The sequence below is a fragment of the Apodemus sylvaticus genome, chromosome 23 (genome assembly GCF_947179515.1).
Source record: "Apodemus sylvaticus chromosome 23, mApoSyl1.1, whole genome shotgun sequence".
Lineage (NCBI taxonomy): Eukaryota > Metazoa > Chordata > Mammalia > Rodentia > Muridae > Apodemus > Apodemus sylvaticus.
In genome coordinates, this window is record NC_067494.1 from 26,273,309 (window position 1) to 26,345,397 (window position 72,089).

At 45.0% G+C, this 72,089-nt stretch overlaps 1 protein-coding gene and 1 non-coding gene across 5 annotated transcripts; both read left to right on the plus strand.

The window, feature by feature from the left end:
- The first annotated feature begins 21,294 nt into the window (after positions 1-21,294).
- On the plus strand, positions 21,295-50,354 carry Stx11 (syntaxin 11). 4 transcript variants are annotated; one of them, XM_052169360.1, is made up of 3 exons: positions 21,297-21,768; positions 41,520-41,645; positions 45,515-50,354. In XM_052169360.1, exon 3 carries the CDS (start codon positions 45,520-45,522, stop codon positions 46,381-46,383), a length of 864 nt encoding a protein of 287 aa, XP_052025320.1. In that variant the 5' UTR covers positions 21,297-21,768; positions 41,520-41,645; positions 45,515-45,519; the 3' UTR covers positions 46,384-50,354. The 4 variants fall into 4 exon arrangements, with proteins under 4 accessions (XP_052025323.1, XP_052025322.1, XP_052025320.1 ...); XM_052169361.1 differs by having other exon boundaries at positions 21,297-21,657; XM_052169363.1 differs by lacking the exon at positions 41,520-41,645 and having other exon boundaries at positions 21,295-21,768.
- Positions 50,355-66,001: 15,647 nt separating this feature from the next.
- Trnal-uaa (transfer RNA leucine (anticodon UAA)) lies at positions 66,002-66,084 on the plus strand. Its single transcript has one exon. It is a non-coding gene; the product is annotated as a tRNA-Leu (tRNA).
- Positions 66,085-72,089: the final 6,005 nt, after the last annotated feature.

The following is a 72,089-nucleotide window of genomic DNA, read 5'->3' on the forward strand; positions in this document are numbered from 1 at the left end:
TAGCTCCTGTCTAGCTCCTGTCTAGCTCCTGTCTAGCCCCTGTCTAGACCCTGTCTAGACCCTGTCTAGCTCCTGTCTAGCTCCTGTCTAGCTCCTGTCTAGCCCCTGTCTAGCCCCTGTCTAGACCCTGTCTAGCTCCTGTCTAGCTCCTGTCTAGCTCCTGTCTAGCCCCTGTCTAGCCCCTGTCTAGTTCCTGTCTAGCCCCTGTCTAGCTCCTGTCTAGCTCCTGTCTAGCCCCTGTCTAGCCCCTGTCTAGCTCCTGTCTAGACCCTGTCTAGACCCTGTCTAGACCCTGTCTAGCCCCTGTCTAGCTCCTGTCTAGCTCCTGTCTAGCCCCTGTCTAGCCCCTGTCTAGTTCCTGTCTAGCTCCTGTCTAGCCCCTGTCTAGCCCCTGTCTAGCTCCAGTCTAGCCCCTGTCTAGCCCCTGTCTAGCTCCAGTCTAGCCCCTGTCTAGCCCCTGTCTAGCTCCAGTCTAGCCCCTGTCTAGCCCCTGTCTAGCTCCAGTCTAGCCCCTGTCTAGCCCCTGTCTAGCTCCAGTCTAGCCCCTGTCTAGCCCCTGTCTAGCCCCTGTCTAGCCCCTGTCTAGCCCCTGTCTAGCTCCTGTCTAGCCCCTGTCTAGCCCCTGTCTAGCCCCTGTCTAGCTCCTGTCTAGCCCCTGTCTAGCCCCTGTCTAGCTCCAGTCTAGCCCCTGTCTAGCCCCTGTCTAGTTCCTGTCTAGCCCCTGTCTAGCCCCTGTCTAGCCCCTGTCTAGCTGCTGTCTAGCCCCTGTCTAGCCCCTGTCTAGCCCCTGTCTAGCCGCTGTCTAGCTTCTGTCTAGCCCCTGTCTAGCTCCTGTCTAGCTTCTGTCTAGCCCCTGTCTAGCCCCTGTCTAGCCAGAAGCGCTGGCGTTATAGATGTGTGCAACCACATCCAGGTTTTTACAGGGATGCTGGGGTTAAAAACCCAGATTATCAGGCTCACAGCGCAAGGACCTTGACCAATTTCAAGCATCTCACAGGCAAACTCTCCTTCTCACTATTATATTGTTTATCGTTGCTGTCGTTATTGTTGATTGATGTGTGTGGAAATTTTCCCTGCACGCATGTTGTGTACCACACATCGGCTCAGCCAACCCTTCGGCTCCCACACTCCTTTTTTTTTTTAATAAACCCTGATTTTTCTTTACACTCACTGGTGCTGAAGTTATTCCCTGGGATATAATCAAGACCTTGGCTGCATCTCAGGGGTGATCTCTGAGAAGCGTTCTGCGCAGCTGTGAGTGAAGACCTGCATCTCCTGCCTTAGGGCACAGAGTAAGGAAAGGCGATCAGTGGGGAAACAAGGAGAGTCTCTGCTCACCACGCCATGAAAAGGGCCGGCAAGGTGCAGGCTTTAGGCCGGGCAGCAATTTGCCTTGAGAGGTGTCCTAGTGTGCTTTCTATGGCCGTGATAAATACCATAACCACAATCAACTCATGGACAAGAAGATTTATTTTATTTCATCGTACAGTTCCCAATCCATCCTTGTAGGGAAAATGAGTGGCCCGCTGTACCCGGGGATGGCGTTGCCCGCGTATCTGCAGAGGGAGGCTGCCCGGCTAGCGGGGAGGTCCTTGCCCAGAAGGCGGGGCCGTTCTGGCGTGGGCTCCCGGGTCCCTGTAGAGGAAGCCTGGCTGGGAAGAGTCTTGGTCCTCTCCGGAGGCTGGAGACTCTGAGGCCTGTTCCATTGCTCCGACACAGCGGCAGGTTTTGATAAGAAGAAACAGTCCATAGTTTCAAAACTTTATTATAGAGAAGTGGGAAGAGAAAAAGAGATAGAGAAGTAAAGAGAGAAAGAAGAGATAGAGGGGTGAGAGCTGGCCATGACCACGTGGAAAGAGGGGAGAAGAATGGATAGAGGGGGAAAAGGGGGACAAGAGCGTCAGGACAAGAGAGAAAAGGTAAGAGAGCTAGGAGGGGCCAAGAAGCCCCCTTTATAGTGGGCTGGGTTACCTGGCTGTAGCCAGGTGACTGTGGAGGTGGAGTCCAGCCAGAGCACTGGGGCTGGCCCTACGTGTGACTGATGGCCCAGGATTATAGAGCTGAGCTGTCAGGAGTATTGAGTTGAGCCTGAGAGTCTGGGAGCACGGCTCACCGGTTCCGTCCCTTGTAGAATATTCTCCTGGGTCTCCAGAGTATCAATCAGGCCACAGACCGCCTTTCACGGTCCCCACACATCATGAAGAGAAGTCATGGCGGGAACCTGTTTACAGGAACTGAAATCAGGACCATGGACGAACACTGCTCCCTGGCTTACTCTTCCCGCTGCAGCTCAGCCTACATTTTTTTTTTTTTCTGAGACAGGGTTTCTCTGTGTAGCCCTGGCTGTCCTGGAACACACTCTGTAGACCAGGCTGGCCTCGAACTCAGAAATCCGCCTGCCTCTGCCTCCCAGAGTGCTGGAATTACAGGCGTGCGCCACCACTGCCTGGCTGGCCCCTCAGCCTACATTTTTATATGACTCGGGAGGACACCTTGGCCAGGAGCGGCACTTTCTACAGTGGGCTGGACCCTCTCACTTCAAACTTTAATCAGGAAGATGCCCCTGAAGACTTGCCTTCGGGCCAAACCGATGGAGGCATTGTCCCAACTGAAGTTTCTTTTTCCAAGGTGACCCTGACTTCTGCCAAGTTGACCAAAAAGCAAACCAGCCGAGGTAGGAACTGGGGATGGAACAAGGCTGTGGGATGGGTTAAATAAATGTGTGATACACTTCCCCAGAGATGCCCAGCGCCCTTGTAAGTCTCTCTATTGTGCTTCCCTCACTCACGCCTTCCCTCCTTCCCCCCTTCCTCCTTCCTCTCTACCCTCTTATCTCCCTCCATCCCTCCCCACTTCTGATTGGAATGACTCGTGTCATGAATTGTCAACATTCTCTTATAACAATCTGTCTACTCTTCATTTGTCCATGCCGTTGACATAATAAATGACACAGATGTGGAGTAGTGTTTGAATATTGTACTGGCTGGTTTTGTGTGTCAACTTGACACAGGTTGGAGTTATCACAGAGAAAGGAGTTTCAGTTGGGGAAATGCCCCCATGTGATACATCTGTGGGGCATTTTCTCAATTAGTGATCAAGTGGGGAGGGCCCCTTGTGGGTGGTACCACCTTTGGGCTGGTGCTCTTGGGTTCTATAAGAGAGCAGGCTGAACAAGCCAGGGGAAGCAAGCCAGTAAGAAACATCCCTCCATGGCCTCTGCATCAGCTCCTGCTTCCTGACCTGCTTGAGTTCCAGTCCTGACTTCCTTTTGTGATGAACTGCAACATGGAAGTGTAAGCTGAATAAACCCTTTCCTCCCCAACTTGCTTCTTGGTCACAATGTTTGTACAGGAATAGAAACCCTGACTAAGACAGATATGCTTGGGGGCTGGAGAGATGGCTCAGCAGGTAAGAGCACTGACTGCTCTTCCGAAGGTCCTGAGTTCAGTTCCCAGCAACCACATGGTGGCTCACAACCATCTGTAATGGAATCTGATGTCCTCTTCTGGGTTGTCTAAAGACAGTTACAGTGTACTTACATAAAAACAAAACAAAACAAAACAAAACAAAACAAAACAAAAAAACAGATATGCTTGGCTGTTCTGGAACTTGCTCTGTAGACCAGACTGACCTTGAACTCAGAGATCTGCCAGCCTCTGTCTCCTGAGTTTTGGTTTTAGAGGCCTGTACCATCAATCCTGGACCTAAGATTTTCTTTACCTGCAACTTGGTCTGTACCAGATTAGCATCTTACGTTAACTATACAATATCAAAACAGGAAATTGGCACTGGTAAGGTACTATTCATTAAACTACTCACCCCCTCAACATTAAAAAAAAAATCCCACTCACTGTTATGTGTGTGTCGGTGAGACTTGAATGAAAGTCTTGTAAATGTACACAGACGAAGTATAGTAACCCGGGGGAAAACCGGTGCTCTCCACGACCATAACAGGAAGTCTTCCCTGTGCAGATTGCAGCCAGCAGAAACTGGAGCGGCCTGGGATGCCACAGCTAGTGTCAGAAGCCTGGTATCTGGAGGGAGGAGAGAGATATCCCTCACTTCACCTCATTCTGGCCCTCTGGTGTTCTGTTAACACCTGCTAGGGCTCAGAGCTGCAGACAGAATGGCTAACAGCAGATCCGGGACAGCAGAGAACTTCTAAGCTCCTGCTAAGATTAACGTCTAGTTCTGCAAAACTCTTTCCGTTCGCCAAAGGAGCCTCAAGTCACAATGTTGAAAATTAATCTTGGTTTTACACTTTCTTGAACTCTGTTCTTTGGGCCAACATTGAAGAGTGTGCACCATTCACCTGACAGCTACTATTAAATTCCACGTTCCCCCTCAAATGGGACATTGCCGTATAAATGATTGCCGTCGCCAAACAGACTCAACCTTCAATAACAGTGACAGGAAAATCTGTCACATTCTCGGTCTGTTACTCACACATGCTCTACGGGTTAGTCAACCTCTTAAAGTGTTCTGGGTCACCGTAACTCAGGGCCCAGCTACTGGAAAAAAAAAACATGCAATTCAGCTGTTCTGGAGGGGAAATCCGATAATGGGTTAATTTGTTTTTCACGCACAGGGAGAAAAACAGCTCCACCTAGTCAATGCCGTTTATTCAAAAAGTCAGTGGATTTTAACTGAGGGTCAAGACCACGATAAAACCATCCCTGAATACACTTGCCTTTCAGTATGACTTACAATGTCAAGCACACATCTGGCTATTTACAATGTGTTTGGTTGCCCATCCTTGCCATCTGTACACAAGTGTTTATACCAACGCTGCTCCAGGGCCTTGAGCTAAGCCATCCCAGGGACTTTATAAACTCTGACCTTAAAGTGAGCGTGTTCAGCTTAAACAGAATACATGGGTGTGTCCCAGTCCCCAGAGTGCTCTCCTGGAGAGAGTATATAGACTTCCTGGATAAGATCCCATGATTAGAGGGCTTTGTTCCCAGAACATTAAGGAAAACTTTCCTTGCTTTTTTATCTTCTGGTTATGCTGACTGTCTTTGACCTCTCTAAGAGATGAACCCATGTATTCCCTTAAAGCTTAACTCTTCTTAGGAGACAAGAATGGCTGTTATAATGGCCAAGACTTGAGAAGGAATTCTTCAGTTTCTTAGTTTATTATAATGCTTTAGTGTTGTAGGCATATGAAAGAGTTTAGGAGGTCTAAGACGATGTGCTGTGTGGGAACACAACAGACATGTGAGGGAATTTTCTGGCCATAAGTATTTGACCTTAGGGACTCTTCTAGAGACTTTCTAAGTTTGATATTTTTCCATATAACTTTTTATTTAAACCCAGTTCAATTCTTTGCTTAATAGGTAGAAAATCGTGTTAAGAGAGAATTTGTGCTTATAATTGTGACTGATGTGGTCATAGAATTAGCAACTGTTAATCAGCAAAGTACTTTCTCATTTTCCAGGGAACATAAGGATGAAGGAAATAGTGATTGTTTAGAAGGTGAGTTAAGTCACGTTTTGTAGTGAGAGGTTTTGGTTAGGTCAAGCAGAGCCAAAAACCCATGATAATGACTTACCTTCTAGGCTCTGTCTTAAGCAGTCTGCATTAGTTACTGAATTTTCATAGTTCCTACATGTGATGTATCTTACTATTTTGGTCTGAATGTAAAATGTCTCCTATTGGTCTCATGTGATTCCCACTGGTGATGCCTGTGTGTGTGTGTGTGTGTGTGTTGTGGGTGTGTGTTTGTGGGGGGGTGAGATTTTTGGGAGTCAGGAGCTAGCTGGAGGAAGTGGGTTATTGACCAGCTTTGAGAGTTATAGCCTGGCCTGCTTCTGGACTGGGGCCCTTTCTGCTTTCTGGTCTACTCAGAGGTAGGCAAGCAGTGGCCTCACACCATGATGGACTGAATCCCCTCAAGCCATGAGCCAAAGTAAGTTATCCCACTTTTTAGTTGCTTCTGTCAAGATTTTAGTCACAGTGATGATAAAAGCAATCAATACCATGGTCCTATAGTGTAGATTTTTGGCACATCTTGACATTTCTGAAATCAGGGTTCACCTCTCCATTACTAGAATAGTTCAAAGGTCAATCTGGCTTGACATTAAAATATATATACTGAATATATATATATAAAACATTTATTCATTTATTGCTGGGGTCCTGCTCCAACATTAAGGTCCTACTGAGGTGGGACACAGAATCCAGTCAGAGGAAGGCCAAAGACTGATGACCTTTTAACTCTCTCTGTTCTGGGGGCCAGAAGCTAATGGCTTCTGGCAATTGACTCCTGATTAAAAATAGGGGATTAGGAAAAGAATCTTAATTACTTGGGCTCTTTACTCCTTAACTTAGCTCTTTGTGAGCCAGAGAGAAAGAAAAAGGATAAAGAGAAAGTTACACACACACACACACACACACACACACATGCACACATACACACATGCACACATACACATGTGTGTGGAGGGTTGTATTCCTATGGTGTGGTGTGTGTATAGAGATCAGCAGACAATTGTGTCGAGATGGTTCTTCTCATAATCCCAAGATCCAACTCAGGTTGCCAGGCATTTGTGAAAATGGCCTTCTTGACCACCTGGTCTGTCTCACCAATCTCAGAGGATGTATGTTTATTTCAGGGAGACAATCGGATATAGTCTAAGTCACACTTAAATCAAGTAATATACTAAGGCCCTTTGTCTTGCTTGGGGAAAATGAATTCAAACTTTAAGTTTCCGTGATTACCAACCTTCTACAACCTCTAATGGGAAAAATGTCCTCCTAGAGTTAATCCTGAGATACAAGTAGGATGTGTAAACCAGGATTTTCATCACTGTGCCAAGAATACCTGAGATTAACAACTTAAATAAGGAAGCATTTATTTTCTCATGATTTGGGGGAATTCAGAGCATGGTTTCTTGGTCCTGTTGCTTTGAGCCTGAGGTGACATAGAGTTTCACGGTGGCGGGAGCACGTGGCAGAGGCAACCGCGCTCTTAAAGATAGTCAGTCACAAGGTACCGACAGAGATGGGGCACAGGGTAAGGGTACCTTTGTCCATTGCTTGCCCCCTGCCATGGCCTACTTACTCCAAACTAGGCCTCACCACCACCACGGTTGGACCATCTACTTCCTAATAGTCCGTGCGAATTTCAAATCCCATCTGTGGATCAAACCTTTGATTCAGTCATAGCCCTCATGATCTAACCCTCTCGCATGCATCCTCAGAGACTCACCTGTAGTGTGCTCTGCTTGTCTTCCAGCTGACTCAAGGGTTGATCAAGTTGACAGCCAAGATCAACTGTCACATGGGGCCTAGACTGGGACCGTATGGTGTTCCCAATAAGAAGGTGTTAACCGATGAAACTAGAAGCAGATTTGATGAAGAATGTCTCCTAAAGTGCCGCCTCGCACACACATACTCACAAGAGCTGATAATCATCTTGGTCTATCACAGCCAAAGTGTGATGGCCAACAGGGCTGTCTTGCAACATTTCTTTCCAAACCAGAAGGCAGATTTGCATCTGCTTGTCACAAGCACGTGGGAGCTTCCCTCCATGATGACTACAAACCCAAGGCAGACCTTGTTCTCATGCTGGATGGTGGCTTGATACTGTGCTATCACCTCCTGGGGACACTCCAGACGGGCTCAAACCCCGTGCTGCAACCAGATCCTGTGCACAGTTATGAAGAAACTCATATCCAGGAACTAAAAGCCTGGTTAGAAGGAACATATGAGGTCTTTTAACTAGAGACTCATGATGTGCAAACTCAGGACCTACCATCAAGAACCAGGGGTAAGTGTATCGTAGAGTCACCAGAAATAGAGTCTTCCAAAGACACTGTTTTTGGAATCAAAGAGAAATGTTATTTTTTGTTTCATTATTACTTAAAAAATGGAAAGTGGAATATTGACTAGTATTTTATATAGTAATATAATAGTGACAATATATTGTCAAACCTAAAAATAAGTATGACAGACACCTGTCCTTATTATTATTTTATATATGATGGGCTTACATTTTTTCTCTACCCTTTTATCCTTTTTGTATGGCAGTCTTCTGTCAGGGCCTTTCCATGTAGATTTATTTATTAGTATTATATGAAATAGAGAAGTATCTTGCAATAAAAGATATATATAGAAAAACAAAATGTGTTAACATTCTCACTACAGATTAGGGAATTCACACACACACACACACACACACACACACACACACACACGTTAATTTGGCCAAGAACCCCAAAGCAATGTGTTGTGATATGGTTGGGACTGAAGACTGGGTCCTCCGTAAGTGTGTGCTGATAGAGTCTAAAATGCAGGCTACTTACTAGAGATCACCTAGGGAGGGAAATGGCAGAAGCAAAATTGGACATAGGAAGAAACCAAGCTGTGGTTCAGCCATGCTGGACCTCAGACAACCTGACAAGAAGCACTGAAGCCTACGATGTTCCGCAGAGTCCCTTTAAAAGGCCCAGGACATTGGCTGCCTGGGAGTGGTGTCCTTGCAGGTAAAGTGGCTCTCTGTGGCTGAGTCAGACCTGGAGTGTGTGAAGGGGGGGAGGGGCGTTCCAGCTGCCTCAAATTCTCTCCTAAGGGAGGAAACGTAAGCTCAATAACACAGTGCCTGTTTAAAACAAAAAAGTTGAATGGATGATTCAACTCAAGCAGTCTGGTTTCAGAGCTCACACTTTTGTGCGTACGTGGGTTGGTTTTGTTTTTTTTTTTTAACGTTTTTGAAAGTATATGTTAACTATACAAAATGATGGGTTTCGTTATGACACTGTGGAACATGTAATGTATTTTGATTACATTCACCCCTGAACCCTCTCCTTTCCCCCTCCTCCTCCTGCCAATCCCTCTGTCTTCCCAACCCTTCCTCCTCCTACTCCAGACCCTTTGTCTCAACCTAGAAAAGTTCACCAGGGCTTTTCACATCAATGCAGATGGTTTAGAAGTGATGATCTCTACATCACTGAGAGAAATGTCTCTCCCTCCACCAGTAACCATCGACTCTAAATCATCAGTTGGGGTTAAGCCTTATGAGTCCCCTCTACCCTCCCTGATGGGTTGTGGATGGGCTCAGTACTGTACAGATCTCCTGAGAGTTCAAGAAGAAAATGGTCATTCAAGCCCCAAAGTCAGCAGCTTCCAACTGCATGCCAGCCTTTCCTCACAAAAGAAGCATCAGGATCAGACAGACCCTGGTGGGCCTTTGAAGGCTAGAAACTTAGACACAAGACAAATCTCTCTTCCACTTGATGTAACACAGGCCAACGTTTCTCGCTAGTGTTGATGCTTGGGATCTGCAAAAACTGAGTTTTCAGCCCGATATGACGGTTACAATCCAGGGTTGGCACGATGCTCAACAGCGTGTCCATGCAGTTGACAGGTCTGTAACAACAAACCAAAGCCTGACTCTAAGCAAAGTTCCAGTGACGGCTTAGTGATGGCAGAACTGAAAAGCAAAACAAAGCAAAACAAAACACGGGGGCAGAGGGTAAGCCGTGCTGCCACCCAGCCCACAGCAGTGTGAGCAAGTCCAATCCCGAGCACTGGACCTGTGTTCAGAGACATATGTGCTCAATACTAACGGGCGTCACTGAACAGATGACCTCGGCATCTCAGGTCACTCACACTTACGCGAACATAGCTACTCAGTGGAATCATCTTATTAGACTAAACTCTTTTTTAAAAGCTTATTCTCAAGACAGTTTCAGATTGACTCATCGGGGAACCGTGGACTTATGATTCAAGGTGAATGTTGCTTAAGAGAACGTGCCACGTGACAACACAGGGCATCTACGTGAGTTATCACTCATAGAGTGTCAGGTGGGTTCAGAGTAAAGAAATTCAATCCAGATAACAGGCAAAAGACCAAACTCCCAGCTTTTGACCCTCAGAGTAAAGCTTCGTGGTTTTGTTTTATCAAAATGACATTAAACAGATGCTCTTTTATCTAATGCTGCTTTTACCATTGCAGTTTTTTTTAAAGATTTATTTATTTGTTATATGTAAATACACTGTAGATGTCTTCAGACACCCAAGAAGATGGCATCAGATCTTTTTGTTTTGTTTTGTTTGTTTTTTTTTTTTTGTTTTTCCCAGACAGTGTTTCTCTGAGTAGTTCGGGCTGTCCTGGAACTCACTTTGTAGACCAGGCTGGCCTCAAACTCAGAAATCTGCCTGCCTCTGCCTCCCAAGTGCTGGGATCAAAGGTGTGCGCCACCACCGCCCAGATGGCATCAGATCTTATTAAGGATGGTTGTGAGCCACCATGTGGTTGCTGGGATTTGAACTCAGGACCTTTGGAAGAGCAGTCAGTGCTCTTAACCACTGAGCCATCTCTCCAGCCCCCACCTTTGCAGTTTTAATGTGTGGATTGGTTTGGATCTGATAGTTATTTCTTCAGTCACAAGGTATTTATATGATGTTCATATCGAAGTGACATTATCCTCAAATAACTTTGCAGGAGATACAAATGACCTCCACTGGGAGCCCTGTGTTTTCTTTCCTTTGAGAAGGGCCCACTCACTTGCCAAATTAAAGAGATCTTATTCCAGGGCGAGGGAGGCAATAACATATGTTCAAATCAGAGCCAGGACCCACACCTTCGGTGTTGTCGGTTGTGGGCTCTGATTTGCACAGGGGCATTGTAACGTTCGTGACTTTGGATGAAGAGTTGTGTGGCAATGTCCTGTTTCTTAATTCACCTTTGCTCCTCACAGACTTGGAGGGCACAGGGTTTGAGGGAGTTCCCTGCTGCTGCCAGCTTTCAACATGGGATGGTGCAAGGTCACCACAGAGTCCTCTTCAACTTCCGAACTGGGTGAGGGAAGAAGCTGAGTGTCTGTGAGCTTCTGCAGGGCAAGAGCGTTATGTGATCTCTGAAGCCATGTTGTCATTGGAAAAGCCCACCTCTTACATCTGTGCATTCACCACACAGACTTCCATCTGTTCCCTTATGCATTTGCTTGGCTTTTAAGGTGGGGCCTTCCTCAGCCTAGTTTGGCCTTGAACTGACCATGTTGTCAAGGATGCCCTTAAACTCCAGATCTTCTGCCTTTAGCTCCCAAGGGCCTTGATTGGCAGGATTATGTCAACACACCCGGCCTTAGGGAGTCCTCCGGATATAACCCAGGGTTTCAAGCACTCTCAGGCCCACCCAAACGGCTTCATGTTCCCAGCCTCCTCTCTGTTTTTGCTGTATCACTTTAAGTCAGTTCCCCATTTGAAACCCTTTAGGACTTTATGGTGCCGATGGTCTACTTCTGCGTTTTCCTTAGCATCATGGGGAGACACTTCCAGGCTGCGTTCTACAAATTCACAGCAGCTAGAAGCCCGCAGCAGAGAAGGGATCTTTTTTGTCTGAGGAAGAGGAACTTCAGCAGGCGGATGAGAAGAAGCAAAAGAAGAAAACCAGTGCTCAAAGGCTTTCTGGTGGAGAAGCATATCTTTTCTAAACTAGAGTCAGGGGTTCACCTAAAATGAACAAAAGATATCGATGTGAAGATGTTTTGCCTATTTATAAAAATGGCACTCCCAGAGAATAAATAATGCCATTTGAAATCCACTTAAGGAAGATCTGACTTCTCTTCATTGAAAGTTATTCTTGGATCCTTTATCAGCCTGTAAGAATTTGGGCTTTTGCTGGGCAGTGGTGGCTCACTCCTTCAGTTCCAGCACTTGGGAGGCAGAGGCAGGTGGATTTCTGAGTTCGAGGCCAACCTGGTCTACAGAGTGAGTTCCAGGACAGCCAGGGCTACACAGAGAACCCTGTCTTGAAAAACAAACAAACAAGCAAACAAACCAAAAGCAGAATGTGGACTTTTGGGCTGAGTCTGAGGGCTGAGTTCTAGGTAAAAGGCCTGGCTTACTTGCTATAGTATGTCTAGATTTTTCTGTTCATTTTAAAGCATATATTAGCTGTACAATGAATGGGTTTCATTATGACATTTCTAGGTACGCATATAAAATCCTCTGATCATATTCCCCCTCACGGTTCTACCCCGACTGCTTTGCTTTGCTCCGTTCTGAAGACGATGACAGTGCTGCCGAAAGGTTTCCAGAAATGAACACACTGAGCCACAGTCTCGTCAACCCTTCCACAGCTGGCTCAGCAAAGTCACATCTGCAGAAAAATCCGTTTCCACTATGTACGAGCCACTGAGCAGATAAACCATGGTGTCTCCAGGTGAGAATTTTAGAAACCCATTTTCCTTCACAAAGAACTTTTTAAAAAATTAATTCCCATTCCCCCAGAAAAGAGCAGGTCTCCCAGAAACATCCACGGAACACGACACTACAAGACACTGTAAGTCTGAGGCACAAACTCTGACACCAAGGCTGGGTGAGGCAACCCAGGAGAAGGAAAAGGGTCCCAAGAGCAAGCAAGACAGTCAGAGACACCCTCACTCCCACTGTGGAGACTCCCCCCAAATAGCAAGTCAACAACCATCTTATGTAAGAAAAGGACTTAGCACAGACCCACTCAGACTCTGCGATCGCTGCTCCAGTCTCTGAGAGCCTCTATGTGTGTGCCCAGTTTAGTCGATTCCACTTTCCTGGTGTTCTAGATCCTTCTAGCTCCCAGAGTTCCTTGAGCTCTGAAGAGAAGGACGCCCTGACGCCTTCCAACCTGGGCTCTTTCTCCACCTCATGTTTGGCTGTAGGTCCAAAGAGAACCTTCGTTCTGTTTATTTTCTGGGACAATCAGAATGTGTTCAACTTAACATCTCTTACCGGATGCAAATACACCAAGAGAATGCTTAAATTAAATTAAAATATTTCCAGAACTGTAGACAAGCGTGAAATTTAACCAACACCAAAATAATACAATGTCTTCCGTTTGTTTTCAAAACTTAATGTGAATCATGAGTGGGGGAAACAGATGGACTTCTAAAAAATTACATTTTTAATTTTTTGAGATTTATTTTTCTTTTTAATTTTTATTTCTATGTATTTTTCTTTTCTGGCCCACAGAGGCCAGAAGAGGCCTCAGGTACCCTTGCAGCTGGAATTACAGATAATTGAGAGCCACCATGTAGGTTCTGGGAATCACACTCCGGTCCCCTGGAAGAGCAGACAGTTCATTAGCCCATTCATTAATTGAATGATTCATTTTGGAGCATTTAACTTTTGCAGTTCTTTATATATTTCAGGTATTAACCCCGGTCTGATGTGGTAGTTGGCAAATTCTTTTCACATCCTGTATTCCTACCTTCACTTTGCTATGCAGACTCTATTTCATTTTATGTAACTCGGTCAGACACTGAGATTATATTTTGCTGCTAGAGTTGGACTCAGAAAGATTTTGCCTATGCTTATATCTTGAAGTGTTTTCCTTAAGTTTCAAGGCTTCAGGTCTCACATTTAGACTTGTGTGTGTGTGTGTGTGTGTGTGTGTGTGTGTGTTATATGAATGCGTACACTGATGCCCATGATCATATGTGAACACGCAGAGGCCAGAGGACGATGTCGAATGTCTCCATCTATCATTCTATATCTTCCCTTGAAACAGAGTCCCTCACAGCACTTTACTGATGATAAAAAAGCTTTAACAAATATAAACATACTGAATTAATTTCTTGTGTCTTATCAGGCTATAGTGTAATAAAACTGGAGATTAGCAGCAAGAGAAACCACAGAACAGACACAGAAATAGAGATTTAATAACCTGCTTTTGAGTGAGCAATGGGCCATTGAATGATGTCAGAAAAAAACGTTTAAAATTCTTGTAATCAAAGAAAACTTAGAACACAACTTATTTGGAGCTCTGTGATACAGCTAAGGCATTTCTAAGAGGAATGTTTTAACAGTGAGTACTTACGTTTAAAAAAATCAGAAATCGTAGTGCTGGAGAGGTGGCTTAGAAGTTAAGAACATTTGCTGTTCTTGCAATGGATTGGGGTTCTGTTCTCAGCATCCACAAGGTAGCTCACAACCATCTATAACTCTAGTTCCAGGGATACACCATTCTTTTATGGTTCTCCATTGCACTGAATGCACATCATGCTTATACATGTAGGTAAGAACACAAAATAAAAATAAATAAATCTTCAAAACGATAGAGATCTGGCCAGTTCTTGTTAGAGTCTTGGAATCACCACATATACCACTCAAATGCTGATCTCAGTCCAAAGGAATGGTTTATTGAATGCCATAACCTAAGACTAGTTGATCAGGGCCACAGGTCACATTCCAGAGTTGACTATGATATTGAATTAAGATTCTACAAGGTTTTAAAACCTGAAATCCACAAACATCTGTGCCAAGTTATTCCACCAATCAGGATTTAAGGACAGGGGATTTCCTTAGGAACATGTCTTTGTTGTACACTTATCCTGCTCCGATTGATTGGGGCAATCAACTGTGGCAGGGGACTTGCCTTGTCTAACATTCATATCTTAACTTGCTGTGGTGGTTTGAATATGCTTGGCCCAGAGAATGGCACTATTAGGTGGTGTGGCCTAATTGGAGTAGGTGTGGCCTTGTTAGAGGAAGTGTGTCACCATGGGTGTGGGCTTTAAGACCCTCATCCTAGCTGCTTGGAAGCCAGTTTTCTCCTAGCAGCCTTCAGATGAAAACATAGAACTCCCAGCTCTGTTTGCACCATGTCTGTCTGGATGCTGCCATGCTCCCATCTTAAGGACAATGGAATGAACTTCTGAACCTGTAAGCCAGTTCCATTTAAATGTTCTCCTTAAAGGAGTTGCCTTGGTCATGGTGTCTTGGTTCACAGTAGTAAAACTCTAAGACACTTGCCAGCCAGGATGTCAGTAACCTGTGTAATATGTCTCTTTCTGCCTGGTAGGATGTCAGTTTCCAGGGAGGTCTTGGGAACTTAAACTTTACTCAACCCTTCCTCGGAATAGTTTCCTATATTGGTGTGGGTGTCTCTCTTATGTCGGGGCCTATCCCAGGGGCAGCTTATGAAAGCAAATACCATAAAGCTTGTTCACAGTTGCAGGAAGTGCTGCTGGCTGGTTGGCTTGGGTCCAACCTTATTGTGGGTAACTATACAAAGCAGTTCTACTGACTTCTATCATGATTGGTTCCCAAGGACCATAACAGAACATGTAATCAGGCCTGGCATGAGAGAGTTGGTAACAGCAGAAACAACATATAAGAAAAATTTCTTATAATATTAATAACGGCACAAAATGACAGACTAGCCAGGTAATAGTTACATAGTCCTTAACATTTTACATAGGCCTTAACCTTCCATCTAGGCCTTAATATTTTACCTAGGCCTTAAAAGGTATAGTGGCTTTCATTACAGCATTTAAGAAGCAGAGACAGTCAGATTTCTGTGGGTTTAAAACCAGCCTGGTCTATATAAGTTTCAGGCCTCCTCCTCCACATCATCATCATCACTTTCTAGTGCTTGGAACAAGGGCCTCCAACTCCAGTCGAGTGTTCTTCCACTGACCGACACTCACCATAATTCATACTAGCTCAAGGGTAAAAGAAACCTAAAGTATGAAACCATAGAGAAAAATCAGGTGTACATATACAACATACTGCTTGCTATTCAGATTTAAAAGGAATGGGATTTGGATGTATGCTACAAGACAGATGAACATTACAGGCATTACACTAAGTGGGGCAAGCCAGTCACAAGAGGACACATCGATACTAGTAAAATATGATGGTGCTTGCTGAATAATTGGGAATAGAGTAGGGGGCTAGTGTTTAACAGGTAGGAGTTTCAATATATTAGTCAGAGTTCTCTAGAGTCACAGAACTTATGGATAGTCTCTATATAGTAAGTGAATTTGTTATGATGACTTATAGTCTGTAGTCCAACTCCCCAACAATGGTCAGTTGTGAATGGAAAGTCCAAGGATCTAGTAGTTGCTCAGTCCCACAAGGCCAGTAGACTCCAACAGATGTGCTGGTAAGTAAATACAAGCAGGCAGAAGAAGAGTGAATCTTCCTTCTTCCAATATCCTTATGTAGGTCTCCAACAGAAGATATGTCCCAGATTCAAGGTGTGTATCACCATGCCTGGATCTGGGACTTGTTTTGTCCCAGGCTGACCTTGAACTCAGTCCTTGCCTTAGTCTCCAGGGATTCATAGCCTCTATGCCTCAAGATCTCCATGCCAAGATCCAGGTCAGAAACTTGTATCTCCCAGCCTCAAGATATGGATCACAGGTGAGCCTTCCAATTCTGGATTGTAGTTCATTCCAGATAGAGTCAGGTTGACAACGAGGAATATCCATCTCAGTCAAGAAGATGAAAAAAGTTCTAGAGAGGCATAACCATTAGCAATTACACAACAGAGTGATTGCACTTGATGCCACTCAACTGTGCATCTTAAAGTGCTTGCAATATAAACTTTCTATTTTAATCATAGTTTTTTAAAAAAAAAAGATTCATTGTCTTCAAGGAGTTCTAAAACCAATTCGGAAGAGAAACGAAGTTTGTGATGATCGTTTGGTCCAGTGATGCAGAGTTAGTTCTTAGCCAACGGCTGTTGGAGGAGCTGTGTGCAGTTTAGATGGCTGGACCTTCAGTCCTCAGACATCAATGATCTGTGAGTCCATTAGACACACCAGCAGTGTCTCAGACTCTTCTGATCAACTGCCTCCTTGACAACCTGACCAACTGGAAAATGTCGAAAATAAGACTCTTCGGCTGAGGGTGTAGCTCCGTTTGTACCGTGCTTGCCTGACGTGCACTGCTGTTGGGTATTCAGCAGCAAAGACCGCTCAGGCCTGGCCTTGAGCCAATAGAACGTCTGTGTTAGCCAGCTGGTGACTACACTGGATGTTCAGGATCCAAGCGTCTCTCATGATGAGCTTTTAGCCACCCCCCAAACCATGTTCCGGGTGAATATGCTTCAGTTATCAAGAAGAGTTAGCCAGAGCTAGAACTGCAAAAACCGAAAAAGCAAAGTTAGTACATTTAAAGACTTTCCCAGAAGGACTACACCTTTGTTTTAGTTTTGGCATTGGTGCTATGTCCTGAGTTTTATAGCCTGCATGACACTTCTATCACAGACTCGGACTAAAGTCTACTTTAAAGGGAACTGGCTAAGGTCTAGGAACCTATTGCCTGCATGAAGCTCTAGGTTCCATTCCCCACATAGAACCAGGTATGATGTACATGTATGCCTGTAATCCCAGCCCTCCAGGAAATTGTTCCAGAAAGATCAGAAGTTCAGGATCATCCTTGTGGTAAATTTTTAAGGTCAGCTTGTGATACATGAGACTCTGAAAGTGGGGATGGGTGATCATCTGCTAGGGGATGAACTTTGCATGGTTTTTATATAGGTATATGAATTCAGGTGCACGTGCAGATATATGTGCATGCATGCACATAGACAGCGGGTATCTTCCTCAATGACAATTCTACCTGTATGTGTGTGTGTGTCTCTTGCTGACACAGGCTCATCAGTTGCTTAAGCTGGCTTGCTGGTGAACTTCATGAATCTACCTATCTGTACCTCCCACCTCTGTGCCGACTCCTGTGCTGGGTTTACAGAAACAAGTCACAGTGCCAAGCTTCCTATATGTATCCTATGGTTCCAAACACAGGTCCTCATGTTGTATTGACAAAGCCACCCAGTTCTGGCCCCACCACAAACACACTGTACTGGCTGGTTTTATGTGTCAACTTGACATAGGCTACAGTTATCACAGAGAAAGAAGCTTCAGTTGGGGACGTGCCTCCATGAGGTCCAGCTGTAAGGCATTTTCTCAATTAGTGATCAAGGCGGGAGGGCCCATTGTGGGTGGTGCCATTCCTGAGCTGGTAGTCTTGGGTTCGATAAGAAAGCAAACTGAGCAAGCCAGGGGAAGAAAGCCAGTAAGTAACATCTCCCCATGGCCTCTGCATCCGCTCCTACTTCCTGACCTGCTTGAGTTCCAGTCCTGATTTCCTTTGGTGATGAACAGCAATGTGGAAGTGTAAGCTGAATAAACCCTTTCCTCCCCAATTTGCTTCTTGGTCATGATGTTTGTGCAGGAATAGAAACTCTGACTAAGACACACACCATAATGAACTTTTTACATGCCAGCATCCTGTTCCCACATTCTCACAACTTTTGAGATGGTCTCCCTAGATGTGCATAGGAGCCCCCTTTTCTACTAGTTGCTCATTTTTCATTCCCCTTTCTCATGCCCTGTACCCTTTCTGTGAATGTGTTCTCTTTTTGTGAACGTGGCCAGAACCCCGTGGCTTCTTATTGTTCTACCAGTATGGTTTCCTGTGACTCAGGATTTTCCAGCGAAGCAGAACTAAGAGAAGACATAGAGAGCTACCCTATACATATGCCTGTGCGTGGTAAGGAATTGTCTCATGCATTTATGGAAACTGGGAAGCCCCAAGAGCTTTGGTCAACAGACTGGTAACCCAGAAGTCATCGTGCAGTTCCGAACTGATTCTGAAGGCCAGAAAGAAGAACAGAAGAACCAATAGGAGAAACTTCAGTCTTCACTTAAGTCCAAAGAGAATTACGTCCAAGGTCTGCTTTCAGGGGCAGAGAGACAAAGGGACAGACAGACAAAGGAATTGACCCTTACTTAGCCTTTCTGTTTGATTCAGGCCTTCAGGAGTTGGCCAACTTGCACTGGGCAGGGTAATGTACTTTACCGAAGCTACCAATTCAAATTTAACCCCATCCTCGTGGCCACACCTAGAACACTGTCTGGCCACTCTGTGACCCAGTCAAATTTAGAGTTTAAAAATCTGCCACTGTTCCTTAACATCTCCAAGTCTCTAATTTTGTCTCTAAGCTTGCCTCAGCAGAACGGTGGAGGGTGGAAAAGCCAGGTCTCCCTTCTGCTAGAAGTTCTTTGTGTCGCGTCTCAGTGGAAGCCGAATTGAGACCACGAAGGTCTCCACGCCCTCTTCCCCATCCTTAGCCCACGGCCTGCCACTCTGCATCCCAGGAAGGCAGGCGTGTTCAGCTTTGGGATCTTTACATCTGTACCTTCCAGGTCCCAAGGGTCCACATCAAAGCACCATGGAGACGGCTTCTTCCCTCAGAGCATAGAGCGCCCGTTATTCTTCTTGTTTTAGTTCTTTTTCAAATAATCAATGCTGGGGGAGGGGAGGTCAAACACTCGTCTACCATGTGCAAGGCCCGAGTTTACATGGCAGCACAAGTTAAAAACCATTTTTAGAACACTTTTAGATTTACACACACGCTTGTGCACACGCATGCACACATACAAGTTGCAGAACTGAAGCCTTCCCATATTTTCTGTTCTAGGTTCCCCTTGTATCAGGATCATACGTTAGGTGGACAGATTCATCCTGGTTGAGAAGCCAGCCTCCTCCCTAACTCCTGAACTAAGGTTCCACGAACATTCCCGGAGAGTCTTGTTTTCGTTTTTTGAAGATTCCTTTCTTTTTATTTTCTGTGTGGGAATGTTTAGCCTTCATCTACCGTGTACATATCCTTTGAAGATTCCTTTCTTTTTATTTTCTGTGTGGGAATGTTTTGCCTTCATCTACCGTGTACATATCCTGTGTTGTGTCTGGCACCTACATAAGTTAGGAGAGGCATCAGATCACCTGGAACGGGAGTTAGTAAGCTACCATGTGGTACCATGAACCAATCTTAGGTCCTCTGCAAGAGCATCGGGTCATCTCCCAGCCCCTTCGTTTTTTGTTTAATTCCTAATCCCACCTCCCAGCCTTCTCAGGATCTTCAGTGGCAGTTTAAGATTCTTTTCCGAGGTCTGTTGTATGACCTTTCAACAGCTGTGAGTCATATGGGTCAGTCATTTTCTCGAGGTGGGGTGGGGGAGTGCACGTGGATTTGTGCTTGTTGAGCCAGAGGCAGCCTCGATTCACTGTCACAACATCATTTATCATCTTTGATAGGTCTCTCTTTGGCAGGGAATTTACCAATGATTTAAGCCTGGCTGACCAGGCATTCCCAGGAATGCTCTGGTCTCCGCCTCAACAAGGCTCTGCATCTCTGCCTCAACAAGGCTCTGCGGGCCCAGCATTTTTATGTAAGTTGTGGGGGATCTTAGATCCTTAAGCTAAAGGGCAAATCGCATTACCCCCTGAGCCATCTCCCAGGCCATAGCTAGGGAGTCTTAAGGGTGTTGGGTTACTAGGCTTCCTTTGATATTTCCTTCGAGATAAGACTAGGGTGAGCTAGAAGACAGTGGAATATGCCTTTAATCCAAGCACTTGCAGGTGAATCTCTGAGTTCGAGGCCAGCTTTGTCTACCAAGGGAGTTCCAGGACAGCCAGGGCTATACTGAGAAATCCTGTCTCAAAAAACAAAAAACAAAACAAACAAAAAGCAAAACAAAACAAAAGCCTAGGGTGCAGAGGAGAAAGGCCCCAAGGATAAGTGTTTCCTCCACCTGCAGTTTACGAGTACACACCCTTGGTACCTCGAGCACAGGGTCAAGTGAATGGCTGCTCTGTGAGGTAAAAACTACGTCCCCCACTCCTTTCTATACAGTCCTCCTTAGGCCGTCTGTCTGCACAGCCCATACTTAGAGTGCAGAGACAAGGTTTTTTTCCATGAAAGTGGAGTTTCTGCCTCAGTTGCTTGAAGTTGCTCTGCCCGAGAGATTTGCCATTCTGGCTTTACCATTAGTGGATCTATTTCATCGGTCATCTGTTCACATTAGATGGATAACTTCGGTTACCATCGAGTGGCACCTTGTTCCTCAAATTCTTCCAGCTTTGGGCATCTGCAGCTCTTTTGGTGGTGTCCTAGCATTGCATCAACGCACAAATCACCTCTCTCTCTTTCTCTCTCTCTCTCTCTCTCTCTCTCTCTCTCTCTCTCTCTCTCTCTCTCTCTCTTCTCTCTCTCTCTCTCTCTGTGTCTGTCTGTCTCTCTCTCTTTCAGTCTCTCTGTCTGTCTGTCTCTCTCTGTCTTTGTCTCTCTCTGTGTGTGTCTGTCTCTTTCAGTCTCTCTGTCTCTCTGTCTCTCTGTCTTTCTGTCTCTGTCTCTCTCTCTCTCTCTCTGTCTCTCTGGCTAGCCTTTGCCTTGTTTGTCCAGTGGAGAGCCCCCTTTCTGTTTCTGAGTCCCGAGAAGGGCGCCAGGCACAGAGGACAAGGTTGTGGCAATACTTCTGTGGATGCCCCTCTGACAGCAGGCGGGAAGGGGCTAGAGGAAGGCGGGGCTCAGTGTCTACGTGATCCACAACCTCCGGTTCAGCCGTCGCGCGGGTCCCCAATGGCACAGCCACACCCACGCTCAGAAACGGTTTCTAGCGTCCTAGCCTCGGAAATGCTCTGGACTGCAAATGTCACCCGCGCCGAGGGGTTTTCCCGCGGAAAGTCCGACGGATCCCGCCCCGCCCATCTCTCCATCCCAGAGCATGGAAGAAGACCGAGGAAGTTTCCGGGTGGTCACACCGTCGCCCGCAGCATCTCGGGGCGCACAGGAGTGGAAGGAGGCTCGTGCCTCGGGTCCCAGCAACCCGCAGCGTGGCGACTCCAGTCCGGACGGGAAGCTGCGCGCCCAGCCGAGGGCGTCCCCGGGGCGGGGCCCTGGTTCCCAGCTGTGCAGTCTCACCGCGGCGGGGGCGGAGCCAGCAGCGCCAGATGCGGCCGGGGTGGCGCAGGGCTCGGACCCCAGCTGAGAAGCGCAGCCCTGGCCATCAAGAAGCTGAGGGGCCAGAGCCGCGGGGACACGAGCACTCGGTGTCCTCCCGGCGTCCGGACGCTGGATCGGCGCCCCGCAGGATCACGGTTCGTTCTGTCGCGGGAGCCGGCTTAGCTCCCTCTTTCAGCATCGGGGACCCGGGTTCGGGGTTGACTGGAGGGGCGGACCGCGCTGGCAGGGATGTTGCGCAGCAGCAGGTGGGTTTGGGGTGTGGTTCCCTCTGAGCCTCTAGGTACCTTCAGGGCGCGGCTTTGGGTTTCTCACCTAGAGCCGAAAACTTTTTTAAATGTTTGAGAATACAATGCACCAGAGTGCTTCAGAAATGACTAATGTAGACTGACTCTGAAGCTACCTGAAGCAACTTTAGTTTTTAAGTTTTGTTTTATTTCATCGAGGCGTTTTTTTTTTTCCCAGTTTGGTTGCCACTTTCTCAAACATATCAGAATGGACACTTCTCCACTTGAACTTGACAGTATAACTCAAGTTATAGCCAGGAAATATATGAACACTGATACCTCGTTGAAACAGCCCCCACAGAAGATTTGGGGGAGTTTGTTTTAGGAGAGCGATCTGATGGCTTTGCTTAGCCACACCACGGAATTCTGTTGGCTTCTTTGGCTCCTCGAACACCAGCTGAGACCTGCGTTTTACTTCCTGTGACTCTCTCACACTTATTAGAGCCATTTCTCAGCAGAGGGAGGAGCTGTTGTTTCTACACGGGTATCCAAAATGAGTCACAAGTCTACTATAATTGCAAGGCTTTGTTAATACGCTTTTGAAAAGTGAGACTGAATTCCAGTCCTTAGAATAAGACCGGAGATGAGACTGGTGCTGTCAAACTGGGGCAGGCGGCCTAGGAAGTAACAATTCAAGTTTTCAGTTTCCTAGAGCGCCTGCCTGATGAGACAACATGCCAGCTAGGGTCACTAGGCTGATCTGAGATAACCCTTAAAGTCATGTGCTTTCCCACAGAAGCTGAAGAGAAAACTAATTTCATTATTATTATACAATATCCATTTGGCTGCCGTGTTCACTGTTGGGTAGAAACTGGACATTTAACGGAGTGACTGCAAGTTACTCTGAAATTTAAAATATTTCAGAAAGTTTATTTTTTTACCAAATTAATGTTTTGGGAAAAAAAAACATATAGAAGCTTTTGAAAAAAGTAGATAGTTGCTGGAGCCAAAACATTAAGATGTTGAGTCTTGATGTGGGTGGAGAAGGACTCTTAGAAACGGACTTCCCTATCTAGAAGCTTAGTAGAGACAGGAATAACTGCATATCCTGGCTCAGCTGAGGTCAGCCCTAGACAGCAGCTGCAAGGTTCTGGTCTGTTCCAGCCTTTTCATCAAGTTCCATGTATACCATCACGGACACAGTGCTATCCTGCCAGCCAGGGCCATAGCTGAGCAGATTTTCCTGGAAATCCAACATCGTGAGACGGGTGCTATGGGAAATTTACACCCAAAGGAGGTGCCCCAGTGTGGGGGACCAGAATACCCTGGATCACTGTTGGGATAGGAAGGGAAGGTTTGGGTTCTCACCCGTTGGCTCATCTTGGCTGGCAGCCTAGTTTTCATTCAATACATACATTATTTAAGAAGCATATTCGCATATGCATATGATTTAAAAGCCTATTAGTGAGGCATGGCTTTTAAAGTGTTTGAATTAACCATGTTTCGAATTACTTAGTAGCTATGTAAAGGCAAACCCAGTCTGTTACCATCCCTGGGCAGTAGCAGACAGTCTTTTATGTGTCTCTTAAACAACAGAATGACTTCTGAGTGATGATCAGGTTTCTGCCCACCAGCTGATACAATGTTGCTCCCCATCTGAGGGCTGGCTTTTCTTCCATGATCTTTGTTACCCAAGCTCTGAAATAGAAAGTTCTAGCAATAGTAGTATATTTTGATTTATTTTATTTGAGAAATGGTCTCACTGTGTAGCCCTGGCCATCCTGGAATTCACTATGCAGACCAGGCTGACTTAGAATTCACAAGCATCTATCTCCTGCTTCTACCTCCTGAGAACTCATATTAAAGTTGTGTGCCACCACACTTGGCAGTAAGATACTCTGAGAGAGGGAATTGATTATAACCATAATTAATTATAACCATATTGTTGTAATTCTTGTTAATCTCTTGTTGGGGCTAATTTATGAATTTAAACTTTATCTTAAATATGTGTGCAGGGGGAGCAGCATAAGTAGGTGCCAGGCGTTCACCAGAGTCTCCTGGACCCCACGGATTAAGGAGGACCTAATTTCCCAGTCCTCCGAGGTGGCCAACTAGTAAAGGGCATCTGCTCAGCCTAACAGGGCTTCTCATCTCTTCTCCCGCAGCCTCAGAGTCACATTTTCTAGAGGAAAGGAAAGATGAAGTGTGTTATTCAGCATCGCATTCCTGGGCTTTGGTACAGGTCCGACTCATGGTTAGGAGAAAGAAGCATTTATTAACCAGTGAACGCGACTGTCGATGAGGGCCCTCCAGGAGCTTGGAAGGGTGGGTGAGCGAGCAGAAGGGGCAGCAGTACCAAGGACAGAAACAGCATTCTGTGGTCAGGAAACTCCAGCCTGGGGACTGGGGGCTGGGGGGAAGGGGCAGAGGAGAGGGCAGAAAGATGAAGGCAGAAAGACAGGACCACTGGGCCCATGTGCCAAGGAGGCTCCAGGACTTTGTTCTGTGGAGGCCTCAGAGAAAACAAAGAGCATGAGGAACACGTGTGAAGCGAAGCAGAAGGAAGGAGTGTAAAGTGCTTGCTTTTGGTTCCCCAGCATCCACCGGCAGCTGTCGCCTGTGGTCTAAGCACTGGGTAAATGGAGACAGAAGGATCCTGGGACTTGCTCACCTTCTAGTCTAGCTGGATCAGCGAGTCCCAGATCCTGTGAGAGAGCTTAGGCACCAAGGTCAACCCCACAGGCATGCCAGCTCACGTGTACCTGCACACACATGAAGACGTGCACACATGCACATGAATAAACTCAAGCGCTCACACCCTTAGGAGATCACGATGCTACTGAGAACGGGAATGAGGCCTGAATCGGTGGGGAAGGGGCAAGGAAGTGAGGGGAGAAGCTGAGAGATCTGACTCAGTATAACCCAGCTGGCTGCCCTTCGGGAAGTAGGTTGTAAGGAAGGGGAAGAAGAGAAAAGATGGTGCCTGTATATCTGGTTAGTACTGGGATAGGATAGAAGCATCACCCCCAATGGAAGAGTTTGTGTAAGCTCAAGGATAGTGAGAAGGAAGCTCACCTGCTACTTGGCATATGAGTATCACTTGGTAAAAAATTTCGACCAAATCATAACTAAGATTTTACGCTGGTTACTTTTTGGGAACTTGTCACAAACTAGAGTCTTCTGGGAAGAGGGAGCCTCAGCTGAGGAACTTCCTCCATCAGATTCACCAGAGGGCATATCTATGGGACATTTTATAGATTAGTGATTGATATGAAAGGCCCAGTCCACTGTGGGCAGTGCCACCCCTGGGTAGGTGGCCTCGGTTAGAGAAGGGATAGAGAAGAAGCCCGTAAGGAATATTCCATCCTTCACGGTCTCTGCTTCAGTTCCTTCATGGTCTCTGTTTCAGTTCCTCCTTCCAGATTCCTCAGTCTCTTGCCCATCCATCTACAACCATGTGTGTGTGTGTGTGTGTGTGTGTGTGTGAGAGAGAGAGAGAGAGAGAGAAACAGAGACAGAGTCAGAGATAGACAGAGACAGACAGAGACAGATAGACAAAGAAAGAGAAACAGAGAGAAAGGGATAGATGGACAGACAGACAGACAGACAGACAAATAATTGGGAATGGATGGGCTTTTGGAACCTCAAAGCCAACCCCAGTTGGCTCATGCCTCATCACCAGCTGATTCAACCTGTGACTTAGTATATGTAAGCCAAATAAACCCTTTCCTCTGCTAAATTGGTTTTGTTTAGTGTTTCAGCATAGCATCAAGAAACAAACCAGGGCTGATGTATTGAGTGCTTATGTGGACAGGAATTATTCTAGGCTCAGTAAATAGATTAAATCCTTTATTCCTCACTGGAATCCTGCGATTAGCTTTCCAACTGTTTTATAGAGGATTAATGATTGACAGCATTGGAAACTGATCCTAAGTGCCTGGCTCCACAATTGGCATTATTGAACTTTTCTACGTGATGATACACTTTCTGAAGGAATAAATGAACGAATAACATTCAAGAATTTGTACTAAATGCAAACTGCAATCATTTTTTATCCCAATTCTTCTCTGAACAGGAATAGTTCCAGACATAAAATGAACACTTCATGACCCCTATTTTACTCTGTCGCATCTTTCTCCTGCTTTTCTTCCAAGAAATAGGTGATCCATCTTGGAATACAGCTGAGGTTATCAAAAGTTACTCAAGTGTGGTGGTTTGAATGAGAATGGCTTCCATAGGTTTATATATTTGAATACTTGGTCCGGTCAATGGAACTGTTTGGGAAGGATCAGAAGGCGTGGCTTTATTAGAGGAGGAGTGTCACTGGTGTTGGGTTTGAGGTTTCAAAATTCCAGGCCATTCCTAATTAGTGTTCTCTCTCTCTGCCTTCCCCCCCTCTTTCTCACAGTTGTAGACCTAATGTAAGCTCTCGGCTACTGCTCTAGCACCATGGCTGCCTGCCTGCTGCCATGTTGCCCACCGTGATGGTAATGGACTAAATAGCTTTGTGAAGATTCAGGGCCTCAAAAGATGCTCAGAGCTTTTGACCCATGGAGCTGTTTCTTAAGTGCTGAATGTTCCACTCTACCTGTTTCTTCGATGTGTTTGGTCAGTAGAAAGACTGGCCAAGGGCCTAGGTGCTAATCAACACTTGTGGGTAAATACTAAAAGAATCACTAGCAAATGAAGTCAGGGACATAAAAACTCCAAATCTTGCATTCCTAGCTTGTAATCTGCCTTCTGATGCCTATTTCATCTTGGTTTGACTCTGAATAGCTACCCTCCTTCCTCTCACTCCCAGAATCCTAAGCAGAGAAGCAGACGCTGCTGTATCCTTTTCCTCTTGGCATTAGCTGGACCAATAATTCAGTTATTTTCTGCTGAGATCTTGCTTTGTACTGCGGGCATTTGAGTTAATTCCATTGATCCTAAAAAGGGTATTCTCACAAAAATACTCTGCCCCCAACCCCCTGCCAAGTCCAGCACCAACTCTACACCATTTTCATTGTTTGGTAATTTGATCTGGTATGACTTGGATTAATACTCCGTTTTTTTCTTTTTTTTTTTTCAACATGGTCTTGACCATCTGGATGTTGGACCCTTCAAGGATATAAACGCTGGGTTAATATTGTCCTCGAACCTAACCAAATATACCAAGTGTAAAGCTCTAAACTGTTTAGATCTATAAAACTTGATACCTTGCCATGTTTTCTTCCTGTGTGAATTAAATGTCTCCAAGCTTCAGATTAATCAGGAAAATAATGGTTGCCTATTGCATGAGGGCAGCACGGGGCCTTCTCAGGGAATAGAACCCACACTGTCTCTTGGTTTGAAATCCTATAACCGCCTGTGGTTCAATAAGTACTCCTCTCAATAGAAAGTGAAAGGTTTGGTTACAACTTCATGTGGGTTCATCTGGCTTCCTTAATTCTGCTGGGAGTTCTACAAGAATGGGCAACTGTCATGGTTGGCTTTGGAAGGCGCCCCCAGAGCCTTCTCCCCAATCTAGGCGTTCTGTTATTTTTACTGATAACAAAGTCATCTATCAGAGTAAGTGTTTGTGGCCCACTCTCTGAGCCTAAAGGTCTTGGACACTGCTGTATGGTCATTCAAAGTCTTTATAAGGCTTACTAACTGGTAACTTTCAATGTGGGTTGTTTGGGGGATTGGAATTCTCCAGTTGAGACAACTTTAGCTTTAACTGAGGGTATTTTCCTATTCAGTGGGCACTAAGAGAGTTCAGGTTCAAATAATTCTTTTTGTGTCCTGGACTGTTCACAGATGCAGAGCAGTATTCTTTGAGGACTTAGTGGTTAATAGTGAATTCTAGCTTTTTGGAATAGTAGCGGGAACAGGGCTGTCCTGGCTTCAGGCCCAGCGTCTGAGTTGGAGCAAACCTGCCTCTTCTCCGGGTTTTACTCCTCACTGTCTGCTCAGACCTCTGGGCTACTGGTCCATGGTCTCATTTTGGATGAATTAGGACTGTTCATGAAATGACGTCCCTAATATCACTACACTGCCCACCTCGTGCCCTCTCCCTTTACTATGTCATAAACTAACGTCTTCCTGTGGCTATTCCACGGCTCTTTATTACCTACAAGGTCCTTTTGTATGGAGAGCAGCCTGGCAGAGCAGTGGTAACAAGCAGTGTTTATTATTGCTGCTATCACTGTTTGAAAGGCCTCAGACAGGCCAGCGAATCTCCGTGTGTGGCCTGTAGATTATAAACACCAGAATTATGGAGTATATTTCAACATAAAACTGGGGAGGGCCTAAGAAGGAGGAGGACGGAGAAGATAGAAAAAGGTAGGAGAGAGGGAAAGAAAGGAAGGGAGAGAGGAAGGGACGGAGGGAGAGAGAAAGGGAGGTTCTGTTTTGGTTTCTTCCCATCTCAGATGGAGAGATGTCAAATTCCTTGAAAAGCTGTGCTTAAAGGAAGGTCAACTTAGAGGAACCAGTAACTCTTCTACGGAAGAAGTTACAGAAGTTACAGAAGGAAGAAGTTCCAGGCAGTGCTATGCAGAGAAAGTGTTGAGGTGCTGTCTTTAAGCCTTAATGGCCATCTAAAAGCATGCAAGAGATAGCCTGGGAAGGCAGATTAAACATGCATAGCTGCAGGGAACTCATCGTTTGACTCACGAAAATGGGCAATAATTTTTTCTTGGAAGGGGAAGGCACTTGAGAGGATATTGATTTTGAATCACCTCTTTGCAGGAAACATTAGACATCTGCTAAGTGAGGCCTTTTGCTGTTTTGTGCGTTCCTGAGGAGTCTAGCAGGTATCATTACTGTGCCCTCCAGGCATGCGTCAGGCCTCTGCTCAAGTTATCTCTGCCTCAGTTTCCCCTAACAAGATACCTCTTGTAAGCCACTTGGAGTTACCTCAGACCTTGTGTTCCCTAAAAAGAGTTCCCTTTCTCAGAGTTTCACACTATCCTCTAGGTACTGCACACTTCTCATTTATTACCAATGTGAGGACAAGGACTGTCTCTTTTAACCTGTGCCCAAGATGCATGATTCACAAAAGTGACTGGAAAGAACCATTGTAGGGGGCACATCTTTTGAAAAAATACTTATCAAGGTTTCCATGTTAGATACTTTAGAGCACATTACAAACACAGCAGACATAGACTCAGGCACAGTCCCAGACCCATGGAGGTTACCGGCAGGCAGAACCCAAACAGCAAGAGCTGGTGTTGTAAACCGATCACCAGGGGAACGTGATGAGTGTTGGGAAAGAGGATGTGCGGGGAGTGTCAGCTCACAGACCCAGTCCGAGGTCAGAGAAAATGTCACATTTTTAAAGAAAACCAATTCACACCAAGATCAAATCTGGGAGGGTGTCTTTTGTTACAAGGGTCCCTTTTCAACAAAGGAAAGTCTTTTGTGTATGTAGATCAAAGTTGAGACCCTTCACATGGGCACGTGGACTTACAAATGCACATACATTCGTACTTGTGTGTATGTGCATGCACTTGTGTTTATGTATGTGTGTGTTTGTGAATGGGTGTATATGTGTGTGTATATGACTATATGTGTGTATATGTATGTATATATGTGTGTATGTGTGTGTGTGCATGTGCATTTATGTATGTGTATGTATGTAGATGAGTATATTTATATGACAATGTATGTATATATGTACATATGTGTTTATGTATGTGTGTGTTTGTGAATGGGTGTGTATGTGTGTATATGACTATATGTGTGTATATGTATGTATATATGTGTGTATGTGTGTGTGTGCATGTGCATTTATGTATGTGTATGTATGTAGATGAGTATATTTATATGACAATGTATGTATATATGTGTATGTGTGCACATACATATGTATTCATGTATGTGCATGTGTGTATGCATATGCATTTATGTATGTGGATACATGTGTGTGTGCTTGTGTGTGTGCACACATATGCACATAGGCACGGGCGTATTGGGAGGGTGATGCTGCTAAAGAAAGAACATAGTGACTTCTTCCTTTGAAGAGTGAAAGCGATAGAAAGCAACAAGAAAAGGAAGTTTCTGCATGTTTTATGCAAACTGTTGCTGCTAGAGGTTGGTCTTAATTTCCAATGTGTCGGCAAAAATCAAAAACAAACAAACAAAACCCCAAACAGTTAAAGCTCTGAAACTCATGAATCTGTAGACTTTCTAAATGTAATTTTAAATATATAAAACTGAGGAGATGGCTGCGTGAGTGAAGGCGTTTATCACCAGGCCTAAGGACCTGAGTTTTCATCCCAGAGCCCACACGGTGATGAAAACTAATATGCACAATATGAATGCACACACACAAAGAGAATAAACAAATGCGGGGCTTGGGGAGACCAAGGCACAGTTAAAAGCACTTGTGGCTCCTGCCCAGATTTAGCTTCCAGCAGTCACGTGACCCCTCACAGCACGATCCTTTGTAAACCGGCACCCTCTTCTGCATCCCTCGGGCAGCAAGCATGCATGCAGTCTACATACACCCATGCAGGCAAACACTTTGCACATAACATCCAAATAAGTAAATCCTTAAGTAAATAAATCTAATAGACATAGCTTTTAAAAATATTTTTTTAGAGTCACTATTATCAACTAAGAGGTTGTTGGGCTTGGTCTAAGAGAGCCACAACCCCGGAGGTTCTGTCCTAAATGGCCCCAGGGGTGAAGCACAGTTGCTGAGAACTGTATCTATTCTGACCTCTTCTCTGTGAGCTTGACTTCCAAGCAGGGGAGGGAGGTTGCAATTCCTGTGTTGCAATGGAGAGTCTCCACCCAGCTTAGCAGCTCAAGCTCGGTCCTTCCATTTTCTTCTTTTCTGGCCAGTTCTTCATCTTTTATTATTATCCTGCTGGCTTATTTTTTTTTCATAGATGACAAGCTTATCTGAGCACAGAAAATTGATAAATTCTTGATTTATTTTTTAAACTATTGGGATGTAATAATTAAATTGCCAACCGTTTCGTATTAGTTGCATTTATGTGGCTGTAGTAGAATATCAAGCTCAGAGATAACTTAAGGAAGAGGGAATACATTTTGGCTTAGAGTTCCTGGGGGTTGCAGCCCATGATGGTAGGGAGGTGTATGGTGGGTGGAACGGGAAGCTAAGAATTCACATCTTGGGCTGGTGAGATGGCTCAGCAGTTAAGAGCATTGACTGCCCTCTTCCAGAAGTCCTGAGTTCAAATCCCAGCAACAACATGGTGGCTCACAACCATCCATAATGAGATCTGACACCCTTTTCTGGTGTACCTGAAGACAGCTACAGTATACGTACATATAATAAATAAATATAAAAAAGAAAGAAATGAAAGAAAGAAAGAAAGAAAGAAAGAAAGAAAGAAAGAAAGAAAGAAAGAATTAATTCACATCTTGAATCTTTTTTTAAAAGATGTATTTAATGTATATGAGTACACCGGATGCAAGGATAAGCCTCCCCAACAGTGCCACCAGCTAGGAGTTGGGTGTTCGAATGCCTAAGACTATGAGAAACATTTCTCACTCAAACCACCAAACACTATTAGTATTATTTAGAATGATAAATTTTATTGGTGTATTTGTGTGGTATCCTGAGACATTTGATATACATATATAATGTGTGTGATTAAACTGAACTAACAATATGTCCAGTATTTTGCTTGGCTACCTTTATATTGACTCTTAAATTTCTAGTTTCGTCTCTTCTTTTTCATTCACTTCATTTCATCTTCATTTATTTCATGTGTGTGCATTCACACGCAAAACTATGAATGTGCAGAGGCCAGAAATAGCCATCACATCTTTTATTTATTCTCTATCATAAATTTCAGTGTGGGACAGTTTCATACATAAATACAATAAATTTTTCATTTCAAAAAAAATTTTAGGTGATAAGATTTGTTCTTTAAGGAATCAAATTATAAGCACGTCAAAGTGTCTTTAAGAGGTCAACAGATGACACTAGGAATATTCTATTTAGTCAACATACTTTTTGATATTGAATTAGGCAATTTCTTGAGTTATTAATTACTCTTAGCTGAGCTTTGAGTGCTGTGAGCCTCTAGCTCCCTGATGATTTCCTGTCTGTATTCCAGCACTGTTGTTCCCAGCGGATCATCCAGAACTCATATTTTTATCATTTCTCTCATTTTTGGCTAAGTTGCTAACTAACGTCTTATTACTCACGGTTGCATGGAGATCTCCAGTTTTACATTGGTTCTCTTTTCTGCTGGGATTTCTTCAGACCGTTATCATTATTCTAAAGGACAGATAAAGATTTATGAATCTTCTACTAGAGTTTCTCTTATTGATTTTGCATCTCTGAATCTATAATTCCGCTATAGTATTAGAGAGTTTGTGGTGAGGATTACAGAGAATTCAGTTTTTGCCAGCCAATGAAGACATCCTGACTCGTTTAAATTCCTCTTACTATTTTTCCGATGGGTGTGTGTTCACATACCATTGATCTGTATGTAATTGTGTGTAATGATTCTCAGTGTTTTACTCGCACTCATTTGTCTGTATCTTTATATTACAAATTGTTATTCTCTTCATTATCGTTGTATGATAGAGTCATGTCATCCAGGGCTTCTTCTGCTCCTTTTACAGTGTTTTCATTTTACATATATAAAAAAAATTAATCATTCATTAGTTGAGGATTATTTACTTTAGTGTTTTTCACACGTGTGTGCACATGCGCATGGAAGCCAGAGATCAAAGACTTTCTTTGGGGTCTGTTACCTGTCCTGGATTAGGCTGGGTGGTCTAGCCAGGTATCCCCCAGGACTCCCTGTGTCCTCTTCACCTGGGCTGGGCTTGTGACACAAGGCCGGTTTTTTATGTGGGTTTTGGGAATTGAACTCAAGTCCTCACGCTTGTCCGTAAGCACTCCGCTGACTGACTGAGCCATCACCCAGCCCCTTAACAAGGATTTTAGGCTTTCTCTCTCTTTTTTCCTCCTTCTCCATGTCAGGGTTTCATTGTGGAGGCAGAACTTGAATTCACCGGAGTCCTGCCTCAGCCTCCCCGGTGCAGAGATCACGTGTGTGTACACGGCAGCTGGCTCAGGGCCATTTTCTTTTTCAGATTTTTAAATTTAAAGCCTTGTAGGAAGTTTTGGTTTATTTCAATCAAAATCTTAATATGTGAAGAGTTTCTTCACCCATTAGAAAACCACTCTACCATTGAATTAGACCCCTAAAGATGTTCTACATTTTTACATTCTATTTCGGGATGGGAGTCTCACTGATTTGCCAATCTGGGCTTGAGTTCAGTTTTTAACTCAGTAGACACTGAATGTGGGATTCTCTTACCATAGTCATTCCCTCTTGTAATGGATGAGATTTAGGCCTGCTCTTCTTAACCCAGTTCTCTCTCTCTCTCTCTCTCTCTCCCTTCCTTTCTTTTCTACTTTTTAATTTTCATCAAACTTATATATTTGAGGAAAGCCAATTAATTTCATGAACCATAAATCAAGAAAGAAAGAAAGAAAGAAAGAAAGAAAGAAAGAAAGAAAGAAAGAAAGAAAGAAAGAAAGAAAGAAAGAAAGAAAGAAGAAAGAAAGAAAGAAAGAAAGAAAGAAAGAAAGAAAGAAGGAAGGAAAGAAAGAAAGGAAGGAAGGAAGGAAGGAAGGAAGGAAGGAAGAAAGAAAGAAAGAAAGAAAGAAAGAAAGAAAGAAAGAAAGAAAGAAAGAAAGAAAGAAAGACCCAAACACCTCAGTCCTCTTTGGCATTTCCTCTAAGGCAAGCACGCCCAGCGTCTTGAGATGTGCTCCTTCAGTCTCTACCGAGCATTCTTCTGTCACAGCTTTCTGATTTTTCAGTTTTAGGCATTGACGACACTCTCAATCCTTTGCACCCCTTTCTAGCCAGCCACACAACTCCACTCCCGGTACAACCCCATCATAACTTAAGTTAAATCCATGTTCAGAAGCAGAACTGTGCGTTACAAGTTGATCACATTCAGGAACTCGCCACGCGTCCTGCTTCCCAGACAGACGTTACCTTCCATTCCTTGCCCTTCCATTCGTGCTAGCTTGGTGTTCTTTCCGGTCATGCAATCCCAGACTGTCTAAATCTCCTCTCAAGTTGTGAGCCACCCAGACTTCCATTACCTTTGTCCTGAACAAGCCCACCACCTCCCTCCTCTCCTAGAAGAAGGAAGGGAGGGAGGGAGGGAGGGAGGTGATTTAAATCCTCAAATAGGGCTGGCAGGATGGTTCAGTTAGTGAAGTACTTGCTATGAAAGTCTGGTGGCTTGAATTCAGTCCCTGGAACGCTCAAAGGTAGAAGGAAAGACTGCACACGATTGTCTTCTGACCTCCAGCTGTGTGCCACAGCACAAGGGACCCTGCTTCCATTAAAAATGTTTAAATTTGCTGGGCGGTGGTGGCACACACCTTTAATCCCACCCAGCACTTGGGAGGCAGAGGCAGGTGGATTTCTGAGTTCAAGGCCAGCCTGGTCTACAGGACAGGCAGACCTATACAGAGAAACTCTGTCTCAAAAAAACATTATATATATGTATAGATAGATAGATAGATAGATAGATAGAGAGAGAGAGAGAGAGAGAGAGATGATAGATAGATGGATGGATAGATATAGATATAGATATAGATATAGATATAGATATAGATATAGATATAGATATAGATATAGATATAGATATAGATATAGATATAGATATAGAGAGATAGATAGATATAGATATATCATATGACATATAACTTATAAAATAAATAAATAAAAATTAAAAATGTTTAAGCTTGAATAATATAGCAACCCATAATAGATGTTAAGGTCACTCATAGCCAAAGATGAAATAGAACAGAAGCTGTTAATAGCACCCTGGCAAATGTGCTATTGACACACCCAGTTCCCAGATCTACATTAGTTATGTAGAGCCAGTTAAGGTCCTGTGAATCTCAGGAACTGATGAAAGCATGGGACAAAGACGGAGTGTTTACTCTCGCATGTGTAAAAGCTCTTTGTAGGCAATCCCACCAAGTCTGCTCTGAAGCAATGAGGTCGGTGTTCAGACACGGGAGAAGGTAGCTTGCAAGGAAAGGTGAGGTCAGCAGATTGGGACCGCTGCAGCCTCTGAGGGATTGCATCCCTTTCTTGGCAATCACCCTGTCTACCTGCTGGGATACTGGAAGCCTGAGGAATCTCCAGGGAGGACCAGCGGTGCCAGAGGTGGAATCAGAACATGACCTCAAGTAACAGCCAGGGCTGAACCCTTGGGCACTCATGCTCTGATATGTAGATGTGGGATTCTAAGTAGACTCCAGGCTCCGAGGAGGATTATCTTGTTGCCTTACCATTGGGACAACTCCTGGCAGTCTTTAGAGACTAAGTCGAATTTGGGTTCTTTTAGGCAGACAGGGCAGAACAGCCAAGCCAGTCGATGAGAAGCACCATGCCTGCTGGCTGCACCCCTTTGGGGTGAGCAGAACAGTAAATAGACTTGAGCTACACTCAAAACTCTTCACTTCCACCAAAACCGGCTCTTCGAGTTCTTCCGAGCTCTTATCAGGCTGAACCCTGGCCAAAGTTAAAGTTACCAGGTATCTGTGTGCTGTCCCCAACTCACAGTTCCTGGGACAGCGCTGGGACTGTGAGGCAGCAACCCAGCTCCTGTAGAGCATGCGGAGCAGGAGCAGCTGCAGGGCACCCAGGCGGCACGGGCGCCGTGAAGCAGCTCTTTAAGGCTTCTTGTCTCCTCGCTGTGACTAACTAGTTTTCAACAGGAAAGACAGAACTACCCTCTGGTTCATTAAGATATGTATCTTTTTTGAAAATTTTGTTTGTTTGATTTGGTTTGGTTTTGGTTTTTTTGTTTTGGTTTGGTTTGGTTTTTGGTTTTTCCGAGACAGGGTTTCTCTGTGTAGCCCTGGCTGTCCTGGAACTCACTCTGTAGACCAGGCTGGCCTCAAACTCAGAAATCCACCTGCCTCTGCCTCCCAAGTGCTGGAATTAAAGGCATGTGCCACCACTGCCTGGCCCTAAATGTATTTTTATATGAAATTTTAGATAAAATATGAGTAGAATTATCTCCCATATAGTACGTAGTCAAAAATACATACCTTAAGCCATGATCATTAAATATTATCATGATCATTTGGGATATTGCTTGTATTTTCATTTCAAATTGTAGCGAATTTTTTTTAAATTCATGAGAATCAGCTTTCCAAAAAAAATTATGACTTTCCTGTGATTCCTGTCAGCTTCCTAACTTGCGATAAAAGAAGAGTACACTGGGGGAACACAGAACAACCGAAAGAGAGGTTGTATCGGTGAGTTTTGTGACACTAAAGCGCGCCCCCAGAGAGCTGTTAGTCCTCTCTTAAGTTTGAGACGGTAACTGAGTTGATCGGTATGCTTTTCTGGATAGAGCTCCCCCTGCCCCCCCCCCCTCAGTCATTCAGCCACTTTCTTTGTGTGGTCCTCATTCTCCAGAAGGCCAGATCCAGCTTCCTCCCATGTTCCCAATAGTAAGATGGGGCAAGCTTCAGTGGCACTTGCGTCTCACACACACACACACACACACACACACACACACACACAACTTCCTGAGTCCATTTTTGTGGTTGTATACAGTTTCAGGGCCAACCACTTCATGCTCTCCCAGAATCCTTAGTTGCCCACAGTTCTTTGTCTGGGGATGGCACCCCGTGAAACTTTCCCCCTCCCACGTTAGCATACCTGCTGATTTTACCATTGTTCTGGCCTTGTTTATGCGGCCGTACCCAGGAGAGACTTTTCCAGCAAACACTTTTATCATTTCTTCTAGCTCTAACTTTAATAATTTTACTCCATTTCGATGAACGGTCTTTAAACTCTCATCTTGTGCATTGAATGAACCATAGGAGGATGTTAAATATGCGTTTGAAGAATGTGCTTTTAAAAAAAATTTGGTTTTTAGTTTCTTTCTTTTAATTACCTTGAAAGCAGCGAGAAAGTATTTCAAGCTTGTAATGTTTAAAAGAGAAAAGAATACTTCCTTGCTGGGTAGTGGTGGCACACACCTTCAATCCTAGCTCTAGGGAGACAGAGAGAGGCAGGTGGATCTCAGAGTTTGAGGCCAGCCTGGTCTACAGAGTGAGTTCCAGAGCTACACAGAGAAGCCCTGTCCCTCGGGGTGGGGGTGGGGTGGGGTGGGGAATGGAGGTGGGTGGGGTGGGGTGGGGTGGGGTGGGAGGACATTAGGCTTTCTCCCTTTTTGATGTGTCCCTTTTTAAGATTGAGAAACAGAGCAAAGCGAGGAGGATTACCCCGTTGGGTGAGAGGATTATTCTTGAGTCAGCCTTTTGGGGAAGGAGCCTTTTGTTATCTTTCAAGGGCGTGTTCTTCTGGGTGAGTTGGAAAACAACCCGTGAAGCTTCTGTGACCTAGTGGAATGTCCTGTTCCCGACCAGATGACTGTGGTGTGGGGGTGGCTGGGCAGGAGGGGCTGCAAGTCGTTGAGCAAGGTCTGTACAGGGGTGATCAGCGCTGAGCAGGCTGTGACCTCAAGGGCGTGGTGTGGGCAGGGCTGCGAGCTCAGCTTGCCGGGCAAGGTACTCTGTGCGGCTGTGTCCACTCGAGGAGGGAAGCTAAAGGAGCTTCTCCGGGGGTCTCCTATGGGCGAGCAAAGGACCTTTTCCTCTGTAGCCATCATCTCCTTCTATTGTTTAAGTTTTGCTATAAAACTGAAGCCCACCAGCTATATATTACAAACCCTGAAATAAGAGTTTGGTTACTACACAAAGGTGATAATTTATACTCTCTTGGGGGCAAGATGCTTTCTGCTCGATCAATAGCTGGATGTGACAAATAATTCAAGCTTCTGTATCTAACTGTGGAGTTGATGGTCTTATTGGAAGAAAATCACTAAACTCTATGCATAAGTGAGACCAGAATGAAGTGCGGCCTGCTCCCCTGTTCTCCAGTTCATCTCTGTCGCTAACCCCATCATGCGTCGGCCTGGACCTCCCTCTGCTCCGCATTCTGCATATCTGGGTCTGATTTTTCTCACTACGAGTCAGAGTACACGAACCATGGTGTGAAACCAGGAAGAATTTGATTTATCGGCGTCGGGCAACATGTCCTTGATGTTGGTTTGTGAGGGATGTCACAGCAAAGCATGATGGTAGGAATGGCTTTTAGGCCTGTCCAGTTTGGGGACCACATTCAGTCAAAGACGGCTATGAATGCAGGTCAAGGGGAAAACCATAAGTGTACTTAAAATCTTACGAGATACTTTTGTTGTTGATGGTGGTGGTGGTTTTGTTGTTGTTATTTTGTTTGCTTGTTTGGTTTTTGGTTTTTGGTTTTGGTTTTTTGGATTTGGTTTTTTTTTTCGAGACAGGTTTTCTCTGTAGAACCCTGGCTGTCCTGGAACTCACTCTGTAGACCAGGCTGGCCTGGAACTCAGAAATCCGCCTGCCTCTGCCTCCCAGAATGCTGGGATTACAGGCGTGAACCACCACCATCCGGCTGCTTTTTGTTTTACTACCCAGTCAGTATGTAGTTCTCCTGTGTGAACTTTGTAGATAGTGACACCATAGCACAGTGGGAAAAGTCTGCCTACCCTGGCACTGGAAACTTATACCTCACAGTTCATGGATGCTGTAAGTCCAGTATAAGAGTTTAGGGGGTTTGGTGGTTTGAACAAGATGTTCCCCAATGTCTTGGGTGTTTGAATATTCGGTCCCCAGTTGATGGCGCTGTTTGGGGTTGAAGAAGTGTGGCCTTGATGGAGGAAGACTGCTGCTAGAGATTGGTTTTGAGAGTTTAGAGACTTGTGCCATTATGAGTCCACTTTCTCAGCTTTGTACTCGTTGTTCAAGACGTGAGCCCTCAGCTTTCTGCTCCTGCCACCATTGCTCGTGCCGCCATGCCCGCTGCTTCCCCCGCCACGGTCGGTAACCATAAAGCCTTGTAATTTGTTTCTTCTGTAAGCCCGCTTGGTCAGCGTGTTTGACCAAGCAGTAGAAAAAAAAAAAAAAAACCGACTAATTTAGCACTGTTTGTTTCATCTGAGGTCTGTTTCTTTGGCTTCCAGATAAGCTCTGTCTTTTCTTAGCTTCCCTGTGTGTGTACAGAATTTCTCCCGTTGGATTCCTTATCAACCACGTTGAATTAGGATCCATCCCCCAAAGACTTCATTTTAACTTTAACTTAATTACTCCATCACCAGCTCCAAATACAGATACATTCTGACACGCTAGAGTCAGAACTTTCACACGTGAATTTGGGATGAGGCGGCAGTAACCCACGTGAGACAGTTACTGTCAACCATGCTGATTAAGCCAATTCAGAGTTCTAAGTCCTTTGCATCGAGGGTCAAACCAGGAGTGGGCTTGTGACTCTGAAAAGTCTCTCGGTGCCCAAACCCAGGCACACAGAATTTTTAAGAGACCAAAACCACAAGGACCACAATTTATCTCGAAGTTATATGAGGGTCAGAGTAGCCTTGAAACATTCATTTCCAGCAGAGCATAGTAATTATTTTAAACAAAGCATCCCAATTATTTTTCATTTATCTCTTTTCTAGTAATTTTACTTTCTTTTCTAGTTATTTTAATTTACTGTAATTATTTTGGTGAATAATTCTGGGGCATGCCAAGGCTGTGAAAATATCAAATGTGTTACCAGGGCAGACGTGACTGTTGTGGAGAGGGGACGACAGCTGAGGACTGCCTAAGCCGGTGGTTCTCAACCTGTGGCTAGCAACCGTTTCACACGGATGGCCTAAGACCATCTGCACGTCAGGTATTTGTGTTAAGACTCACAACAGTAGCAAAATTACAAAAAATAATCTTATGGTCGGGGTCACCACAACATGAGGAGCTATATTAAAGGGTTACATCTTCAGGAAGTTTTTCAGAAACACTTCTCTACATAAGCAAGTGGAGCCAGGACAAGATGGCGTTACCTTTGTCATTTCAAAGGGACCTAATGTAGACTCTAACAATTAACAATTTTCTTTTTTTTTTGCTACAGAGTAAATGTGCATAAAGCCTTTCCTTTATAAGAAGTTATTGCTACACATTGTGTTTATGAAATGTTTCCTTAGGGACAAGCAGAAATGGTGACTCTTTTAGCTGTCCTCTGTAGCATCTGGTACATTAGTTTTGTAGTTACCATCCCCATTCATTGGTCCTGAGTCATGCTTCCTGATATGAGAGAAAACATATGTGTGCAAACATGTGTGTGGTACACTGTATGATGTATTTTCATGTGCTTGTGTGTGTGTGTGTGCACCTGTGCATGTAGATGTTGGTGCACATGTGTATGTGTAGATGTGTAAGCTTGAAGTTAACATTAGATATTTTCCAAATGTTCTTTCTGCCTTAGTTTTTGAGTGAATGCCTCATGGAATTTGGTGCTAAATAAATTATTTGGCTGGCCAACTGAGCCATGTCTAGAACATAGCAAGATTTTATGGGCCAAATCCAGCAGTGATCCAGGTCCCAATGTCTCACATACTTAGCTAATAGAGTCACACCGTCCTTTATTTTGAATCCTGTTAGATAACTTATTAATGTACTTCAAGGTGCCACGTAATTGTGCAGCTCCGTGTCCCTTCTAATGCCCTTTTGTTAGTGTCTGCCTTATCTGTCTGCCCGAGAGTGAAGTGATGCTAATGACCCCTCCATTCTTGCTTACGATACCTTCAGGGCTTCCTGGATGGTTTCCATGACTTACTAGACCAGAGGTGAGTTCTCAACCGAGCTTCCTGTCACAAGCAGCCTCTCTCCATCCTCAGAAGCCACCATCTTTCTGGCCAAGGAAGAGGCTGAGAGCTGTCCTCTTCCTTCACTGTGGTTTCTTGGCCCTTGAAATGGTTCCCTCTTCAGCGTGGGGAACCATTAAGGTTCTCTAGAACTGTGAGACTTTCATCCTCACAAAGCTTCCATGAGAGGAATGTGGGGGATGGGCTACAGATTTGATTACACGCTAGAATCACTGGGAACTCAATGCAGGCAGTCACAGACCAGGAAACTCCCCCAGGTGACTTCCTTGTCTCCACATAGGTGCCGCCATCTCCTCGCTGCTCTATGCGTTCTCACATGAAATTGTATTGCTCAACAAAAGAAGGGTTAAGCAATCCCTCTCCCTTCCCTCCTTTCCAATCCTTCTGGCTCATATTGAGGTCTCAGACCACACATCACAGGTGTGCGTAAAAGGAAAGCCGGAAGCAGACTTCTGATAGTTATAAACCATCTCTGGGATTTCCAACCTGACGTCAGGCGAATTCAAAGAGAAGTTAACTCAACGACACTATAAACAGTTTGCTAATGTTCATATGCTACCCTTTGCCGCCCTGAAGCTCGGATAGGTTGAGTTGTCCGATTTGTTTTTATCAGTTCCTATTATTTTCTGTTTTAGGATTTCACTGGTCCATGTCAACCTACTGAGTATAAGGGTTAGTCTGATGTTCTTCTGAGCCCCCCTCCACATTTCGATGTATCCTCAGTAAAGATGTATATTTCTAATATTTTGGAAGGCTTTCTCAGAATGGAATCCTCTTGGTTGGCACACACCCTCTATTGTAGCTTTTCTGCTGCCGATGGGTGGGAGACCTTCTCATGGATGAAAGTTACTCCTCCTGGCCTGTGCTGTCAGGAAGGTACTGAGAAAGCTCCCTCAAAATACCTGCCTGAAGGTCTGAACAGTCCCTCTGCCCTTCTCTGTACAGATTAGAGACTTGTACCTTCAAAGGATCTTAGGTCTTTACTGATGGAGGAGGACCTATGGTGTCAGGTTGTTAGATCCCAGAAACAGATGGCTCCTTGAATGTTTTCTGATACCATCTTCTAGGTGCTTTGGACCCTGCTTTGCTCTTCGAGCTGAGAATGAGGTGGTCTTCACACACAGCTCCTTTACAGCTTTGGGAAAGCAATAGAGAACGTAGAACCCGTCTACAGGCAGAGTCCTAGAAACCTGGTACGTGTGATTCTTTCCATTTGCCAACAATTACCTACGAATCAAGCGCTTTGCAAGGCTTGGCCAAGACACACGGAAGACATCTATCCTCTCTTCTCGCTGTGTTCATCAAAATGCATCCATCTTGTTTATCTGGGAGAATAGAACCCACTGAACACTAACTAACTTTAAGCAGATGAATGTGGCTCCCACTCTGTGTGAGCTAGCTAGTGTACGTCCTTGGAAAACCCAGAATGTCAACCTTGTGGTCATACATAGATGATAACATCAATTATAAAATCTGTATGGATCTCACAGAATTATGGAAACACATAGCAAAAGCAAGTACTAGCAACGGTTGCGTGTTATCACACAACTCAAGGAAAATCGATATTAATGTTTCTGTGCATCTTGCTGACGTCTGATTCAGACAATCATGTGGAGGCGCTCCAATTCTTTCTCTCTAGCTATCTTTTCTACCTGAGAGAGCATACGGGTTCTTCATCTCAGTAGATGGCCTTCTAGGCGCCATGGCCTGCATAGCTTTTTGTGCATTGAAGTCATTTCTGGATATCCGCAGAGAAAATGTGGTGGTGGAAATGTACACGCGTATAGGCTCCATGCATCTTCACACGGATCCTTAGAATAAACACGTACTTGAAAAGCTTTCAATATGTATTACTGAGCTGTCCTCTGAGAAGCTTCTGTCAGTGTTTCCTCTTCTCAGCATTTCCTTTAGAAGTTTCAGAATCCTACCCGTTTGCAAAAGTATCACCTTTAAATGTTTCCTGCTAACTTGGTGGGAGGAAAGGAAGAAGGGCTGGAGAGATGGGTCCGTGGTTAAGACCACAGACAGCTCTTGCGGAGGACCGGGTTTCAGTGCCCAGAAGCCACACTGCGTGGCTCACAACTCCCTGTAACACTAACTCAAGGGGATCTGACACCACTGAATTCCTCAGAAGCACACATATACACAGAATTGAAAATAATAAAGAATTTAAGAAGAAAAAGGAAAGATCGTTGATATGTTTTGTATTTTCTTGTTTAATCATACATTTTTTATGATTATACATTTCCTGGAGTTTTCTACATAATGCCTAAGTAGAGCTATTCTTCCTGTTTCAGAAACGATAAATATTTAAAGAGACAGATATATCTAACTTGATTTAAACTTAAAGCAGTATGTACACGTATTGAAACATTACACAGTATCCCGTTAGCATCAACAATTTTATGTTTATGTGTCAGTTAAAATTAATTAAAAATAATCAAAACTGGGGGATAGATCAATGGCTCAGTGATTAAGAGCACTGACTGTTCTTCTGAAGGTCCTGAGTTCAAATCCCAGCGACCACATTGTGGCTCACAACCATCTGTAACAAGATCTGACTCCCTCTTCTGGAGTGTCCGAAGACAGCTACTGTGAACTTACATATAATAAATAAATAAATCTTAAAAAAATAATCAAAACTATAAGCATCTTAACTCATTATCTGCCTTCTAATTCTCCTCAAGTCTCTGCCCAGGCTGGGTCTTTTTAATACATAGTCAATTATTCTGCTAGGAGAATGACATTTACTGCCACTGAGAAAGTGCGGTATTGATTTTGTTTGCCAAAGAGTAGAAGTGGCATTTTAAGCAGGAGATTTTGCTATATTAAAAATTATCATTACAGAATAGAATTTCTACTTAGCTTATGTAAATAATAATCTTGGCAGCTGGGAAGTCACAGTCAGTGGTCACCATTCCCCATAATCACCAAACCAGAGATCTTCTCTCTGGGTCCTGCTTTACCGTTTTAATTATTGCAACCTGAAGAAAGCCTTTGAGATCATATTCATTGTAGAGTCTTAGCCACAGACTATGTAATGGGAGCAGGCTCTTTCTAGCCAGAAAGTACCATGCCTAAGCACCATGTGTGATAAGTACCATGTATGAAGGCACTCTAGTGCAAACTTCACATGTGCACTTCACTGAAAATGTGTACAAAGCAGGAACACTATTTTGCATGATGAGTAAATGAGACAACTATAATTGCTGTAAGACTGCATACATGTACGATTCAAATTTTCGCTACAAATGATTTTTAATTGTGAAAACTGTTAACAATGCTTACCACTAGAAAATGATATTGGGGGAAAAAGAGTGAAAAAAACCCTCAGCCATTGTCCCCCAGTGGGGTTTGGTTGTGTCACCCGCTGCGCTAGGACTCACAGGGTCCAGTCTCACAGGGTCCAGTCTTCACAGGGTCCAGTCTCATGGGGTCCAGTCTCACGGGGTCCAGTCTCACAGGGTCCAGTCTCACAGGGTCCAGTGTTCCTCATGCCTCAGTATCTGCAGAAGCTTGAACCATAGCTACAGACCTTTGTTCCTGACGTCACTGTCCAAATTTTGGATTCTAACACAATACTAGCGTTGCCTTTATTTTGTTGTTATTTTGCTTCAAAGCATTTGTTTGTGTGCCTGTGCGAGTGTGTGTGTGTGTGTGTGTATGTGTGTGTGTGTGCCTGTGTGCGAGCATGCATGTATAATGTATATGAGTGTATACATGTCTTCTTCAGTCACTCTCCACCTTTTTTTTTTTTTGAGACAGAGTCTATCACTAGAGCTCTGGTTCGGTGAGACAGACCAGCCAACAATCCCTGGAGGTCCTCCTGTCTGTGTAATCCCTAGGCTGGGATTACCAGTGTGCCCTGCCACACCCAGCTTATAAACAGCTGCTGGAGGATCGGGGTTCTCTGAGCCATCCCTCCCACACACACGTTACAGCGTTTGCTTTATTCATTCCTTCATTTATTTGCTTATTTCTTTTGAGACAGTGTCTCAATATGTATCCTTGGCTAGGATGGAACTCACTATGTAGACCAGGCTGGCCTCCAGTCTACAGAAATCTGCCAGTCTTTGCCTTTGGGTCAAAGGCATTTCCTTTCATTTTTTGTTTGTTTCATGTGTGTGCAAGAGTCTGTGTGTGTGTGTGTGTGTGTGTGTATGTGTGTCCCCGTCTGTCCATCCGTCCGTCTGTCTGTCTGTCTGTATTTGGGTATGTGCACATGAGTGCAGCTGACAAAGAAGCCCAGATGAAGGTATTGGATCACCTGGAGTCACGGGCAGTTGCGAGTGCTCGCTGAAGCTAACACTCGCTGATTTGGTTAGACTGGCCCCGGTTAGTACAGCAGACTTGAGTGCTGAGAATTACACATAGGTCCTCAGCAAAAGCAGAACCTCATCTTAAGTGCCCCAGGCCTACGTCATGACATGACATTTTAAAGAGACAAATACTTAAAGCCAACTTAACATTGTTTATTTTTGAGACAAGGTCTCTTTCTGTAGAACTCGTTGTGTAGACCAGGCTGGTCTCCAACTTACTGACACCCACCTGCCTCTGCCTCTCTAGTACTGAGATTAAAAGTATGGCCACCACATAGGCTAAAAGTTGTACTAAGTACAACAGAGTCTGTTGTACTTACTAGTGACAACTAGCCACAAACTGGAGAGCCGTTTGGTGTTTTTCTCAAAGCCTTGTAAGCTGTCTTAATTGAAAAGTTTGCAAACCTTTCTGGGTTTTATTCCTCCTGTCTGTGTGCCGAATTCACGGTGGCGAAACAAAAACCAAGCAAAAGAAATTGTTTCCCTAAGCAATCTAAAAGTTTAAATTGCCGATTGAACTGGGGGCGCCTGTGATACTGAACTGCAGAGTATAGAGGCTGTGAGACGTAACCGAGGGTCTGAGTCACGGTATTTCTTCTAAGTAAAATGTCACAGGGCATTTGCCGCTTAAATGCACGCACGGAAAGGGAATTAGGAGCAAGTTCCTTACTTTGGGTTTCAACCCCTCTGAATGCACCGATCTGACAGTCATTAAAGGATCCTAACGGCTGTTTTTATTGTAGGCAAAATGAAGGACCGGCTTGCAGAGCTTCAGGAATTGTCCAGGAGCTATGACCAGCAATTCCCAGATGGGGACGATGACTTTGACGCTCCTCATGAGGACATCGTGTTCGAGACCGACCACATCCTGGAGTCCTTGTACCGGGTCATCCAGGACATCCAGGATGAAAACCAGCTGCTTCTGATCGACGTGAGACGCCTGGGGAGGCAGAACGTCCGCTTCCTCACGTCTATGCGGCGCCTCAGCAGCATCAAGCGCGACACCAACTCCATCGCCAAGGCCATCAAGACCCGGGGCGAGGGTATCCACCAGAAGCTGCGCTCCATGAAGGAACTGAGCGAGCAGGCAGAGGCCCGGCACGGCGAGCACTCGGCGGTGGCTCGCATCTCACACGCGCAGTACAGCGCGCTGGCCCTCGCCTTCCAGCAGGCCATGTACGAGTACAACCAGGCCGAGATGAAACAGCGCGACAACTGCAAGATCCGCATCCAGCGGCAGCTGGAGATCATGGGCAAGGACGTGTCGGGCGAGCAGATCGAGGACATGTTCGAGCAGGGCAAATGGGATGTGTTCTCCGAGAACCTGCTGGCCGACGTGAAGGGCGCGCGGGCGGCGCTCAACGAGATCGAGAGCCGCCACCGCGAGCTCCTGCGGCTCGAGGGTCGCATTCGCGACGTGCACGAGCTCTTCCTGCAGATGGCTGTGCTGCTGGAGAAGCAGGCGGACACGCTGAACGTCATCGAGCTCAACGTGCAGAAGACCCTCGACTACACGGGCGAGGCCAAGGCGCAGGTGCGCAAGGCGGTGCAGTACAAGAAGAAGAACCCCTGCAGGACCATCTGCTGCTTCTGTTGCCCCTGTGTCAACTAGCAGCTGGCTTGGGCCTCCGAGGCACGTGCCATGTGGGAAATATGTCCAGGATGCCAACCAAAGCCATCCTGCACTGCGCCGAGAGAGGGTCCCAATGCCCTGCAGAATTGGGTGCATAGAGAAAGTGGAGTCGGGATGCAAGATTTTGGAACCCAGCACCTGCCTATAAGGGATGGTTGTTAGCATCCAATGGCTCCTTAATGTAGGCAGATTTCCACTGGCGTTGTGTGATGTCATTACAAAATACATAGCACTCAGCTTCACAGGGAGGGACTAATGTCACGGCTAAGATCTGTGTCTTGAAGTCTAAAGGAGAAAGCCAAGAGAACATATGCTAATAACATGAGCCCATCATCAAAAGTTGACTTATTTTATCCTCTCTGGAACGTTCCTCGGTGCTATCCGATTTTGAGTGACATTCACTTCAGTATTCCTTACTTCTGTTTCGAGTAACCTTTGACCTTAGACAGACCGGATGCCATTCACTTCTGATTATCTATTTATGTTGTGTGAACACCTTCCCTCAGCCCCATCCCCCCACGCATTAACCCGCACTGGACACTGGTTCCTTATCTCTCTCACCTTTTATAACCCCACCAGTTTATATATGAATATTTTTTAAGCACCAAATATTGGACAAGCACTCAAGTTGAACTTTGTATTAGTCACATGTTATGGATTTTTCACAGATAACATTTATTTAAAAATTTATCTTTGTACTTCATTTCATATGAATATGGGTGTAAATCTTCACTCGCACATGTACTTTAATGGCCAATTGGACTGACTTTGCTTTTAGAAATTCTGTATATAAACAATAAGAGCTGGGTTTTTTTTTTTTTGTTTGTTTTTGTCTTTTTTTTTTTTGTGAGTGTCAGATGGTCCTGAGTGTATTTCATTCCTGTCTGTGCCGTCCAGTTTGGGTCTAACTTTATTTTGAACAACTGTGTGCTGTCATTAATAAAGATAAGAGAGGAAGGTTGAAAACTTGTGAAACAACTAGAGATACTAAAGCAAGGTTCTTGGAAATAGTAATTTACCTTACTGAGAGCCATTTCTTACTCCATTAGAGCGGAGAGAATTGAAGTAAAATCTTGTTTTTCAAATAAGTTTAGTAAATATGACGTTATAGCTGTCTCTCTTTTTTAAAAGATTTATTTATTTATTCTATGTAAATACACTGTAGCTGTCTTCAGACACACCAGAAGAGGTCATCAGATCTCATTACAGATGGTTGTGAGCTACAATGTGGTTGCTGGGATTTGAACTCAGGACCTTTGGAAGAACAGTCAGTGCCCTTAACCGCTGAGCCATCTCTCCAGCCCCCTAACTGTCTCTTTTTATATTTATATCTTGACCCACTGAACCTAAATTGATTGTCTTTTTCGATTATTGGTAAACTGTCTCCCACCTAACCATAATATCTGCATGGAATGCTAAACAAAGTTGTTGTTGTTGTTGTTGGATTTGGTTTTTTCTCTGTATAGCTCTGGCTGTCCTGGAACTCACTCTGTAGACCAGGCTGGTCTCAAACTCAAAAATCCACCTGCCTCTGCCTCCCAGAGTGCTGGGATTATAGGCGTGTGCCACCACCACCCAGCTTAAAGTTTTTACAGCCATGTAGAAACTGCTAAGGTTTTAAAGATTTTCTTTCACTTGAAGATGTTCGAGACCCTGTTTCAGGCAGTAGTTACCACGCCTGTGTGTGTCTTCTGAATCCACTCTCAACTGCTGGTTTTAACACATGAGTGATTTCCGTGGAAAGTCCTGTATCCTGAGTTCATAAGAAAGTTCATAAGAAGAAAGAGGAGCGGGGAGTCTTTGGGGCCTGTGGATCAGCTCCTGAGGGAGAAAACCCAGCCTTTGCCGTTTCTCTCTTTACAGTTTGACGTGACTGTACACGTGGAACAGCCAGGCTCTCCTTCAACTCTGCCCAGTGTCTTTATCACCTAACTACTGCGATGTTCCTCTTTCTCTAAGAGAGAGGGGGAGTTCCCACGTGGCCCCAGTGACCTCATTAAAGGAACCGTCTGTAAATTTAACATACATGACCTCTGGAAAGATTTTCTTTCTTTCTTTTTTAGACCCATTATGAAAATAAACAGCTTTCTGTGTGTGCAGAATTTTTTTTCAAGACATAGTCTTACTATACAGCCCCAGCTGACTTGGTACTCACTGTGTAGACCAGGCTGCCCTTAAACTCACAGGCATATCCTCCTGTCTCAGCCTCCTAAGAGCTGAGATCAAAGTCATGTGCCACAACACCAGGGTAGAGCACTTTGCCCTAAGTAATCCTAAGGACTCATCTGTGCTAGCTATTCCATTCTGCTTGCTTCTAGTAGACTGTTGTTCCGTCCTGTCCTGTCCTGTCCTGTCCTGTCCTGTCCCCTCCCCCCCCCCAAGGCATGAATCACAGTCTCCAGGTGGAGTTCTAGGAAGTCATCCAGGCCTGCAACACAGACTTCAGGGGAAGGCATCAGTTGCCTGGAACCTATGGTAAAAAAGAGAACTGACTCCTGCAAATTGTAGACACACACAAACACACAAACACACACACACACACTGCCTTCTGCTTTTAGGTAACATGCATTCTGTTATTGTATTTTTCTTCCTTCCATTAGGATCTTTTCCTCTGCTCTTTATTTACTTATGAAACATAGACACAGGCACACAACACAACACACACACACACACACACACACACGAAGAGAATTTAAATACAGACTCTGGATATGACAGAAAGCATGTGTTCATCTTGCTGAGTCTGGTTTATCTGAGGTTTGTTTGTTGTTTGTTTTTGACCCAGGGTTTCTCTATGTGGCCCTCAGTGTCCTCAAACTCACTATATAGACCAGGCTGGATGCAAATTCACAAAGATTTGCCTGTTCCCGCTTTCTGAGTCCCGGCCTGAGTCTGGCTTGTTTCATTTAGCATATCAATCTCTACTGTCATCCATTTAAAAAAAAGTCATGATTTCTTTTTCTTCATGACTGAATAAAATCCCACTGTGTGTAGTGTCACATTCTCTTTATGTCTATCTATTAGTAGACATCTAGGCTGGCTATTTTTCTGGCTATTGTGAATAGTAAAGCAACAAACACAGACATTCAAGTATCCATGTTTGCTTAGAGTGTGTGTTCCACCATGGTTTAGGTATGGGTGATGATTGATCTTGGTTGTTGACTTGACTGGATCCCAAGCAACTGTAGGTATGGGCAGCACCTTCTGATGAAGCCCGGGCAAAAGGAAATGTAAGAAGGAAACTTTTGCCTGCTTGCCTTCACTCTTGCATGCAAGTCCATCCACTCTGTTGTTGCTACTGCTGCTGTTACATTCCTTGGCTGGTATCTTAGCCCAGCTCCTTCAGGCTGCCTATGTAGATTTCCAATGGCTCTCCAGGAGTACCCCAGCCCTTCAGCACCAGGCTGGAACTACTGAGACACTCAGTCTTATGATCAGACAGCTACTGGATTCTCAGTCCTTCTGGTTTGAAGCAGCCATGGTTGGATTACTCAGACCATGTCATGTAATCCAAGCTAAGAAATCCTCTATTCTATCAGTACACTGGATCATACGGTAGTTCTAGTTTCAATTTTTTTCAGTTACATTAATGTTGATGTGTGCTGGTGCAGCTTACCTGGCCGCCATTAGGGTGAAAAGCTTCATCTGCATCCCCACATCCTCACAAGCATCTGTTGATGTTCGTTTCCTTCGTGATAGGCATTCTGACAAGGGTAAGAGACTATCAAAATGGTTTTACTTTGTGTTTCCCTGGTGGCCAAGAATGATAAATACTTCTTCAAATATTTACAGGTCATTTGTATTTAATGTTGGAGAACTCCCTATTCGATTCCTTAGTCTGTTTCTTTACTGTATAATTTAGAATTTTGATTTAATTTGGAATTTAATTTCTGCATCCCTGATAACTTCGTGACTGATATACAGTTGACAAATATTATTTTCTCCTTCTATAGGCTGACTCTTCACTTCATTGACTTTTTGGTGCTGTTTTTTCCCCTTTGTGTACTTTTTAATTCATTGACAGATTGATATGTATATATAATGAATTTTATTCATTGTTCCTCACCATTACTCTCTTATTTTACTCCCAACAAGCCCTTAAAAAAAGCCTTTATCCCAAGGTACACTGGTGTGAGGGTGTCAGATCCCCTAGAACTAGAGTTACAGATAGCTATATGCTGTTGTGTAGGAACTGAGAATCAAACACAGGTCCTCTGGAAGAGCAGCCAGTGCTCTTTACCACTGAGCCATCACTCTAGTCCCCAAAAAGTCCTTTCTTGCTTCCATGTATTGTGTGTGTGACCAACTGAGTGCAAAGAGGTTTCCCGTGTGAGCATGGCAAAGAAAGAAAGAAAGGAAGGAAGGAAGGAAGGAAGGAAGGAAGGAAGAAAGAGAAAGAAAGAAAGAAAGAAAGAAAGAAAGAAAGAAAGAAAGAAAGAAAGAAAGAAAGAAAGAAAGAAAGAAGAAAGAAAGCCTAAGAGAAGAGAAAAGAGAAACCCCTTCCTCAGGATTGCAGGAATGAGAGGGATCAGGGACACAGCATGAGACCAAGGCCCCCAGAACTGACTGACCAGAACTCACTCATTCACAGGGACCTGCAGAGATCAGGCAGCCTGTTGGGTCCCATCTGGGTCCTCTGCATATATGCTGTCACTGAGCAGCTTGGTGTTCTACTGCGGGACTCCTAACAACCGGAGCAGGGGCCATCCCTGACTCTTTTGCCTGCTTGTGGGTTGGGTAGCCTCCTCCAGCCTCGGTGTGATGATGTGTGCCTGGTCTTACCTTAGCTTGTCATGCCGTGTTTGGTTTATGTCCCTGCTCCTTTTTGAAGGGAGGCAGAGTGGGCGAGTGGAGAGGGGGAGAGGAGAGGTGGGAGAGAGATACTTGGGGTAGGAGAGATAGGGAAAGCTGTGATCAGAATGTAATAGATGAGAGAAGAATAGAAAACAAAAAAATTGAAAAATACCCTTTCTCTAGACAACATTAGCTGTCACTCCTAAGAGAGAGAGTTTTTTTACAACACTCCTCCCCAACCTCTGGCTGTTAGAACCTTTCCTTCTCCACTTCCCAGATGGTCCCTGAGCGTTGGGAGGGGGGCGGGCGGGCATATTGGTTTGAATGAGAAATTGCTCCCTGTTAGTCTTAGGCATTCGAGCATTTGCTTTCCAGCCGGAGGCACCTTTTCCAAAGGTTTGGACGGGGCAGCCTTGCTAGAGGAAGTATATCACTAGGGGTGGGCCCCAGCCTTGTGGGAACTTCTAATTTAGTCTCTTCATCGTGTTTGTGGTTGAGAATGTGGCCTCTCAGCTTCCTACTCTAGATCCCAAGTCTACTGCTTGTGCCACACCTTCCCCAACATGATAAATTCTTACCCCTCTGGACAGGTAAGTCAACATAAACTCTGTCTTCCATAAGTAGTTTTTGGTCGTGGTGTTTCATGACAACCATAGAAAAGTAATACGGTGGAAGGTGATAGAGATGTCTTGTTTGGGGTCAGTCTAGGGGACAAAGGGAGCAGAGATGAAAAGCAAGGGGTTAAACCCCCATCTCTCCCTCCTTCTCCCCCCCCCTCCGTGAGTACATACTGTGAGTGATCACACCAGGACCGGCTATCAGGAGGCAGATCGTCTTTACTTAGGGTGATTCAAGGCTTATAAAGTTCTGGTGGACTGAGGGTAGAGGAACATCCAGGATGGACAAAAATCAATAGCTGAGAGCTGAGGGCACCTAAATGCCTCATTAGCATGGGGAAGCATTTCAGGAATCTCAGGTGCTAGGCAAACAGGTTCTTATGAGAAAGGAAATTGATCCTGCAACCTAACTAAGGCTAGGTGACATCCCTCAGGTAGAGGCATGTATGTGGGCTTAGAATTCCCCAGACAAAATCAGAGATGGAGAAGCCCCACTAATGAAGGGAGTCTCCCGTTACTCCAGGAGCCCAGCGGCTATCCAGTCAACAGCTGGCTTCAACCTTAAATAACAGAGCTTTCACGCACATCACTTTGACAAATGATGTATTTCTATATTAACTACTGTGTACTAGAGAAAGAACTTCTCTAATAAAGGTTGAGAGCAGCACTAATTATGCATATAGTTAACTATTTATAAAACAGTTTGATATCCTGCCCAGAGTAAAGCAATAGTTGTAGGTTGCGCCCTGTGCGGCAGGCCCTGTGACCTCCCAGCTACGGGACCTTGGCCAGGTTTAAAGTTCCAGGCATGAGTTCTTTTCTGTGTAGTGATTCTTAAATCTAAGCATAGAGTCGTTGGTTAGACTGATAATATCTATGCGACTATTAAACCAGCAATCGGTATTTTAGTTCACAGGGGACACAGTTGGGTAATACTGTTGGTGATTATCTCACCTAGAAAACTGCAAAGCCCCCTTCCAATTCTATGAAAGCCAGCCAGCAGGGAGGAGACTTGTAGCTGAGTTCCAGCAGGGAGGAGACTTTTAACTGATTGCAGCTTGTTATCTCTGTGTCTTGTGACCAAAGTGAGTAGCATCTTCAGCAATAAGGGTCTTTTCATCAAGTTCTATTGGGCAACCGAGAGTGATATCAATAGTCTATACTGTGTGGGAAATCTTTGGGAGCCCCCCCCCATACAACAACTCACAGGGAAGTATCTCCACCCAGCACAGGAAATTTTGTTTCATAACCTATGGCTTCTGAAAGTATTAACTGTTGGTATTCTGTCTAAGCTCCACCCCACACTTACCTGGCAACAGCCAGGTATGCCCCACCCCATAGACCTGGCCCACTATAAAAGGGGTTGCTTGCCCCTCCTCTCTCTCTCTCTCTCTCTCTCTCTCTCTCTCTCTCTCTCTCTCTCTCTCTCTCTCATCCCACTCTCACCTCTCTGCCCCTTGGGCTCTCCTCCCCTCCCCCTCTCTCCACGTGGTCATGGCCATCCTTCACTACTCTTTACTCTCTCTCTCTCTCTCTCCCCCCTCCCCTCACCCCCATCTCTCTGCCTTTCTCTACCACTAACTCCTAACCTCTACCTTGAATAAACTCTATTCTATACCATGTCTGTGTGGGTGTGGTCCCTCAGGGGGAAGAGGTGCTTGGGCAGGGGCCCGTCTGGGCACCCCCTTCCCCACACCGATGTGCCACACTCCCTTAACCCCCATTCTCTCCTCTTAAGCCCCCTTCATTGGTTGCATTGGCCCTTCATTTGGACTTTCATTAACCGCCCTCCCATGTAAAGTACCTCAACTCAAACTACTGTTTCTTTTTAAAATAACGTATGTATTTGCGTATTTTTCCTATGTGTGTCTGTGTACTGTGTGTACCCGTAGAGTCTGGAAAAAGATGTCAGATCCCCTGGAAGTGAAGTTGCAGGTCGATGTGAGAGGCCACGTAGGTGCTAGGAATTGAACCCGGTCCTCTGAAAGAGCACCCAATGCTCTTACCCATTGAGCCACATCCTCCTTCACTTTTTAATTTAAATTACATATTTTTACTACTCTTATAAAGTAGTAAGTTTCCATATAACAGTTCATATATCTTGTTGTTAGGTATTCCTCCCCTACCCTCTGCAAACATACCTGGTCTGGTCTGTTGTGCAGTGTCTTAATTTTATGTAGTCCCACTTGTCCTTCCGAGCCATGGTCAGCCAAATCATTGGTGATGTTTTATTATGTGTGTGTTTTTTAAATTCATTTCACTCTTTCAAATATTTTTTAAAATCTCAGCTTCCTTGCTCTTCCATGTGCCCCCCCCCACGGGTTGTTCTCAGAGCTAACGACATATCCGAGACCTTCTAACACACAAAGGAATGAGGTTGGTTAAGCTCATAGATATGGAAGCTGAGGTACCAGATTGAGCAGCCTCAAAGCTGACCCTCTAGTAAAAGCTTTGTGCTGTTCCACGCATAGCAGAACACGGAAAGAAAGGGACAAAAGGGATAATATTCTTTATAAAAATAAAGAATTTAAAAATAACAACCCTATTTTCTGGATTAGCAATAACCAATTCAGCGAAGAAGAAGAAGAAGAAGAAGAAGAAGAAGAAGAAGAAGAAGAAGAAGAAGAGGAGGAGGAGGAGGAGGAGGAGGAGGAGGAGGAGGAGGAGGAGGAGGAGGAGGAGGAGGAGGAGGAGGAGGACGACGACGACGACGACGAGGACGACGAGGACGACGAGGACGACGACGAGGACGACGAGGACGAGGAGAACGAAGAGGAGGAAGAGGAAGGAAGGAAGGAAGGAAGGAAGGAAGGAAAGAACAAAGGAACGAAGGAAGGAAGGAAGGAAGAAGAAGGCGAACTCATTTCTGCATGAAAAACATAGGGCGGGGCCTGGAGAGATGGCTCAGAAGTTAAGAGCTCTGACTTCTCTTCCAGAGTTCCTGAGCTCAACTCCCAGCAACCACAGGGTGGTTCACAACCATCTGTAATAGGATCTGATGCCCTCTTCTGGTGTGTCATATACTGTGTGTGTGTGTGTGTGTGTGTATACTCATATACATAAAATTAAATAAATAAATCTTTTTTTAAAACCCATATTTTGGACTGGTGAGATTGCTCAGGGGTTAAGAACACTGATTGCTCTTCCAAAGGTCCTGAATTTGAATCCCAGCAACCACATGGTGGCTTAAAACCAGCTATAATGAGATCTGACACCTTCTGGTGGATAAAGACAGCTACGATGTACTTACATATAATAATAAATAAAAAAATTTAAAACCCATGTCTTTTTTAAAAAAATGAAAAACATGGGTCTGATCATGGTAGTTCTACCCTGGCAACTCAAACATGTCCTACCAGGCCATCTCCTGATACTGACTGCTTCATGGATACCAAGCCGGAACATGAATTTTGGTGGAGTCTGAAAAACTGAGGTCTTAGCATGAATGACCTGGGGAACAGGTGATCTGAAAAGGCTGAGCAACATGGAGGTCAAGGGTGGATAATGTCAACCCAGAAGTCACGGGCTATTGACTAGTAATCTCAGTGTTGGGTGTGGGATACCTCACGAGGAGCTGCTGTCTAGAAAGACCCCAGAGGCCCCCAACAATACAAGCTATTGCTGTCCTCCTTGGTTGCCCACCAGAACTGTACAGTACGAAAAGATTGTTGAACTTGGTTGCAGAACACAGAGACTCCACACTGAGGTTGAGCTACTGTCTAAGTTTCGATGCGCCAAAATTCCTAAGCAGGCAACGGGGAGAGAAAAATCAACAGTGGTCTTTCCCATCTTTGCGCCTTATTCAGTACCATGCCGCTTGCCAGGCGGGATGTCTCCAGTGCTGCAATAGTGACACAACTGTTTCAGGGTCATCCAACTGGTTTCTGACTGACTCTGAGGTCCATCGCACAAGAGGGAGTTCCTGCCTAAAACTATGAATTTGGTCAAAGGCTCATGATGGAGAAGTCATGGTCACTTAGGATTGAAATTGTTCCTTTTGTTTTATTGAATTGACATGTGAATCTACTTCCTACATACTTGCATTTATAACCACGGGCTAGTGCTGGCCTCGTCAGCCTCGATCAAAGACGCTTTTATTTGCAGTGAATAGTAGTCAGTGCAGACTCAGGGCTGGCCAAGGTTCTGAGAACTAGTGACTGATTGTTGGGTGCTCAAGTCTTAAATGGGACATCCATACCGTCCCCTGCAAGGTTCAGGGAATGTCACAGAAGAAGGGAGGGGAATACTTAAGAACCAGACGGTGGGGGTTGGGGTGGGTTATGAAATGCCAGGGCACTCATGAACTCGAAGGTGCCAGCCGAGCTTGCCTGCCGAGAGCCTGCTGAGGTTTGAGCTCTTAAAAATCCAGTCACTGATGGGGGAGGGGCTCAAAGGGCTCAGTCCTGTCCAGGAGTCAGTTAAGAAGCAGTTAAGTTTTCTGGAGAGGAAGTCACTGTGTTCAGAGAGGTAGCCACAGGTGAGTTACTGATGCTCCAGTGAGTAGCTCCACGGCCAGCTGTGTGACCAGTTAAACCCAGTGTGTGACAGAAAACAAAACAAAACAAAAGGAAACAAAAAGACCCGAGAGTGGGGTGGAGACTTGTGGTGTAGATGAATAGGATGGGCATATAGATGTGAGGGTGGTGTGTGTGTGTGTGTGTGTGTGTGTGTGTGTGTGTGTGTGTGCGCGCGCGCGAGGTATATAACTTGTCAACGAATACATTAATTTAGGTAGAAGAGACAATGAAAGTGAAAATCCAAGGCCTGGTCACTGACCAGCACACCTGGCAGAGAGCCCAGGAAGGCTGTGCTGTGAGACAGAGCTTGGGAGAGATAGCTTAGTAAAAGCACAACTCAGGCGTCATGCATAGAGAGAATGTGCACAACTGCTTCATCCAGAAGTGATTCTTTTGAAATTCTCTTTTATTCCAGCCATATAAAAAGCTTTTCAGAAAATTTGGTGGGGTGGGGTGGGGAGGGGCTAGAGTACAGATTGGTAATAGTGTCTGCTTCCCATTCCACACAAACACACACATGAACACATGCATGCACACACACATGCACACACGTATTCATACATGCATGCACACACACATATACACACACATGAACACATACACACACTTGCATACATGTGCACACACTAACACATGCACACACACATGCACACATGTGCACATGCATACACACACACACAATGTAAATTTTCTTCATTTACAATTCTCCCTGTCTGTGAATTAAATAGCTGCAAGGCCATGCGCCATCTGCAGGGGTGAACGCGTAAGAAGCGGAGATTTGGGAAGATCCTGACCTGTACTTATTAAGCTGGGAACACAGCTGGATTCTGAGGCACAGACAGATGTTCCATCTTAGTGACAGGTGTCTCTCAAGCAGCCATCAGAAAACCCCCAGAAGTGGGGGACAATACAGGGAATGTCACCCCACAGAGGAAAAGGAGTTATTTAGCCTCCGAGTGACAAACCCAGGAATTCTCCCTGCTCTCTCTTTCACAGAGGAATGTTTGACTAGTTCATTCTTTGCCCTGCCCTGTGGTTTGCCCCTGTGCAGCACAGCCTTAAATGGGCATAGCGACAGGGTCTCATCATAATCTTCATCCACACTTCACAATCTGTTGATGGGGGAAAAAGAAAGCCGGCCAAACAAGAAATGTCACTTTGTGGTAAGGTGTTACGACATGCATTTAGGAGAAGAAATTTAAATCTACCATTAGAGAAGTTATAAAAAAAAAAATCCCCTTTTCTATACCTCATCAAACAGACCCCCTGCATCTACCATTATTAATGTTTGAAGTGATTAAGCAATAAGTTCTCACTTTCAATGGGAAATGACAGTCTCTGCACTCACAGATGCCTCTCTCCATGAGGCTTGGACTGGTAAGCATGGATGCAGAGGGTTCTTCACCTGTAAAGAACCCTCGGGGACAGGAGATAAAACAACTTGGAGATAATTCCTTTAAGACACTCCAGTAGTGTCAGTGAATTAGTGTCTAAAATAAAACTAAATTAAAGCCGGGCAGTGGTGGCACACGCCTGTAATCCCAGCACTTGGGAGGCAGAGGCAGGCAGATTTCTGAGTTCGAGGCCAGCCTGGTTTACAGAGTGAGTTCCAGGACATCCAGGGCTACACAGAGAAATCCTGTCTTGAAAAAAACAAAACAAATAAACAAAAAAATAAAAATAAAAATAAATTAAAAGAATGAGTGTCATTGTCAAGACCTAGAAACCCAACACTTGAGAGACTGAGGCAGGAGGATCACCATGAGTTTAATGCCAACCCTGGATTTAAAGGTGGCAAAAAACACATTTAAAAAAAAAAGGCTGGGAGACACAGCTCAGTGGCAGGAGCTTGGCTCTAACATGGAGTTCAGGGTTCGATTTCTGGTAAAGAAGAGAGGGGGGAGGGAGAGAGAAGGGGAGGGGGAGGAGGAGGGAGAAGGAGAGGGAGAGGGGGAGGGGAGGGGAGGGAGGGGAGGGGAGGGAGGGAAGAGGGAGGGGGATCCCTAGATCCTCCCAGGTTCACCCCAAGAAGATGAGATAAAGCCTAAAAGAGGGAAGCCGAAAGTAAAACAGAAACATTCCCACGTGGGGGGCACATCCATGTATTGTCCTGGTATTGTTTTTACAAATAAATAATCAAACCAATAGAAGTGTAAAGGCCCCCAGTGTTGCAAGCCTCCAATATCAAAGCCCCCATCTCCTCCTCACTGAAGGGTTCTCTGATGGATGAAACAAAGAACAAGGTTGCCTTGCTGTTAATTCCACGTAGCCTGTTGTTCCCTTACTTAACCTCCTTTTTTATTTGGAAGAAAACGTTAAAGACATGCATTGTTCTCAAAGCTTTAAGTCCCAAAGCCGGGAAGTACAAAGTGAATACTGCGGTTTACACCTCACAGGAAACTGTGTGGAGGACCAGAGGTCTGCCTAGTGCCAGAGAGACTGAACCCCTTCAGATTTGCAAAGAAACACAGCACCGGAAATATTCATGCATTCGAAATTATATTAGCAGCTCCTGCTTTCTGTGCCTCAAAGTGAGAAGGGCGTGGGCTTGCCTGACAGGATTGTCATGGACCGAACACACACTCACATATACACACTCCCACTCTCTCTCTTCTCTCTCTCTCTCTCTCTCTCTCTCTCTCTCTCTCTCACACACACACACACACACACACACACACTCACACTCACACTCACACATTTGTCAAGAATTGACAAATCGGACCTCATAAAACTGCAAAGCTTCTGTAAGGCAAAGGACATTGTCAAAAGGACAAAACAGCAACCAATAAATTGGGAAAAAATCTTTACCAGCACTACATCCGACAGAGGGCTTATATCCAAGATATACAAAGAACTCAAGAAGGTAGGCTCCAGAGAGCCAAATATCCACCTTAAAAAATGGGGTACAGAGCTATATTGAATGTCGAATATCGAATATTGAATGGCTGAGAAGCACCTAAAGAAATGTTCAATATCCTTAGTCATCAGGGAAATGCAAATCAATACAACCCTGAGATTCACCTCACACCAGTCAGAATGGCTAAGATCAAAAAGTCAGGAGACAGCAGGTGTTGGCGAGGATGTGGAGAAAGAGGAACACTCCTCCACTGCTGGTGGTGTTGCAAGCTGGTACAACCACTCTGGAAGTCAGTCGGGCGGTTCCTCAGAAAACTGGGCATGACACTTCCGGAGGACCCTGCTATACCACTCCTGGGCATATACCCAGAGGATTCCCCAGCATGTAATAAGGATACATGTTCCACTATGTTCATAGCAGCCCTATTTATAATAACCAGAAGCTGGAAAGAACCCAGATGTCCCTCAACAGAGGAATGGATACAGAAAATGTGGTTTATATACACAATGGAGTACTATTCAGCCATTAGAAACAATGAATTCACGAAATTCTTAGACAAATGGATGGAACTGGAGAACATCATACTAAGTGAGGTAACCCAATCTCAAGGTAACCCAGTCTCAAAAGAACACTCATGGTATGCACTCACTGATAAACGGATATTAGCCTAGAAGCTTGGAATACCCAAGACACAATTCACATATCAAATGATGCCCAAGAAGAAGGAAAGAGTGGTCCCTGGTCCTGGAAAGGCTCAGTGCAGCAGTATAGGGGAATACCAGGACAGGGAAGTGGGAAGGGGTAGATGGGGGGACAGGGGGAGGGAAGAGGGCTTATGGGACTTTTGGGGCGGGGGGGATCCAGGAAAGGGGAAATCATTTGAAATGTATATAAAGAATATATCGAATAAAAAAAACTCACTCACACATACACATACATACACACTCACACATACATACATACACACATACATACTCTCACACACATGCATACATACACACATACATACTCACACATACACTCACACACACATACACACACTCATACACACTCACACACACACAGAGAGACCCTTTTGCAATAAACTATCAGATAAAGGCAACTGAAGGAAAGAGGAAGGGACATTTATTGCCCTCTCCTGCGCCAGTTTTTTGTTTTTGTTTTCATTTTTGTAAAATCCTTGCATCACAGATCATTGACAATAATGGAACAAATTTGCCTCCTTGTAATAAGTTTGCCTCCTTGTGACACGGTAGCCCTGGAAACTGTCTTTGTTCTTTCCTCTTTATAAATGAGTTTGTTCATTGCTTGGCTTTGTTGCTTTCTCATGACGGTTTGTAAGCCCTGTTAGAGAGACTGATGGTGGAGGACCCCACCCGTCCTTAATTTGGATAACAGGAAACCTGCACACAGTCCCAGCACTGTACAGAACACCTGTCATAGTGTCAGCACACAGTCCCAGCACTGTACAGTATGCCTGTCGTGAAGTCAGCACACAGTCTCAACACTGTACAGAACACCTGTCGTGAAGTCAGCACACAGTCCCAGCACTGTACAGAACGCCTGTTGTGGAGTCAGCACACAGTCCCAGCACTGTACAGAACACCTGTCATAGTGTCAGCACACAGTCCCAGCACTGTACAGAACGCCTGTCGTGAAGTCAGCACACAGTCCCAGCACTGTACAGAATGCCTGTTGTGGTGTCAGCACACAGTCCCAGCACTGAACAGTATGCATGTCATGGTATTAGTGCAGGCCCAGCACTGTACAGAACGCCTGTCGTGAAGTCAGCACACAGTCCCAGCACTGTACAGAATGCCTGTTGTGGAGTCAGCACACAGTCCCAGCACTGTACAGAATGCCTGTCATAGTGTCAGCACACAGTCCCAGCACTGTACAGAACGCCTGTTGTGGAGTCAGCACACAGTCCCAGCACTGTACAGAACGCCTGTCGTAGTGTCAGCACACAGTCCCAGCACTGTACAGAATGCCTGTTGTGGAGTCAGCACACAGTCCCAGCACTGTACAGAATGCCTGTTGTGGAGTCAGCACACAGTCCCAGCACTGTACAGAATGCCTGTCGTGAAGTCAGCACACAGTCCCAGCACTGTACAGAATGCCTGTCGTGGAGTCAGCACACAGTCCCAGCACTGTACAGAATGCCTGTCGTGGAGTCAGCACACAGTCCCAGCACTGTACAGAATGCCTGTCGTGGAGTCAGCACACAGTCCCAGCACTGTACAGAATGCCTGTTGTGGTGTCAGCACACAGTCCCAGCACTGAACAGTATGCATGTCATGGTATTAGTGCAGGCCCAGCACTGTACAGAACGCCTGTCGTGAAGTCAGCACACAGTCCCAGCACTGTACAGAATGCCTGTTGTGGAGTCAGCACACAGTCCCAGCACTGTACAGAACGCCTGTCGTGAAGTCAGCACACAGTCCCAGCACTGTACAGAACGCCTGTCGTGAAGTCAGCACACAGTCCCAGCACTGTACAGAATGCCTGTTGTGAAGTCAGCACACAGCCCCAGCACTGTACAGAACGCCTGTCGTGAAGTCAGCACACAGTCCCAGCACTGTACAGTATGCCTGTCATAGTGTCAGCACACAGTCCCAGCACTGTACAGAACACCTGTCATAGTGTCAGCACACAGTCCCAGCACTGTACAGAATGCCTGTTGTGGTGTCAGCACACAGTCCCAGCACTGTACAGAATGCCTGTCATAGTGTCAGCACACAGTCCCAGCACTGTACAGAATGCCTGTTGTGGTATCAGCACACAGTCCCAGCACTGTACAGAATGCCTGTCATAGTGTCAGCACACAGCCCCAGCACTGTACAGTATGCCTGTCATGGTATCAGTGCACAGGCCCAGCACTGTACAGAATTCCTGTCATGGTGTCAGCACAAGAAAGTGACTGGCACCCCGAGCCATGTGCATTTTCTTCTGCTTGCAAACTGCTCTCATTTTCATCTTTGAAAAAAAATAAGTTGCTTTGAGGACTGGACTGTAACTGACTTGTTAGATTCTCCTGCTAGCTAACATACACAAGCCCCAAGTTGGTCCCCAACATAAAACTGGACATGGTAATACAGGCCTACAAACCCAGCACTTACGAGGTAGATCAGAAGTTCAGGACTATCTTTGGCTACATTAGCAAATTTAAGATCAGCTTGGGTTACATGAGGCCTTTTCTCAAAACAACAGCAAGAAAAACTAACAAGCAAGTAAAAACAAACCCACACCAGGAACTGGAAAGATGGCTCAGCGGTTAAATACACTTGCTACTCTTACAGAGGACCCGAGTTTAGTTCCCAGCCCCTACATGGGGTGGCTTACAATTATTTCAGGGGATCCAAATGTCCCCTATGATGTCACTACCACTTAATGTGTACATACCCGCATGCAGACACACATGCCTATGCATAATTTAAAATAATAGAAATTAACCGATAACGAAATCCCACACATCCAAGGCAGAGGAGCTCACAGTCCTCTTGGCTCAGTGGACACAGCAGGAAGATGTCCTCGGGCTCCACATATCCCCACTCTTAGGTGTAGTTCCTGGACAAAATCAGAAAAGTATCTCTGTGCAGTGGCTGGGGGCTGAGACAGAAACTCACGACTGAGTTTGCGAGTTTAAAGGACGGAGAATAAATGACTAAGAGGTGCTCAGCCACAAATGACACAGCTGCGTTAGACCTCCAGTCCCCAAGACTCAGGAACTATCAAGGAAGAGGGGCAAAGAGCATGTCCAAACAGCTTCTTAACCTGGCCATCATTACAGTGTTATGAAATCTAGTTAATATTGCCATTTGTACCCAGGCTATACCTTTGGCTATAGTAAGTGCCATTATGAAAGGCTTTCTGTGTTTCCTTCAAACACTACAGGGAATATTTTTTTAATGCCTTGAGATTGTTAGCCTCACTCGAACACCCTTTCCCTGTGCTTGGGGAATTTCTCACACTTGAGGACACCATCCCAAAACAAACACTAGAACTGGACTCCCTTGCAGCTAGTTACTAGGGATAAGACTTTTGTTCTCACAGAAGATGTAGATAACCGGAAGCAGCAACTTCCTCGAGAGCCAGGTTTCCAGTGAAGATGGAAGACATATCTCCCATGATGGATTCTGGCCTTTAGCTCTCTCCATGTCTGAGTGGTGCTGTCCCCTGGGTTGCTGTATTTTTAAGTTGCCTGTCTCCACATAATACTCTCAGTGCTTCATCACAATGCTCTGAGACGGTCAGCCTCAGAACTGCTTCACTTCAGCACACAAACTTAAACATTGACGAACAATGGTGTTTTTTTTTTTATCATGTCCACAGATACTGAAAATCAAGAATTTAAAAAAAAATGCACAGGGGTTTGAGAGATGGCTCAGAGGTAAAAAAAAAAAAAAGCACTGGCTGCTCTTCTGGAGGTCCCGAGTTCAGTTCCCAGCAACCACTTCTGGTGCCTTTTTCTGGCATACAGGCAGAACACTATACATAATAAATAAATACATCTGTTTTTAAAAATGTATAGTGATAGCCAGGCAGTGGCACACGCCTTTAATCCCAGCACTTAGGAGGCAGAGGCAGGTGGATTTCTGAGTTCTGCAGCTAGCCTGGTCTACAGAGTGAGTTTCAGGGCAGCCAGGGCTACACAGAGAAACCCTGTCTCGAAAAACAAACAAACAAACAAACAAACAAATAAATAAAAATTATAGTGAGGTTGGGTGGATTTTGTTTCTATGGTCTCTGGGCACTTAAAGGATTCAGTGGCGGAGGGTAAGGGGTTGTCACTTGAGGATCTGGGACTGGAATCTGAAGACTTAAACCCAGTCTTTAGCAGTTGGCTAAATACCTGCAGCAGTTCCATGGGCTCCTCATGTCACAGAAGAACATCATATGGGACGCGAGTGACTGTTATGATACTCCTTATCAAAATATGACATGCTCCATTGATGTTTGACTGACATCTCTTCCCAAGTCATCCAGGATTCCTGGCAACTCTGATATAAACTAGCCCCTGTTCCAGGCCCATCCCTGAACTGTGGCCAGAAAAATGAAATGCAATCTAGAGCATCGGAAAGACTATGTCTGACAGGAGTCCTAGCAGGCAAAGCTGGGTTGGTAGTAAAGCTCTGCAGCACTGGGCAACACGGGGCAGCGGTGCATGCAGGTGCATTCAAAAGGACAGGAACGCCTACTTTGCAGTTATTAAGAAAATTAACTGAGCCCCGAGAGAAGCGGTGCAGACTCTAATCCTTTAATCCTGACTTTTGGGAGGCAGAGACAGGCAGCTCTCGCTCTCTTCTGTGAGTTTGAGGACAGCCTGGTCTATAGAGTGAGTTCCAGGACATCTAGAGGGCTACGTAATGACACCTTATCTCAAAAAATATCCTAAAAGAAAAAGAAAAGAAAATCAGGCTAGATAAAAATGTGTGTGGGTAGCTTAGAGTAATGCTTGGGGCAGAGAGTGTGTGTTCTCATTTTCCTTTGACCACACGCAGCTCAAGGCTGCTGATCACTGGTAAGGTGACACGGTGATGAGCCACCTTTGCTGTCTCCAGACTCCAGCAAAGTGTGGGCACAGAGGACCTAGGCTCTCTGGGGCACTTTCTGAGAGCTTACACTTGATGCCCTAAAGTGGACGAACGTGCTCAGGCAAAGATCACTAGAGTTCCCACCACTGGGTGGTAGACAGGAGCTGCCCGGGTTGCCACAGCAGAGGCCCTTCTTGAGCAGTGGGGGCAGACTTAACCAGGACTCCAGAGAACCAACAGCTAGGTGTTCCCCTGGGGCCGCAGGAGCTGTGAGGAGTGGCAGAGCAGTTGGATCCTTACAGTGAAACCGAGAAAATGTTGGAGGGAGCCACCAGGAGGTCTGACACAGGGAGGCACGTGAGTGAAATCTCCTACTGATCTAGGTTCACTGTCAAAGACTGAAACCACCGGACCTGTATAAACCCAACATTGGGGTGGGGGTGGGGTGGGGTGGGGTGGGGTGGGGTGGAGAGGGGACAAGGTGGGACAGCCATCCAGGGCAAGGCTCAACCACCAACTCCCTGCCTGCAACTGCAAAAACACCTAGCCTGGACCCTGTGGTAGAGCCAAAGTTTTGAGTGACAGCCGAATAAATAGCCGAGCAAATAAACCGCCGTCCCCTAAATTGCTTTTGTTGTTGTTGAGGGTGTTTTGTCACAACAACAAGGGCGAAAGTAAAACATGAAACAAGTTATACTCTCTAGGGGAGCGGGAGGGGTGGCGGAAACGCGGGAGATCTTGACCGTGAGTTTGAAACACTGCAGAGGGGACAGTGTCTACTACCAGGGAGGGAGAGGGGGGATTGGGTCACACTGCCCTGCCCACACCGCTTTCTCCGGAACCTGCTTCCGGCATGTCTAACCACACAGGCGAGGAAGGAAAGCAGCGCACAGGAACCGGGCCCCGGGAACCCGTTCGATTTAGAAGAAACACACTGAAGGCTGCCCCGCGGACCCGTACCCACGCCGCTCCGGAGCCCAGAAGTTAGCGGTGGGGTTTGTTTGTCGCGCCCGCGCACCTACAGTGTGCAAAGAGAGCCGGCGCTCGCCCGCCCGCCCAGAGCGCTGGCCCGGCGCGCCGCTCCTGCACTTCCGCCGCCGCCGCCGGGAGCTCGGGGCGACCGAGAGCGGCAGCGGCGGCGCGAAATCCCGGCGGCAGCCACCGGGTCTCGGTAGCCGAGCCGGGAAAGCCGGGAGCGCCGTGCGAATAACCGAGAAAAAAAGTGAGGACGGCAGTGTAAGCTTTGTAGGGAGAGCAAACGCAACTACCTGCGCCTGCACCAGGATGGCCGAGTGGTTAAGGCGTTGGACTTAAGATCCAATGGACATATGTCTGCGTGGGTTCGAACCCCACTCCTGGTAGATGCTGTTTTGGTTCTTTTCTTTATGATCTGTCAATTTTTTTCTTTTTTTAGGTCCAGATCTCTTGAAAATTTAAAAGTCTTATTTCAGTTAGAAGAAATGTTGTTTAACCCTTACTAGGGCGCTGCTACAAGCCTGATATTCTGCAGTGAGGCGACCGTATCTGCAGGAACCGACCTGGGCCAGGCAGGAAAAAGCTCAGCGGAGAGGTCTGGTATTGACCAACTTTTTGCAAAAGTACTTTTGTACAGAAGGAAAAACAAGTCCGCTTCTGCCTTTCTTTTCCTCTGTACCCGCCCTCCGCTCCCCACTCCTTCTTCTTCCTTTTCTTTTCTCTTCTTTTCTTTTCTCTTCTCTCCTTTCTTTTCCTTTCCTTTTTCTTTTTCCCCCTCCAAAGTTTAACTTGTTCACGTGCAGTCTTTCAAAAATGTACCATTTGACCGTGAAGACCCAGAATTTGAAATATTTTCGATTTTTTCCTTCTCTTATGTTCTTCAAAAGCGTTTTTAATCAAAGCAGTCTAGGATCTTAAACAGATTGTGTAGGTGTGGCTCAAAGAAACTCCCCAGCCTTTTGAATAAGTTGAGCGTGAGACACTGATTAAATAAACCCGTCACTACAATCATAAAGCCTAGGAGATATTGATTATTACTATTGATCATTTATTTTTATGTGTTCCTCATTCGGTTATCTGGAGTCATGGAAAAGTATTTTTCGAAAAGCTCAGAACTCTGGGAAATAGTATCAGCATATTTAAACAGTGACACCTACTGGTAAACTTGAGGTAAATGTATTTGTTTGAATACACCTGGTATTTTTTTTTTTTTTAATAACTGTCATAAGGAGATGTCAATCATAGACAGGAAGTTGACATTTTCCCCTCCTTTAAATCTTTATTTTTTTTTAAAAAAAATCTCCCATTAAGCAGACTAACTCATCACTGAAATAATTTTCATGAGCATTGTTTTAACTGTATGATGAAACCCTTCTCTGTCTTCAATGATCTTTGTTTCAGTTAAGCATTTTCCTTTCAAATGCTGAAGAAGGCTATGAAGTTAGAGGTTTGTGTGTGTGTGTGTGTGTGTGTGTGCGTGTGTGTGCATGTATGTATTAGTCATCAATGTTAAAACAGACATCAAGGTCAGTTAGAAGACTCCTACCCAAGAAGCTTTCTCAACCCTCCTCAGTAGTAAGTTAGGGCCTGGGGGCTTTGATTAGCTTTTTTTTTTTTTTTTGCTTTTCCCTTTTATTCATTTATTTTAGTGTATACGTGTGATTGCCTGAACGTCTGTAAGGACACTACATGGGTGCCTGCTGCCCGGCCAGGAGGAAGCCGTGGCTGAGCTGGAACGGGAGATACAGTTTATAAACAGCCATGTGGGCTCTAGGAACCAAACCCGGGTCCTCCATAAGAGCAGCGAGTGCTCTTAGCTGCCGAACCTTCCCTTCCGCTCCATCCCCCCGGCTGTGGGTTATTTTTAGGTACAGTTTCAATTAGTCAATAAATACATCGAATGTATCCATTGTACTGGAGGCATGTGCTAATTATTCAAAGGAAGTACATTTTAATACCTCGGGTTCTTAAAGTTTTATTAGTATATTCATAGCACAAAACGATGTATTTCATAAGGACATTTTTAAACCTGTGTATCCTTTATGCATTCCTGTTACTCTGTATTGTCCGACCCGCCCTTGCCCGATTCCTTTTCTCTTCCCATATTCTGCCCCATCTATGTTCAGGTTTTATAGCTATCCGTCTCCAAAGTAGATGCCACAGGAGAGAGACTCTGTGATGTGTCTTTATGGACTGTCCTATTTCAGTTAACACAATCTCCAGTTTCACCTTTCTTCTGAAAATGGCATAATTTTGTTCTGAGATATGGCAGAACAAAACCCCATTGTGCAAGAATACTGAGTTTTCTCCATTCACTCATCCACTGTTCAGTGTCTGGACCGACCCCTTTCCTTAGCAGCCCGGAAATACAGCAGTGCATGTCTGCATGTGTATCTTTGTGGTTGCCGACTTAGATTTCTTTGGTAAATACGCAGGAGTAGTATACTATATGGTAGTTCTATTTTTAGGTGTGTGTGTGTGTATGTGTTTGTGTGTGTGTGTGTGTGTGTGTGTGTGTGTGTGTGTGTTTGAGACAGGGTCTCTCTATGAAGCCCTGGATATTCTGGAATTCACGATATAGACCATGCTACCCTTGAACTCAGAGATCTGCCTGCCTCTACCTCCCAAGTGCTAAGATTAAAGGCTTGGGTTACTATGCCCAGTTTTTTGGGGATGTGAGATTTTTTTTTTTAATTTTTTTTATTGGTTTCGTTTTGTTGATTTAGGGTTTTGTTTTATTCTGTTTTTATTTGGTTGGTTGGCTGGTTTGCTTTGCTTTGTTTTTGTGTGTGTGTTTTCTTAATGGTAGTCTTTCCGACTAGAATAAAGTGGAATCTCAAGATAGTTTAATTGTAGGGATGCCACCAAAGGGGCAGGGAGGATACATCTACTCATAACTGTACAATTAGGCACAAGCTTATTGTGAATCTGGCCTAAGTTTAATTTCCAGGACCATAAATGTCAGCGTTTCTAGACCTTCTGTCAAAGCACCTGGGAGGGAGTCATGGTTGTTTAACCATTTAAAAGAATGATACAAATGAATACCTTTAATTATGTGCATGTGCTTTTAATTAAACCCTTGGGAGGCAAAGGCAGGTGAGTTTCTGTGAGTGTGAGACCAGCCTGGTCTACACAACACATTTTAGGCCAGCTAGGGCTAGGTAATGAGGCTCCGATGAAAGAAAGGAAGGAAGGGCAGACGTAGTTAAAACTGAATACTAGGCGATAGGTGTCAGTATTGCACACAGACTAAAGTCCGCATAGAGATGTGTGAGCAGACAAAGAGATGTGTGAGCAGGCTGCCCCGGGGCGGTGATAGTCTGGGACACAGGGAGCGAGTCAGTCAAGGGCAGCAGTGTCTGTTCTGTCGGCCCTCACAGTTCAGGGTCAGCACTGGGTGCTCACCAGTGTGAACTGGGACCTGTGGCTAACAGAATGCCTCTAGAATGTTCTGCGTGCTCGCTCTCCGCACACTGAATGAATGAATGACCTCATAATCCACTGGAAATAGCTCACACCTGATTCCATCCATTGCATCCTCAACCAGCCTCCTCCCGGGAATGTGGTAGAAATGAGCCGCAGATGCATTTTAATCGGGTTTGGGAGACACACAGACACCAAAACGACTGCTGTATCAAGAAGGACAGCGAGGGGCTGGAGAGGTGGCTCCGTGGTCAAGAGCACCAGCTGCTCTTTCAGAGGACCCAGGTTCAAATCCCAGATGCTCACAACCAGCTGCTCACAATTGAGGGATCTGGCACCTCATACATATTTACATGTACGCAAAATACCGATGCACATAGAAGAATGAAAAGAAAAATTATGGCCTGGGGCCTAATGGAAGTCTGTAATCCCAACACTCAGGAGCCTGAGTTACATAGTAGATTCCAGGCCAGCTGGGCTGTAGTAATGCCTGTCTCAAACAAGGAAAAGAAGACAGCAATAGCTATAACAACAGCAACAGCTATAACAACAGCAACAGCTATCACAACAGCAACTACAGAAAGAGTTGATATTTGCCTCTTGGGACTGGAGAGGTGGCTCAGTGGTTAAGACCTACTCGAAGACACAGGTTCGATTCCCAGCACTCACTTGGTGGTTCACAACTGACACTCACGTGCAGGTACCTGCATGCAGACAGACACACAGACACACACAGACACAGACACAACACTATTAAAAATAATAAAAAAACAGCCAGCGGTGGTGATGCACACCTTTAATCCAGCACTTGGGAGGCAGAGGCAGGCGGATTTCTGAGTTCAAGGCTAGCCTGGTCTACAGAGTGAGTTCCAGGACAGCCAGGGCTACACAGGGAAACCCTGTCTGGGGGGGGAGGGGGGAGAAAAAAAGATAAAAATAGTAAAAAAAAAATAAGAAAAAGAATATTTGTCTGACTTCTCCCGTCTCCCTCCTACGTAAGTACACACAGAAGTAGGCGTGCTTGTAAAAACCATAATTAGTACGCATCCCATAAGGCCACACAGATTGATTAGCAATCACATAGAACTAGAGGTTTTTGGAGAAGCAGGTATTTTTTCTTTGGTTTGGTGTTTTTTTGGTTACTCGGTTAGTTGGCTTTAAATAGGGTCTTACTATTTAGCCCAGGATAGCCTGAGACTCACTATATAGCCCGTGGTGGTCTTGAACTCAAGGCATTCCTGCGCCCTGCTCCGCTGAGTGAAAGGACGGGATTCAGCCTGGGACACAAGGCCAAGTTCTCAGCACAAAGAAGACTTATTTGCCCCCAGGGACAAAGGGCAGGGTATAAAAGACAAAGACAGGAGATGGAGGATGAAGGAAGGGAACCGGAGGGAGGGAGAAGGCAGAGGGAGGGAGAAGGAGGGAGAAGGAGGGAAGGGCAAAGGATGTTTGCCTAGAGAAACAAAGGAACGCCCGCCTCTAGATAGAGGAGGCAGGCCATGGCCCATAGGCGAATGCAGTTTATAAAGGGAAGGGGGGCGGTGTCAGGATGAATTGGTTTGCTCTGATTGGGTATGTTAATTAAGTCAGCCTAAAGGTGGCTTTTGACTGCTGGACATCAGTACTTTGGTGATCAGCCTTAGGAGGAGGAAGTGGACAAATTAAACCTTGAAGGCTAGCTTCGGGGATGTCATCTAATGGTTTTAGCAAGAGGGGGGAGGGGGAGAAGGCGAACCTGTCCGCGCCTCCGCGTTTGCCATGCGCAGGCCCTTCACGGAGGCCCCTGCTGGCTGAGCTGCTCCAGGTTGAGCTCAGGTTTTAATCCTAGATCCACTCCTCACTAGAGGGGGCTTAGGAGTCATCCTCCTTAGCAAGATTTCTATAACAATTGATTCAGAGAGGCTGAGGTGAAGCAGCTGTAACAAGGGCGTGCGTGGCCTATAGAGATGGCCAGCAGATTAAAGTATCGTTGCACCCGCTGGATTTACAAATCAGTTTTTATACAAGGGCGGCAAGGTTGCTCATGAAATCTATGCCGTGTATCTTGTATTTCCATAACAATTTCAGGTCAATAAAAAAAGATTTCACTTCAAAAACAAGAATTTTGGAGGAAGGCATAGATTGTGTTTTTCTGATTATTTGTTTGTTGAATTTCTTGTTTCACTTAACAACCTTTAAATGCCTAGTTTTCCAACAGAGGCATCTTCAAAGGCAGAATTTTGGGTAATTCCTTAAATAATGTCTTGATTTTTTTTTAAAAAAATAAAAGCAGCAATGTTCTGAAATCTAACTTGAAAAGAAAAGAAAAATAAACTCTGAGTTTTCAAATACACAGTGAGTGAGTATGTTGTTTTCCCCCTGGGTATCACACACCCACTGGGTTAGTCACAAATAGCTATATTAAGGTTGTTGTCCACATTTTTTAAACACTAGCAATGCTGACCCACCCAGTTCAGTTATTTAAAATGTAACCTGACCTTAATATTTTTACTCTACCTGAGAAAAAAGAAGAAATCGATATCATTGGGAATATACAAAAAATATTACATAATATTCTGCTTCAAGTGTGTTGAGGTGACCTTATGTGTGATGGCCATTGAAGTCCATTACAGGGTTTCTTTTTCTTTTTTTTTTTTTTTAACTGTGACTAGGTGTCATACTTAATCCCATTGGTGCACAACAAAGAACCACCCGGAAAAGGGTCGTCTCTCCTGAAATAACAAGTGTAAGAATCCTTGATTTACTGAAGAATGGTATCCGGGTCTCAGATAGTATGGAAATGCAGAGAGTGTTTTATTCTGCAGAAGTCCAGCCTGCTGGGATCTCCCATTACTAAGATAGAGACAAACAACAGAGCTCGCAGGCTAGATTAAAGCATGTCTCTCTATCTTACTCCATCTCTAAGGGCATTCCATTACTGGGACGGACGTAGGAGCTGGAAATTGTTGCAGAGGAAGTCCAGGGTAGA

Coding starts and splice junctions, on each gene's coding strand:
- Stx11 (XM_052169363.1), top strand. CDS start 45,520: ATGAAGGACCGGCTTGCAGAGCTTCAGGAATTGTCCAGGAGCTATGAC.